The following is a 70,481-nucleotide window of genomic DNA, read 5'->3' as shown; positions in this document are numbered from 1 at the left end:
CTCCTGTTTATAAAGCATTACTCGTTCCCCTTGCCCCTGGTACAACAGACCCTCTCGGGCTAGCCCTGCCTCCACCACCAGTTTCCTCCACACCCTCTCTTCTTGGCACCCTGGTTTCGCCTGTCCCTCCTACCTACGCCCATCATTCCCCCAAGCAAGACTTTCCTCAGCCTAAAATGCCCCCCCACCTTAGACCCACCCTTGTAATCTTATCCCACCTTCAAGATTCAGGGTCAAGCTCTGTTTTGTCCCAGAAGCCCCCCTACAGCCTCCTAAGCCTCCAAAGCTCTTTCTTCACCTTCAGAATGAGACTTGCTCCAGACAGACCTATATAGAGAGAGGTTCCTGCATGTGGCCCGTCCCTGTACACTGGGGGCTCCTGGGGAGACTGTGGCTGTTGAGCGTCTGTCCTGTGGAGGTGCTTAGGGAGCAAAGACAGGTCTGCTCCAGGGCTGCAGGAGGGGAGAGGGAGACTCAGAGGCATGGGGACGATGCTTCTGCAGCCATTTACAGCTCCTTGCCCCCGGCTTCCCTCTTGCCTCCCCTTTGAGACCTCGAACACAAGGCAAGAGAGAAGAAGAGTAATGATCAGCTCTGAGCGTGTTGGTAGTTTCCTCTGGTTCTAGAAGGTTGCTAGTCCTCCGTGATTTACTGAGGATTGATGGAAACCAAAGTTAAGCTAGCACAACTGAGAAGGAGGGGCTCACCGGCTCGGATAACCAGATTGTCTAGAGCAAGCAGTGCAGCCGGCCTTTGGGAAAACTCAAACCCCAGACCTCCACATTGCTAGCACCCTCCCCCGCTTCCTTCCTTCTTTCCGCTCTAAAATGAAAACAGCTCTAATGTTAACTGGTTATACAGTTACTACTTGGCTATTGTAAAAAAAAAAAAAAATGAGAACGATGTATAAGGCACCCCTATTAACATCCTGGTTACCATCTGAACCCAGGGTAGGCAAATTTTCTTTTTTTTCTATAAAGGGCCAGTTAATAAGTATTTTAGGCTTTGTGGGCCATGTGATCTCAACTCTGCCTATGAAAGCCATCGTAGACAATATATAAATGAAAGGGCATGGCTGTGTGCCAATAAAACTTTATTTACAAAAATAAGTGCTGGGCCGAATTGGGCCAGTAAGCTGTAGTTTGCCACCTCCTGGTGTAGACATTTTCTTTCTGCCTCAGTTATCAGCTTCATTCTCTCCTATGCCAGAATGATGGGGGGTAGGAGTGGTGGGGTCATGGGTCCAGCAGCTCTCTGTTCTGTCCTCCATTACTTGTGGCCAATGAGGAAAGGCATGACTCCCTACCAGCCCAGTATGAAAATCTGCGGGGAGGACTTTGGCCTGGCTCAAGCCAGATGCCCAACTCTGGAGCAATCTTGAGAGAGACCTGTAGGAGGGGTTATTTGATCGCTTCCTGGTGGTGGAGTGCCGCACCATGTCTTAGATGAAGGTATGTAAAACGCGGTTTGAGATATAGAAAACAATCAATGTGCAGTACATTCTAATTTTTTTTTTAACGTTTATTTATTTTTGACACAGAGAGAGACAGAGCATGAACCGGGGAGGGTCAGAGAAAGGGAGACACAGAATTGAAACAGGCTCCAGGCTCTGAGCTGTTAGCACAGAGCCCGACGCGGGGCTCGAACTCACAGACCGCGAGATCATGACCTGAGCCGAAGTCAGCCGCTTAACCAACTGAGCCACCCAGGCGCCCCAATGTGCAGTACATTCTATATCCCTCGAACATAGCTCAGCTTTTGTGAAAGCAGTCTTGATTATTACTATGGCATGATTTTAAAAACCCAGATTTTTTTTTCACGTATCGTGTTCCATCATCTGCGTTTTCTTGCTAAGAGTTTAGTTGGTCCCCTGACCACTTTTCACCTTTGTAAATGCACTTCAGGCTGTAGTATGTTTCTCCCAGTTGGTAGTCTTCCATCCAGATGGACTCATAATTTTGGTCTCCTGGGACCTACTTGGTTTCTTATTGACATTTCCTCCTTTCCCCACAGCGCTTCTGCCAGCCCCACTTCCTGCCTTTAAGAGGTCAGATTCTAGGGGGCATGAGCAGGCTCATGTCCAGTCAGACCCTACAATGGCCAAAGCTGTGCTCTGTGACCTTCCTGCTTCTGCCCCTGTTGGTAGTGCCCCCCAACCCCCATACAGTGGACCCAGTGGAGCCCAGCACAGATTTGGGCATCTTTCTGGGCCAAGGCAAAAGTGCTGTGGATTCAGGCTGTTTGTCGAGCCCTTTGGCACTTTAGAGACCCAGGGGGAGACCCTCTCCTCTGTCTCCTTCCCTGGCTGCCCAAGGTCTTCATGCTGGGCTCACCTCCAGGGTCAACCCATCTGTGTGCAGTTTCCTCTTAGGCCAGCCTGTCTGGTCTGGCTGACTGCTCTCCCTTCCCTGGCTCCCATTCACATCCGGCCCCAGCTTAGACCCCAGTGTGTATTATTTAAATTCTGGCCCCCTGGAAATCACCATGGCCCTTTGGAAAGAGACCACATTGGGGTTTGTGGACCAGGGTCTGGCTGCTGGCTTCATCCTGGAGCAGGTGTGGCACTTTGGCAAGCTCTGTTTCCTCTTCTGTAAAATGCAGATAATAATGAACTTACCTCATGGGGTGGTTGTGAAGAGATAACAACTGAGATAATATGTACTGTTTTGGGCCCATCTCAGGACTAGGGCGCCATGTTGATTGGCCAGGGACCTTCCCGGTTTTAGCACTGAAAGTCCTGCCCCACCCAGGGAACTCTCAGTCTGGGACAAATGAACACTGCAATAAATGCTACAGGGCCATCAATTCTAGTTTCTGCCTCTCTCCCCATGGCCCTTCCACGGAGACCAATATCCTCGCACACCTCCATTTCCAACTTTGAGACGTTCCCAGGCCATCCCATGGCTCCTTGGCTGCTGTGTGAAGACGCCTGAGACAATCCCATGGTTTGATATTCTCCGTGTGCTGGGCTCAGTCTTAGCTTTCCCTCTAGCCTGACCTACCCCAGGAGGATCCGGGCCCCGCTGGAAGGGGGGAGGCCATGTCCTGCTGCCACTAAGCCTATGTCTGGGCTCCCCCTGTGCTCATGCTGATGCTCACTCAGGCCTGCCTGCTGGAGACGAGGCAAATGTGCCAATGGAAACTTCCACCTCCCTGGCACCACCTCTGTCCTCTCCAGCATCCCGCTGCACTGCCAGGGCATCGCATAACCCAGCTGCCTCCCCTGGATGCTGGGTGCTACCTCTCCGGACTCCCTCTGTTCATAATGATACACATTGGGCTTTTTTACGACCCTTAGCTATTTTCAGGGAAGAGTAAATGGTTTGGTGCACTCAACATGGGGAGCACGGGAGGGTGGGGAACAGAGTGGGAAGGGCTGGACTGAGAAGGCAGCTAGGCACCAGTCTGCAGCCTCCGTGAACATGGGAGCCCTGGGGTGGCTTGTCCGTGGGAAGGGGCTGACCAGGAGGGGCTTGGAGGACTGACTGGGAAGAGCCTGGGCTTAGGAGGCCCCCTGGGAGGGAAGTAATGAGAGGCCCCCCCACCCCTCTGCCTGCTCCCTGGAAAGGACTCAGACGTTAAGCCTTCTCTCCTCCCGTGTTCCCAGTGCCTGCAGAGAGCTATGGATGGAGGATGCAAGGCCATCAGTTTCTGCCACTTTCTCTATTGCCAGGGCTGAGTTTAAGAGAGTTAAAGTCAATTCCCCTCAAAGCGAGCTAGACTCACAGGCCATTCTAATGCCAGTTTGCCTAGAGGCGCCCTTGCCTCAAATTCATATTAACCAAATTAACATTTTGCACGGCAGAGGATCGCCCTATATGAGATTGGTGGTAATCTCTTAGGATTTTCCCCTGCTTTCTGCTTTGTGAGCATTTGGTTTTACCCCACCCAGGACTCTAGTATTTATCACATTTGCCTACTTCAGGTAAAACTCATCAGATGTAGTGCTTTTTTCAATATGTGTTCCTTCGTGTGGTGTAATGCTTACTCTTGCTCCCTTTTGTGCATGATACAGAGTTTGGTGTCTGTCCCTGGTCTCGTGGGGACACCTTGGTGACTAGGGACCCTGAGCTCACGGTTGTATTGGTTCCAACTCAACACATCATCAGACTGTAAAGCAGAGATGCAGACGTGGGCAGAATCCTTTTATCTTTGCTGAGGAAGGGTATTTGCTTATTTATTATACATACACTTAAAACTCATTGGAGAGCATGGGGTGAATATAAAAAGGCACCTGTTGGGATGAGCACTGGGAGTTGTATGGAAACCGATTTGACAATTTAAATTTCATATTAAAATAAATAAAATTAACATACAAAAAAAAGCAAAGGTAAAAAGGATTCCTTATTTTTGAACCACACAAAGTGATTTTTGACAGGCTATTCAATTCTCTCCCATCCTTACTCTGTGAATGTCTTCCTGTTCACACAGCTGAGATCATTCAGTGTTCGCATATTTGGGTTTTCCTTTTGTGACCAAACATTGGAACATAAGCATTTCTTTATGTCACAAGAAAACTTTTCAAAAGCATATTTTAATTGACGGCATATTTCTCTGGTTTGCTTTACCATGGTAGAGTTAACCAATCTTCCCTCATTGATTATTCCAGATTTTCCCATTATAAACAATACCAAAAGGAACATTTTTGTGCAATAAAATATTCCCCACATTTAGATTTATTGTGGCTTTGGCAAATTATCTGCTAAATAATGCCAAATAACAGATTTACGGTAGTGGAATTATATGATCAAAGAATAAAATAGTATACGGATTTTGTACATATTTTAGACTGTTATCCCCAAAAGCAACATCACTAAGATCAGTTTTTTAAATGTACCAAGTTTTGCTTACTTTATAAAATCAGGTCTAATTCTTCTGGTACCACTGATGCTTCTAAGCCTGTCACAACCCCCCACGCCCACAGGGGTTAAATATTGAATTATGTTTTCTTCCTGTGTGGTTGACTCTATTTCATTTTTATTATTATACATTGCTTCCCCTGCTGTTTGGTGTGGGTGGGATTTCCTGGGCCCATGATGTGAGGTGAGGCAGGTGAGCTACGATGGCTGACTTATCACTTACCTGGGACATGGAAGTTAGGCATAAATGGACCTCCTGAGCCACATTCCCTCCTCTGAACCCATCGGTCAGCCTTTGTACATCCTTCCTGGTGACACAGAGGGCTTCCCTTCAAGGTTGTAAGGAAGGATGAGATGCTATGATGCTCCATGGAGCCCTCTGGCAAGGCTGCACTGTGGAAGAGGCAGCCCACACCCCCAGGTGGCCACGGAGGCCTCCTTCCTGTGTGGTCGAGCTGTCTTCTCTGTATCCCTTCACCCCCCCCGCCTCGTTCTGGGGAGCCCCAAGTTCCCTGAGCAGCCAGGCTGGCCCCTCACCCCCAATCCTGGGCAGCCACTCTGCCAGCCTGGGGTCTGGTGAGAAGTACCAGCTCTGGTCCCCCAAGCAGATAGACGGTAGGAGATTGGAGCAGGTGCCAGAATGCCCTGTCACGAGCAGCTTGGGCTGGCACCCGCCCTCCCCTCGCCCCGGCCTGGCTCACAGGACCCTTTGGAGTCCTATTTCTGGACTCTCACTGCACTCAGTGGGATTTGGAGATATTTCCTCTTTAACACCCACTTGACAGTGTTTCCCAAGGGCCTACCATGAGCTGAGCACTGTGTGCGGGTAGTTCTGGGGGTGCAGACACAAAGAGCAAGAGCCCAAGACTCTAGGCAGTGTGGCAGCTCCTAGGAACTGAAAGCATAGTGGGAGGGGACACAGATGAGGCTGGAAAGGTGAGCATGGGGCAAGAAGGGAGCATAGCTATCTCACTGGGCAACCCTAACTGAGCCAGGGTGAAGTCCAGTAGGGCTTACTGGAGGAGGTGGTAGCTGGCTGAGAAAGAAACATAGGGGGAGAGAAAGAAAAAGCATTCCACGTCTCAGGATACAGGGAGGCAGACAGAGAGGGAATAGGCATGGTCTTCCCAGGAAAGGCAAGTAACTGGGTAAGATGAGAGACAAGGATACCCTTGACTCTTACAGACCTTTCAAACAATCACAGCCACCAGGACCACTGAGCTGGACCATTGGGAGAGAAGGAAGAAGCGCATGGCATTTCCTGAAACAGAGAGTGGGTTTGCAGTACATCTCAGAGGAACATAAGGACTCTCCGTGGACAGAGGCATAGAGCTGGGGTCCTCCTGCCGGCAGTGAACCAAAGAATGTGTGAAGCAGGACTGCCATCCATCAGCCTTCCAGAGCCCATGGCCTTATTGGGAGCTGGGATTCTAGAAACAATGGCTCCCTGGGGAGGGTATCTGGCCTCTCACAGACCGGGAGAAGGTACTGTGAAGCCTCGTCCATGGAGGGGAGCAGGCAGGGAGAGTGGCCATCCAAACCAGACAGCGAAGGTAGAGGATAAGCCTCTGCCTGCCTTCTGTGTGACTCTGGACAACCTTGAACTTCCCAAGCATGGTGTCTGTGTCTGGTATACGATCTGCCCCACCAGGGCATGCCCAGGTTGCAACATCATTCCCTAAATCACTTGTGATGCCTGGTCTCTTCCACCTCAAAGACAGAGGGCCCCCAGGCGGTGTTCTTGAAACCTGCCACCACAGCCTTACCTCGGCAGCTTTCTGTGCCAAGGTGCCACGTGCCTGGGGATCCTGCATAGCCCAGCGTGTCCTGGACCCTCGCCACCTGTCTCGGGCTGGTGAGCATCTCTCTGGAGCTAGCAGGGGCATCCGGCAGTGGGCTGGCAGGCAGGTGGCTTTTATATGCCTAGTATTGTTGGGCCAGGCAGACCTGCATCAGACAAGGCATACGGGTGGCGTGGGCGTCTGTCTGTGCTCCTGGCTGGGCCTGAGCAGAGAGCAGAGGACACTGGGCCATGCCAGCAGGCACACCCCAGGGAGGCCCAGCCACAGAATGAGGACACCAGACCCTCCTCATCTATGGCTTTCCTCTCCTGAGATACTTATTTCCATTTGTTCATGAAAGGGCTGGACTGAGCCAGGCCCAGGGGTGGAGAACGTGGGGTGGGCAGGCCCCAAGTTGGGACCTGCTGTGTCTTCTTGTGCAGGCAGAGGGCAGGCTCCTAGGAGCCTGCGACTGATGGGGAGCTTCCGGGCCACGAGCACTTCAGAGCAGGAGGATGTCACTGGCCCATTCAGCCAGGTTTCTCCGACCCCCTGGAGGGCCAGTTCTGAGCCCTGGAAACTTATGGTCCTGCCCCGTGAGCTTGTATTCTAGTGGAGGTGAGCAGATAAAGAAGGAGACCTCTTCCAGCAGGGTGGGCTCTAAGAAAGACCCGAAGCAGGGCCACCGGGAGAGCGTGACAGCGGCAGGGCGGTCAGAGGGCTTCTGGGGGGAGAGACCTGTTGCGACTGGATGAAACCTAGAAATTGTATTAAACATATCAGCATGACTGCTTATGGGAAGGTGGGATCGGGGAAGGGACCGTGGATCGCAGCTGCAAGGAAAACAGATGGACGGACACAGACAGGGGCTTGCATGGACCAGTGGTGGGCTCTGAATGGAGGAGTTGGATGTGCTCAAATCTGTCTTTCCAACATCAAAGCAAAATACAAAATTAACACCCAGACCGAGGCACCAAAACTGATTGGAAACTCTGGGTACAAGGTATGCACGGGGCTGAGGATTGGAGGTGGCCTGGTGAGGGTCTTCCAAGTGGTATGGTCACGTGGAGACATGGCCGTTCCACCGGGGGACCCAAGACGTCAGCTCGCTGTCCCGTGGGCAAATGAGGAGTGCTCCCATTTCTGGGCACAGGCGTGCCTGGCTGCCAGGGTGGCCGAGCAAATGGACGGGGAAGGAGCTGAGGACTAGAAGGTTTACCTCTAGAAGTCCAGTTATCCCCCCTTTTGGTCAGGCACCTCCCCTGAGTCTGTGGCGGTAACTGCTGTCCCTGAATTCAGAGCTGCTTCTCTCTGCTTCCCCAGAGAGGATGCTGCACCTGTTTTGAGGGAGCACCCCTGGCTGTGCGGGGTGGGGACAGGATGGAACAATATAACCTTCCCTATCCCGGGCTTCCACAGCATGTCTGTTTTCAGCCCACCTCTCATTCCGTTCACCGGTCCAGGACCTCGAGTTCCAGAGTCTCCCCATGTTTTATTGAGATAAATCAGCAGATTTCTTATTGCCCACTTTACCATAAGTGTAACTTCTGCTTTTCTAACTACCCCGAAGTTCTATTGACCTCTCTAATCTGCCGCCATCCCTCTTCTTCTTTTTTCTCTGATAGATTTATGGCTTTAATTGTTTTTCCTTTGGCCATTTTAATGGAATTTGGGAGAGTAAGTGGACAGAATGCCACATGTACCCACCATGTTCGGTTGAAATTGACACCTCACCATTTTTCTGACCCTCGGTTTTCACCCTAACATGGGGGTGATGGCACGAGAGTCAAATGAGCTCCTGGAGGCAACCACTTCGGGGGTGTGGGGGAGGGTGGGATTGAAGATAAACATTCCTGAGTTTGGGCCTGGCCCTACCACACACTGACTCGGTAGTTTGACCAAGTCCCCTACTCTCTCTGAGCCTCAGTTTCCCCATGAGTAAAAAGGAGATGGTGACACTGCCCCTTGGCAAACCACCAGGCATATGGTGGGTGCTCCCTCTATGCTATTTTCCTTCCATAAGGGACCCAGCACCGTCACGGAGACGTCTGTTGTATGTCCTAGTCATGGCACTGTGACCACTGCACTGAGTGTCCACAGCAGGGCAAAATCTGGTGGGGTTGTCTCTAGGGATGTCTCTCCCAGCTGTCTGCCCTTCGCAGAAGAGGCAGATTCCTGACCCACCATCTGCACTCTGAGGCCTTCAGGCAGAAGGTGGGCTAGTTTCCATGTGGGAACTCATGGGTCTGAGCATCATGGAGCAGGATGGAGAAATAAGGAACATCTTTCCTTTATGTGTCTTTATGTAGTGGGTGGTTAGGGAGTAAGTAGCCCACTAGCTGGCAACTGAGGACAGAGCTTGCAGGTAGAAAGTAAGCGTTCTTTGAGTTCTGAAGAGCCCAGGGGTTCCAGAACGACTCCACCATCCGCAAGTGATACATGAAGTTCCAGATATCTGTTCCTTGGGTCATTTTCCTGCTTGACTACATTCATGAGAACAGTGGCCCTTTGATTACCAGGATGCCAATGGTAGGATCGTATTTCTATAAGGAATGTGAGTCAGCCAATTCCCTTCTCCCCAAGCCTCAGTTTCCCCCACGTGTAAGAGAAGCAAGTGCACAGCATGAAGACACCTCAAGTATGCAGCTCTAATGATCTCTGGCCTGAGGGCCCCCACCCTCTGTCAAAGTCTCCAGCTGTCCTAGTTGGACATGAGTCTTCTTGCTGATCAGTAAGAGATTTTGTAGCTAATCACTTTGCTTATGGCTCTTAATCCCTTAGGACACAAATGCTCTTTGAGGGACTACAATATTATTTTTGCACAACTCTGCGGGGTCCGGAAGCACGTGCAACTGAAGGACAAAAACATCCTCCTTTGGTGGGGATAACAGGAAAATAACAGTGGTGATGAAGAAACCAAAGAAGCATGCCAAGTCCTGCCACGTATGAGTCATCTGACTACTCCTCTGGCACAATGGTCATGGCCTCTGGGGCTGGCAAATGGGACACATGTGGCAATTGTGTCTCTCTGTCCTGGGGCCAGACCAATGGTAAGAGTGAGGAAGTCTTTTATTGTGTGACCACCAATATGAGGAGACAGGGGTGAGATTTGGTAGACTAGGAACACACAGTCAGTCCACTGTTGGGTATGTCCATCCACAGGCTGTATCCAGAGGCATCCAGGAAGGTAGCGGTCACCTCCCCTGTAGCCACATGGGGGCTGAGCATCACCCCTGGAGAATAGTCAGGTTTCTCTGGGGCCCTGTGGGGACTCCTGTCAGGACGGCAAGGCAAAACTCTGACCAATGGAACTAGCTAGCAACTTGTCCTCAGGCAACTTTCTATGGATTATGAGTCTCCAGGTTCCATCAAGCCCCATCAACATGGAAGTCTCCTGCATCGAGAAGCTTCCCTGTTACCACCCACCGGCCCACTTACAGAGGCATAGAAGGTCTGCTGATTTGCTTTAAGCTTGAAGTTACTTTGTAAGACATCAAAATAATTATCAGACATACCCACTCATCGGAGGCAGTTTGGAACATACCAAAAAGAAAAATATACATAATCATCATCCTATCATACAGAGTTAACTACCGTTGTTATACCATTCCATCCTTGACTTTTCCTGGTTGTGTTTTCATCCTTTTGTGCAGCCATGATTATACCATTGTACACTTTCATATCGTGAGGTTATATTTTTTACAAATGTTCCCTAAATAGTACAAGTTTGGTCAATCCTGATTGTTGCTTAATTAGCCCATTTCAAGCTTTGGCTGTTGTAAATAATAGTGCAGTGATCATCTCTGGGTATTTTAATTTTTAAGCCTGGGGTCAATTCTTTAGCATCAGTTTCTAGAGTGGAGCTGTTCCATCAAAGGGTATGAACACTTTTAGGTTCTTTATCTCCTATGGGAAAGGCTGACCTTAGGATTCCACCTGCCATGTGCCCAGAGGGAGCAGGGAAAGTGCTCTGTTCACAAAACTCTTGTCCCTTTGTCCTAGACCAGCCAATTGGCCTGAGCCTGCCCACAAAGTACTCCATGAGCACCCCCCACAACCTCTCCCCATTCCCTCCATTCTCCTCCGTTGTCCATAACTGTGGGTAACCATGGTCTTCAGAAGCGTTGAAGAGCATTCTGGGCTGGGGGTGCTTGGCTAGTGTTGGACAGTTCCACCAGAAATCATTGTTCCTGGGCGTGCTGGTGCCTGCCCATGGAAAGGCCTGTAGTGCTAACACATGTGATCAGGCATTGCCCCCCAGCATGGCCCCACAGAAAAGGAGTGACTAACCAGAGTGCCTTCCTGTCTTCTCAAAGTTCAGGCCAGGGGTCCCAGGTTCAAAGAACTGTGTCTGACTCATTTTTTCCCATTCCCCAAAGGCAAGTGCAGTTTGAAAACACTGAAAGCACCTCCCACCCTACCCAAACAGAAGCCCATTCCTGGGGTTCACTTAGTCCAGGGTCCAGGCACGGCTGGCAAAAACAGCATCCAGGCCAGGGCAGGCACCTACTGTGGAAGGTCACCGGAAGAAGGGCTGGTCTGGGAGTCTCTGTCAGCCTGATGGGGGGCCAGGACCCTGAGGTCACTGGGATGTGGGGAAGGGACAAGAAACGTGAACTTTACTAAAGGGAGATGTATTTTTCAGAAGAGAAGAAGGTTCCAGACAAACTCTCTAACTTCACAAATTTGCATGTGTAGCTGATGAAGGGCCCCAGTGCTTAGGATACTGAGGAACGGGTAGTAGGTGGGCCCTCTGAGCTCCATGGAGACACCCCAGCTGTGTCAGGAGTTGTGTCTACTCTTCCAAGCTGAGGGTTGGAGGTCCTCACTGAACAAAGGCCTTCACCCTGGAGCACACACATCAACTACTCAGATATCTCTGGGGACCCAGAGCCTACCTACAGCCTCACAAAACAGCTTGCTGCATTGGGCAACCCCCCTGTTCCTTTCACGTATTGTCAATCTTTGTAGGAATAAGGGCAGAAGTAAATAAGTACATTCCTCCTCATTGGAGCGAATCTTCTCTCTCCCAGAGAGCCCACCTGCTGGCTGCTCTCCCATCCAAAGGAGCCCGGCAGAGTGAGGCTAGAACTTTCTTCACATGCTGTGACTCCAACATTTATTGACTCTTTTCAATGAAACACTCTATTCCTCCAATTGTTTCCACGAGGCATGGTTCCTACCTGTTTATCTTCCTTGGGACAGGCTCTGCATTTAAATTTCCCTCTTAGAATGTGGTATGGAGAACTAAACCGTCCTTCAGATGAGCCCACATGCACAGGAGCTGTTGGTGCCTATGTTCTGGGCACCCCATGCCTCCAGAATCCATCTGCCACGTTGAGTAGTGTGGACAGCCACAGCCCAGAGGGGTCTTAGACCCAGCTTAGAGTCACTGCCCTGAGTATGAATGGCCAGACAACAAAGCCAAGATAAGACATGACACAATATTCAGTGTATCTCAATTGTATTTCATCTCAGTTGTATTTTATAGACTGGCTGTACGAGACTGTTTATCTCCAGATCTCAGAGGTGTCGTCACATGTAGCTCCAGGAGCTGCTTCAAGGCCCCTGCGATCAGGAGGTGAGAGCCCTGCAGGTAAGAAGCCTCAGAGGCTTCTGAGCAATGTGTGTGGAGTGGAGGTTGGGGAAATGTGCTCTGTGCAGCCGTAACTCCTTTATAACACACCACAGCAACACCGATCTGTCACATTGCTCTACTCATCAAGGACAGATTCCACGTTTCAGAGCCCACGTTAAAGAAATACAAGCAGATCAAGTCAAATAGAAACTCCCCCTCAAAACTCTAACTTTTCATACAGAATAGCACTGAGGACTTTCTTTGTGTGGTTTCACATCTGCTCGCTCACTGTGCTTGCCCAGAAGCCCATCCTTGCAAAGTCACCAGTCCTGCACTTGTGCCGATTAGGAGAGTGCAGACAGCCTGCTTTTCCCTTCCTGTTGACTAGGGGGTTGGAAACAGACATTGAGGGGGTTTCTCCTAGGTAACAAGCTCCTGGTAGGCGTTCTGTATATTGGACTCCTCCTGGTCCTTGCCACATCATGGGGAAATGCATTCTTATCTCCACTCCACATATGGGAAAACTGAAGGTCATGGAGGTTAAATCATTTGCCCTTGTTGACAAAACTGGTAATGACAGTTTGGATTGGAGTACAGAGCTGTTGACTCAGAGCTCCATGCTTTGTCTATGGCCTCAGACTCTACACCAGCGCCATCCAATAGAAATAGAACGTGAGCCATAAGTATGAGCCAAATACGTAATGTTATATTTTCTCGTAGCCACATTAAAAAAAGGGAAACCAGGTGACTCATTCCAGTAACATCTCTTTTTTAAACTCCATCGATCCAAAATATTGGTACTTGAACATGGTGATCAATATAAAATTATTAACTTAACATTCTGTTTTTGGAGTATGTCTCTGAAGCCCATCGTGTAGCTCCCACTCACCGCACATCTCAAGTCGGGCCAGCTGTACCGCAAAGTGCTCTGCTATTAAATACAAAACTATCGCTTCATGTTCTCCCTTAGCCATTCTTTCAAGAGAATTTCATTTTTTTTCTTAGTGCTTTTGAATATATTTGCACTTTTTATAAGAAATAGACTGTAAATGGGACGCTTGGGTGGCTCGATCGGTTAAGCATCGGACTTCAGCTCAGGTCATGATCTTATGGCTCGTGGGTTCGAGCCCCGCGTCGGGCTCTGTGCTGACAGCTCGGAGCCTGGAGCCTGGAGCCTGCTTCGGATTCTGTGTGTGTCTCTCTCTCTGCCCCTCCCCCACTCGTGCTCCATCTGTCTGTCTGTCTCTCTCTCTCAAAAATAAGTAAACATGAAAAAATTAAAAAAGAAAGAAATAGACAATGAATTCCTAATAAAAGTGAAACTGGAGTGCTTTCTGACTTGTCTCAGTCTGCTTGGGCTGCCGTAACAAAACACCACAGGCTGGGTGGCCTTGGTAACAGACACTGTTTCCTTCCACAGCTGGTGGGTAGAAGTCTGAGATGAGGGGGCCGTCACAGTTGGGTTCCTCTTCCTGGTTTGTACATGGGGACCTACTCTCTGCCCTCAGGTGTCGGGGAGATAGGGAGACAGAGAGGATTAGCTCTGGTGTCACTTCATATAAGGGCACTAATCCCACTATGACGCTCTACCTGCATGCCTTCATTTAATCCTCACTATGTCCCAGCGTCCCTGTCTCCAAGTACCATCATATTGGGGGTTAGGGCTGCAGCTTATGAATCTAAGGGGAGACAAACCTTCAGTCCAGAGTATCACCGAATAAAAGGCAGGATAAGAACATTTCTCAGCGCTCCGTGTCCTTGCAGTTACCTCGGGGGGACAACTTGGAAACTTCTGTTGGTGTGAATTGTGAGGCCTGCATGTTGCAGAAATGCCCCTGCGAAGTAAACCAGTGCATTCAAGCCCTGGCCTTCACAACTCTTGGCCCCTTTCCCCCCTGAGTCTTTACAGCAAGGGGCAGTGTCCTTAACCTCATGTTTGCAAGTCAAACCTGGAGGCTCTGAGGTTTGGTGACACGTTGGCAGCTGAATGGGTAGATAGAGCGGGAGCCGGGGCTTAACCGCTAGCCTTCTGAGTACAGGGTTCTCTCCTACAGTCTGCTGTGCAAAGACTTGCTGATGCCTATTGCTATCCCCCGGGGATACTGGGGTTGTCGTGGACCCCGTTCTGCCCACTCTGGCCTTTGTGTCCTTTCTGAGTGGCAAAGAGCTCTCACAGGTGTTGGGTCATTATCTGTGCCAAGTGCCTGGTGGCTTGGCCAGTAGGCATCTGTGCTAGCGCCCAGAAAGACAAGATTCCTTTGCACGAGACTGGGGGAGCTTCTGGGGAGGGAAGCCTGGGGAGCAGGCCTTCGAACTGGTTTCACCTTGTTATTGAAGCTGCTGGTCCACTCTTGGGGGTACATAGTGATGGTGTGGCAGATCTTGGCTTTCAGCAGTCACAGCACAGAGACATTACGAGGACCAAGGCAGACATGTTCCTAAACAGAACCTGTGTCAGCAAGGGCATTGGTCTACCAGAAGATGACAGCAGGCCCGAGCCCCTGGGGGTCAGGGGAGATGGCGCTGGCCGCCCAGGAGGTAGAATGCCAGGACAGCCTCGCTGAGGGGGAGGTGCACAGGACAGAAGCAGAGTAGTGTGGGTATCACCCCACCTGGAGAAGCCACCTCAGACAAGGGGGTCTCTTTCCCAGATTCGTCAGCTCTTTAAACCCAGATGATAGCAAGAAGAAATACGATATGCCAGTCATTTTCCATAGGTCATTTGTTATGGGTTGAATTGTGTCCTCCCCAAATTCCTATGTTGAAGTCCTAACCCTTAGTACTGTATCTGGAAACTAGTAATTAGAAGTAATTAATTAAGACAAGGTTATTGGCCCCTAATCCAACAGACTGTCCTTATTTTAAAAAGGGGGGAATTTGGGGACATATATACGCACACAGGGAGAACACCACGTGAAAATGAAGGCAGGAATTGGGGTTATTTGGGGAAGGCCAACAAACATGAAAGACTGAAAGCAAACCGCCGAAAGCCACAGGACTGTTAACGTCCACATTCTTCCTTATAGACTTCAGAAGGAACCCAACCTGCTGACACCTTGCTCTTGAACTTCTAGCCTCCGGATATGAAACCTCAGGCCTCTATCTGGCTCAGGCCTCCTCTGGTGTAACTGAAACAATGAATTTCTGTTTGTCAAGCCCCCAGTTTGTGGCGCTCTGTTAAGGCAGCCCAGGCAAACTAACAAATCATGTCATTTCATAAGTATTCTGGTCCTATGACAAAGGTGGTTCCGTGCCCACTTAATACAAGAGGAAAGCAAGGTTCAGAGAAGTGACTTACCCAAAGTTACTCAAAGGTGTCACACCCCAGCCCACTACATCCTACAACATTAGTGGTTATTTCCTCTCAGGCTTTGTGCGAGTGTCCAACTCAGGGAAGGGCCAGACCATTCCCTCATGAAAACACTACCTTCTCTTAGGTACCTTCTCCAGATTCTTCTGAAAGGCAAGCCGACCCACTGGGAACAGGGGCTGTGGATCACTTTCCAGGAACCTAGCTCCTGGCCAAGCCAGCTCCACTGGTCCCCCCAGCCAGGCAATAGACCCCAGCAGTGGACAAAATGTTTATCTAGTTCAGGCCTCCCCCAGATGGAGCTGTGCTCCTGCCTCAGAACCCGCCCTGGATGAAAGTCTCCGTCTGACACAGATGAATGGATACCCCGATCGTGCGTGGCTCATGACTTTCATTCACTCGGTCCCCTTACAGGCACGCACAGCTTTTCATCTTCTCTACAAAATGCAATGGAAAGTGAGGCTAAATCTCTAAAGAATTTTTATTGGCCCCGCCTGTCATTTACTTTGGCTTCATAAATCAAAGAGACGTCAGGCTGCAAAATACAGGCAGCCCCCTAGTAATATTCCATCAGGATGTGCTGTGGGCACTGTATATTGTACTTACGGGGTCAAACAAACACCTTTTCAGCTGTCTGTGAGTCCGGGTATTGGGTGGGGGCTTTCTTTCCAGTTAGTTTCACTCCTCTGGTGACACATTAAGGGAACTGGGCAGTTCTTATGCAAGGTAACTATTACTCTTTTCAGTGTTTTCCCCATTAGCTTGACCTAGACTCAGAAGCAATTTTTCAGAGGCCATAGGATAAAACCAATTACCCCTTCGGCCTCCTACACTTACCCCTGCAGGAAGACATAGGACACAGTGGAAGGTCCGACCCATACTCAGCCTAATACTGAACAGGTTCACTATGACACATGACAACGTCAAAGTACTCCTGGTGATTTATCCCTAAACGGATATTCCTGTCGACTTCAATTCCTTTCTACTTTTAGTTTTTTTCTGAAGAATTGCGAAAGTAAAACACGCTCATTTTCTAATATTGCCTGTTTACAGAGGTGTGTGAGTAAAACATGACCATTATTTTGATGAGAAAACAAATCATCCCATATAGAATATTTTACAATTGCTTTTTTTCACTGAACAATAAACTAAAGTATCCTCTAGAATGGGGAACCTGGGTGGCTCAATCAGCTAAGCGTCTGACTTTGGCTCAGGGAATGATCTAGTGGTTCATGAGTTCAAGCCCTGTAGCCAGCTCTCTGCTGACAGCTCAGAGTCTGCAGCCTGCTTCAGATTCTGTGTCTCCCTCTCTCTCTGCTCCTCCCCTGCATGCACTTAGTCTCTCTCTCTCTCTCTTTTTTCTCTCTCTCTCTCACTTTCTCAAAAATAAAAACATTTAAAAAATTAAAAAAAAGAATCTTCTAGATCAATAGAGATTATCAACTCATTTGAATTCCTTCTGTGTTTTCCATATTTTGTTTAACCATTCCCCTGTAGGTGATATTTAGGGTGTCTACAATTTTTGACTCTCATGAATAATCCAGCTATTAACATCTGTGTTTTTTGTTCAAGTATTTCTATAGGATACATACTTAGAATTAATTATTTTCAAACGTTTATTTATTTTTAGAGACAGAGAGCGAGAGAGAGAGCAAGAGCATGAGCAGGTGAGGGGCAGAGAGAGAGGGAGAGGAGAGGGAATCCCAAGCAGGCTCTGTGCTGTCAGAGCAGAGCCTGATGGAGGGCTCGAACTCATGGACCATGAGATCATGACCTGATCAAGAGTCAGACGCGTAACTGACTGACCTACCTAGGCACCCCTAGAATTAACATTTTTGATGAGAAGAAACTCCCACTTCAAGTATTGGGAAATGCCACCCACTTCCCAGTCAAAGCCATACTTCTTTGTTTTCCCCAATGCCCTGGAAGAGAACCTATCTTCCCACCTTGTTGCACCTTGGATATTATGTATGATTTACATGTTTTGCTAGCCTGAAGGGCAAAACTGATATTATGTTGTTTTAATCTGAAGGTGTTTGATTATTAGGGAGATTGAGCGTCTGATGCATCTATAAGCCTTCCTTCCTCTGTATGTGCCCTTAATAGCATGGCCCTGCCTTTTGCTCTTAGATTGTTTCACGTTTTTATGCTTCACTCAGCCAGACCTTTGTTTTCAAAATAATATGTCTGGTTCGTGTCTTGCTTCCAAAAGCCTGTCTTTGACTCAAGATTAGAAACTTCTTTGTGCCTGTCCATGTTCTTAGTTGCAAGGGATAGCAACCAACTTTATTTAACTCAGAAAAGAGATTTATTAGAAGGATGCTGGATATCTTAGTGAAAGGATGGGGTGTTTGGAAACAAGTTTGGGGGGAAAAAGTCAGAGTGGAGGGAAGTCAGAGAACCAAGAACACAGCAAAATGATACCACAGGGACAGCATGGTCACACGCGGGTCCTTGTCCCTGGATGCTTCCTGCCAAGAGGCTGTTCTCTTGATTCTGCTGCCATTGTCTACCCTAGACCCTGGCTACTGGATGCTGCTCTCCCACCAATACCACCCCCACCACAGCACCGCCATTGCTACCAGCACCTACCAGCACCATCTCCGTCACCACTGCCATTAGAGGGAATTCTGAACTGTCCCGATTCTGCGCAGCACTGCTTTCAGACTCCGTGATCTCAGTGGGAATCTGAAGTTTTCCACACGCAAGCTTTAGCTGTCAGGAGTCAGGGAGAGTAATCTAACGTTTGGATTGCTTGTGGGGAGATTGGTATCCTCATTAAGCCTTCCCATCTAGGAACACGGTGTGTGTTAAAACCAGCCACATTTCCAACAATTTTCGTTCATCTGAAACGCAAGTCTGATTTTTATTCATTTATACGTGTTTCTGTTTCCTCTTTGTGTTTTCAAATGTTATCTGATATTTTTTTCACTCATCCTAATATGAGTCATTTTAATATGAAGTTCCTTTTCCTTGCCTTTCTGCTCTATGTTTGGCTAGATGTCCTTGGTTTTATCGTTTTGTTCACTTAGCAATGAATATTTTGGGCATGTGGCATGGTGGAACCCATTTAAAATGTCTAAGAAGATGTTTCGTTCCAGAATATTCTTTTATAGATGTACTATCTTTCCGAATTTTTGAGAGTACTAATTAGAGTTTTTTAGTTTGTTTTGTTCCCTGAATGATCTGTATGCCCACTGTGTCTATTCTACTATCGGCCTCTTCAGTCTTCACTTTGTAGACTGTAGACGCTAACCTGCTTTATCTCCCTGGTGCATCCCTGTTTGAAAACTAGGTTGGTTTATCCAATGTGGGCATAGTGGTCCCTTGCCCAGGAGGCTTTTTCTCTGATTGAACTGGGTGCTTTGGGGATCTGGGCACCTGGGCCAGGCCAACAGCCTCCCCCGGCGAGCGAGGGAGAGTAGGTGTTTAGGCTGAAGGCACAGCTACTGAATGAGTTCAGTAGTGTTGAGGTCAGAAAGCAGGAAACTTCCTCTGGGCCCACCTGCCTCCTTTCCAGCCCCTCCGGCTGACCTGGGGTGTGCCGGCTGCAGAGGGGAGACCCCTTTTCCCGTATCCATTTGTCCAGAGGAGCTGACAAATGGCTTCCTCTGAGTTCCCACTTTGTGCTGGTGATTTTCCATCCCAGTCTCTGGCCTGTGCCAGTAATAACATTTCACACTTGTCTGACACCTTTTCTCTTCTGAGCTCCAAGCATTTTACAAGCAAACAGTTACTATTATTGCCCTCTGAATTCTGATGGAAAAGCTGAGAGTTACAGGATCAAAGCTGCCGCAGTTGGGGGTGAAGGTGAGGCTCCCAGACAACCTGACCTGCTCCCAGTGCAGGCAGGACTGACCGAAGAGAGCACCCTGACCCCCGGGGAGAGGGGGCCCTAGGCCTTTAAAGAGGTCCTCATGGAGAGGTGGCTCCGGGGGAAGGCTATCAGCCCTGGCTCCCTGGAGGCCCCCTCAAGGCCCTCTCATTCCAGTGGGAAGCTGGGGCCTTTGTTCTTTGCAAGTGACAGCAGAAGAGAATGGGGCTTTTGAAGCCATTCCCTGAAGGGAAGTGTGGGTGGATGTTTGTGGGGTTTTCTGGGGGATGAGAAGACTCACAGAAGCTGCCGAGGGTCTGTCAGCTTGCGATGAGGAATGAGGAGCAGATATTTGCTGTGTGGCCCCAGACAGGAGATAGGATTCAACTACTGAAAGCTACCTGAGGCCGGGTTTCGCTCTACAGAGGCCCTGCTGAGACAGTGAGCTGCCTAAGTGGGGTGAACGTCTGCTCCTGGTGGAGCCTCAGTGGAAGATTCTTCGGCTCTCAGTGCGGATGTGCATCAGCACGCGGGGCTCAGGCAGGGTGACACATAAGACCTCTTCCACCCAGACATTGGCATCCTAAGATTTGACTCTCACCCTCTATCCTCCGGGTGCCAGAAGCTCTGAGGCTGAGACCCTGAAACCCTGGGACGCGCTACATCTTGCTGGATCTGAGAAGCTTCTGGCTGTCACATCCTTCTTTTATTCAGCAAGCCTTGATTTGGGATCTGCATCTCCCCTCTTTTGTAGGCAGCTTTGCCCAGTGGCAGCTAAGGATCCAGCTGGAAGGAACCACATGATTTTCAGCAGCCAAACAAGGCCCTGTTGACTCAAGTTATCTGCTGAGTTGGAGTTGAGAGTTAGCAGTGAGTGGAGGGAGTGGTGTGTGTGCTGAATTCAGCTGCTCCCAGTCAGGTGGCTGGAAACTGGCCTTTATTGACCTGGGAATACATCTATTTAGGGAAGGATTCAAGGCACCATGAGGATGGAGGGGACACCTAGCCAGGTAGCACCTGAAAAGTGGCCATCTCCTACCTCACAGAAGCAGGACGAGGCAGGCAGCTGGGGCAGACTGGCCTGTGTGACTACAAATGTGTGACTGCATTTGCTAAGCAGATACAATGCTGAGCACATCTGTATATGTTATAACCCAGTTAGACCTTTCACGACTGAGTGATGGGTCTTATAATTCCATTTTACAGGTGGGAGATTGGGGGTTAAGTAACCAGACCAAAGTCTTAGCACCAGCTCCAAGCAGAGCTGGGATGTGAACCCAGTTGTCCTTGTCTCTGAGGCTCTTTCTCCTCAGTAACTGTCTTGAAGTTAAGTGCCACTAGCGGGGTCCCACAGACTGTGCCTGACAGGCCTGGAGCCTTTCCTGGCGAGCAGAGCCCTCCCGGGCCCCAAGTACTCTTTCCCAAGGGCTGGCTGCCCCATGAGCCCTGGGCAGCTCCTCGTGGGTCCGCCCCTGAGCCTCGCAGACACTATAGAGAGCTCTGGGCCCAGGCCCAAGCACAGCAGGGCAGCCCTTGTCCAGCCCTGCGGTTTGTGATCTGGCCATTCAAAACTGGCTCTGAGCAGGCACTTATCATTCTTCCGCGACCACCCAGTCAGCCCCACGCTGCCTGGAAATGAAGGCCGAGCTGCCCAGGCCAGCGGCTGCTCAGCCCTGGGCTCTGCCGCTCCCGCCTCTGTCTGCCACCCCCTCTGCAGCTGGCCCAGCCTGCCCAGCCCGGGGGATGCCGGAGCCCAGAAACAGCAGGGCCTGAACGTCCCCCACCAACCACAAAGGGAGATTCACAAATCAAAGGGGCCTGAGAAGACAAAGCTGTCACATCAGCCCATCATGGAGCCGGATCTCAAAATAACGCCGGGCCAGAGGCCTGCCAGCTGCGAATCACCACCCAGCCAGAACAGCCACGGAGGGCCCCCGGCCGTGGGGAAAAACACCTTGGTGGCCAGCTGGCTGCTCCTGGCCAGACCTGGGAGGTGCGGGTGTCTGCCGGGCGGTTCCACGCTTCATGTCACGGCGGGGGTACCGGGAGCAGAATTGGGGGGCAGGAAATGGCCGCAGTGATGGCTCCTCTGCCTCTCCCTGAGGACTGTCTGGCTCCCTTCATCCCATCACCTGCTCCCAGCCTCCATGATGAAGAGGGCGAGGCTGCCACAGCCTTCCAGGTCATTCTCTAACCCGACCGTGGTCCTATGCTGCTGGCCCTCTTCTTCTGTGGCACTGAGGGGAGTTGAGATGCTGAAATGCGTTGAGCTGAAATGATACGAGGCCTGTGCCAACTTGTAGACCTCAGGTTCAGCCTCAATGTTCTGGGTCCCTCACTGTGCGCCTCTTTCCCCTCAAGGCTGATGGCCCGCGGCACGGACAGGGAAATACGTGCACGTGTCACCATCTCCCTCTCCTAGTTTAAGAATTTCCCTGACGTTCCTCTTCCCAATTGTCACACCATCCTGGACCCTTGTTCCTTCCTGCACCTTTTACTTCTGCTGCCTTCAAGCAATGACTTCTGCTTCCGTAAATATGAAATGGACAGGATGACAAAACACGTGATTCCAATTGTGTTTTTGTTACTAACTCCTTTCTTTTTCCCAGGCCTCCTTTCTTCATTGCTGGGATGACAAGGCGATCTCAGAGAGATGTATTCTAAAGGTTCAGGGGGCCAGAAGATGGTCTTTAGTGGACTCAACATTACTTAGGAGAATGTGTTTGATCTTGCAGAAAGGACGTTAATCTAAAGAAGGGTAAGGAATCCCTCCTTGCTTCTCTCCCTGTGAATCCTCTTGCTGCCATTTCTTCACTGGTTTTCCCTACCCACTCCCCCACCTGGGGCTACACACTGGAAGAACTGACTTTGGGCACCTTGGTGATCAGGCAGAGGGGGGCAGGGCATTGATTTGAGTGAGGTTTCACTCACAACCATGCCCCAGACAAGTGACCAGGACCTTCTTCACCTGCAGGCAGAGTCCACCTGACCCAGCCCACAAGTGAGCAGGTGGGGGATGTGAATTACAATGTCCTTTACAATCTTGGCTGGCCCTTTCTATCCGCATGTAGCTCCTCTCTGTGAGGCTGACAGGTGATATTCACATAATATACAATCAACAAAGTGGACAATTGAGTGGTGTTTCGTGTATTCACAATGCTGCACAGCACTCTGCTCTCTCTAGCTTCCAAAGTCTTTCATTACCCCATTAAACGTCCCATATTCACTAGTAATCAGTCTCCATTCCCCCCTCCTCCCAGCCCCTGGTAACTTCTAATCTGCTTTCTGTCTCTGGATTTGCCTATTCTGTATAGATCATATAAATGGAAACATACAATGTGTAACCTTTTGCGCCTGGTTTCTTTCACGTAGCAAAATGTTTATGAGGTTTATCCCAGTTGTACCGTGGATCAGTACATCATTTCTTTTTTATGGCTGAATACTATTCCAGGGTCTAGATAAACCATAATTTGTTTATTCATTTATCCCTTTATGACATTTAGGTCCTTTCCATCATTTGGCTATTATGAATAATGCTGTTATAAAACTTCACATACAAGATTTTGTGTGGACAGATGTTTTCATTTCTCCTGGGTATATGCCTGAGAGTAGTCATATGGTAATTCTCTGAGGTCATATGGTAATTCTTTGTTTAACTTCTTGAGGAGCTGCCAAAGTGTTCTCCAAACAGCTGCACCGTTTTACTCTCCCCCCAGCCATGCAGGAGAGTTTCAATTCCTCCATATCCTTGCCAACACTCATTATCATCTGACTTCGATTATAGTCATCCTAGTGGGTGTGAAGTGATATCTCATTGTGGCTTTGATTTGCATTTCCCTAATGGCTAAAGATGTCAAGTATCTTTCACTGGCCACTTGTGCATCCACGTTGGAAAAATGTCTACTCAGATACTTTGCCCATATTTAAACTTTTTAAAATCATTACTCTCTGGGAGTTCTTTACATATGCTGGATACTAGACCTTTATCAGATATATGATTTGTGACTATAGTATTTTCTCTCACTTTATAGGTTGTTCTTTCACATCCTTGATAACGTCCCTTGATACACAAAAGTTTTAAAGTTTTTTGAAAAAAAATTTAAAAAAAAATTTTTTTTAACGTTTATTTATTTTTGAGACAGAGAGAGACAGAGCACGAACGGGGGAGGGTCAGAGAGAGAGGGAGACACAGAATCTGAAACAGGCTCCAGGCTCTGAGCAGTCAGCACAGAGCCCGACGCGGGGCTCGAACTCACATACCGCGAGATCGTGACCTTAACCGACTGAGCCACCCAGGCGCCCCAGTTTTTTGAAAATTTTTTAATGTTTGTTTATTTTTGAGGGGCGGGGGAGGGGCAGAGAGAGAAGGAGACACAGAATCCAAAGCAGGCTCTAGGCTCTGAGCTGTCAGCACAGAGCCTGACACGGGGCTTGAACTCACAAACCGTGAGGTCATGACCTGAGCCAAAGTCAGACGCTTAACCGACTGAGCCAGCCAGGTGCCTCATAAAAAGTTTTAAAATTTTACGAAGTCCACTCAACCCAGTGTTTGTGTTTGTGTTTTGATAGTGTATCCAAGAATCCTTTGCCAAATCTACGATCATGAAGATTTTTCCCTATGTTTTCTTCTAATAAAGTAATAGCTTTAGTTCTTATATTCAACTCATTGGTTGATTTTGAATTAGTTTTTGTATATAGTGTATGGTTGGGTCTAAATTCACTCTTTTGCATGTGGATATCTCGATGTCCCACTCGAATGGGTGTTTGGATGAGAAAGAGAGCTTGTAAAGTAATTTCTGTACCAGAGTTCCTACGTTTTGTTTTGTTTTGTTTTTTGTTTTGTTTTGTTTTGTTTTGTTGGTTTTTGGTTTTTTTGTTTGTTTGTTTGTTTGTTTTGGTTTTTTTTTTTTGGTTTGGGTAAACACAAGTGTCTGCATAGAAATACATGCAGGTCGCTTCACGTTTTTTCAAGTTCATGGTTGTTACATGAATTAAATTCGATAGTGTATGCAACACTTATCCAGCACTGATCCAGAGTTCAGTGGGATCTAATAGTGGCAGTTACAGTCAGTTTAGGGGATATAAATTGTCAGATTCTTACACAGGAAAAAAAAGTTTGAGAATCCACCTCCTCAGGAGATTTTCTCTGTTTCTCTCTGAAGCAATGGCCGCTCCAAAGCCCTGTCCTATATCTCATCTCACACCCACCAGATGTGCTGGTGACATCGCCCCTGTTGCTGGGTCATTTGGGTGGACAAGGCCAGCCCTCAGAGACCTTGCCCTGGGAAAGCAAGGCTGCTGCCCTGGAGCATCCCTAGAGACCACAGTGCCTTGCTTCTGACTGTGGGCTCAGCCCTGGCTGTCTCCCCATTAGTGGAGGACTGGTTCTCAGAAATCACCTCCACGCACATAGCTGTTCATCAGCAGCAGGAGCGTGCTGTCCTGAGAACGTGATCTTCCGTGGGTCCACAACCCAGGAACGGGATGCCAGATGAGTCTCAATGGAGCTGAGAGGCTCAGTAGTCATTATCATAGGTGGCCACTGTTGGGGGTGATGGTCCCCTCTCCTGGACTCCAGCTCCTCACCTGACCAGCGATAGTGACTACGACTGCTCCTGTTCTTCCCACTGATGTTATGGTCCAGAACTAAATGTTCTCACTTTCCCCTTAACGTCCTTCTTTATAGCTGTCTCAACCCATCATTCTGGAGTCACAGCACTGGATGCCCCAGACCAGGGAGCCCTCTGCTTTCTCCCCTCTCCTGGGCTCCTGCCTGCCTTCATCCATTCCTCTTCTGCTCAAGTCCACGAAGCAACTACAGCCTTTCTCTTACAGGCATCTTCACGTCTTTTGTTTGCTCTCCCCAGGCTGAGTCCTCCTGGCCACACCTCAGTCATGAACTGACCCAACTACCCAGTCATGAACTACCCAACTACTCAGAGCTGATATTCCGTGCGTTCTGTGCTGCTGGAGAAAATCAGTGTGTGCCCAGCTGAGCCATCAGAATCCCTTCACCACCTTGGTTACCTCCAATCTTCCTTTTTGCTCTCACCTCCTACCTTGCAGCCCCGAGGGAAGAGGGGAAAACTCCCCTTCCACTGTCTCCTACACACTTCCCTGTGCCTCCTGGGGCTTTGCCTTTGGGGGGCCCTTCCCCCCCCCCCTTGTAATTTTCTTTATTTACCCTTTCCTTGCTGGTTTCTGCTTCACCCTTCCTTCTTACAAAGAAATGAGTTTCAATTTCCTTCCCCCTGCCCCCCAATTACTGCTTGGATGCTCTCTCTTTTCTGACCAAATATCTTGTTTCCCAGCCTCATGCCCACACCCCTCCTCTGTCCACTGGCTTCCACCCCCCTGTCCCCAGCAAGCCTGCTCTGCTGGGCTGAGGGCTGCAGCCCACAAGCTGAGTGAGCACCTTGTGAAAACCAACCCACAGGATACCTTTCAACCTTCAGCCTCTGTGACTTCTCCGTGACACCGGAACATGCGAACCATTTCCTCCTTCATTTTCAGGATGCTACTTGTTCATCTCTCCACCCTCCTGGAGCACTCCTTCCCCATTTCCTTCACAGGCCCATTTCTCTGCTGGTAACTTAGATGCTGGGTCTCCTCCAGACCTGTCCTTGTCTGTCCTCTCTCCTGCACCTGTCCGAGCCTCCTGGCACACCTTGTCCACTCCAAGGTCTCCTGTGGTCTGGGAGGCATGGAGGTGGGTGTTCCCTTCCTAGCGCTCTGTGGGTCACACACAACCTGCATGGTGGCTGGGCTGGGAGGGTCCGCTGGCTCTACCAAGGATGCCATGTAGACTTTGGCCTCTGGGAGTCTGAGCAGAGGACCCTCTGGAGAACAGAATTCTGGGGAGATCCTCAACTCTTGCTGCTGTGCGGCTTGTGGGGCAGCAGGGTGGGCACCGCCCGGGAATGTGTCAGATACGCAGAGTCTCAGCCCCTCCCCAGGGTCCTGACCCAAACACGTGCATTGACAAGGCCCCTGGCGGCTATACGTGCACAGCAGAGCGGGACAGGCTGCTGGGACCTGCGTCAGGCAGAGCAGGGGAGAGTCCCAGAACTCAATTTCCTCAGATGCTTTGCCTCCAAATAGAGGTCTGGTTTCCAAGAGAAATCTGATGGAAGGAGCCCTATATTATTTTCTGATGAGGTGGAAGCTTATGCTCAGTAAACAAGACGGATTCTTGTTTGAAAATAACTCTTGCCCCAGCTTTGCGGGCTACCAGGGGGAATCAAATTAAAGGGAAAACAGTAGCAGTGTAGATGTGTGGCTGTGCCAGAGGCAGGCAGATTGCAGGCTCAAACAGCCTGGGCCTGATAACAATCTGGGGGAAGGAGGTGAAGGGGGTTTTCTTTGAGGGGCTGGGCGCACCCCTAAATTCCAGCCTCCAGGGTTCCGCTTCTTCCCCGACCCTCCCCACTCAGGCCCTCAGGGCCAATATGCATACCCTTTGCTCACTAAAACCAGGCCTGTAGAGCACACGGCTAAACACGACCAAAATCAACCCTGGCTTTTGAGTCGTCTCCTGAGGCCAAAAACAATGGTCCCTCCTGCTGCACATTAACAGGGCGGTCTGGGTTTAGCTGGTAACTCACCCCGACGCCAGCCCTGCCTCCATAACCAGCAACCCCCCGGCCACACAGACAAGGCCAAGGCTGTTTTGCAGGAAACAAGAGCTCCGCTGTGGGGCCTGCGTGCTCTGGTTCCACGCTCCAAATAAAGATGATGGGGACGGGGAGGAAGTGAGTTGGGACAGCCCCAGGCTCAATGGTTTCAGGCAGAATTGAGAAGCCTGAAATAGAAAGCTCCTGCCAGCGCCCGGAAAGGGCCGCGGGATCTGGGCTCCAGAACAGTCCCGCAGCCGCAATCCGGGGCCTCTGCTGTGACCAGCTACCATCTTGTGACCTCCTCGTACGCACTGATCCCAGGCCAGTGGCCTTTTGTCCTTTCTCACTGGGTACCGGTCACTCACTGTTTAGCTCAGGTCTTAGCTGTCACTCTCAGGAAGGCTCCCTGTCCCCCCAGGGCTGGGGCCTCTGGCATCTTAATAGCACTTGGGCCCGCTAGCTCCTGGGGATGGGGCTCTGTCACAACCGCATCTTGCCTTCACTTGTAGGGCCACTGTGGTGGGCTCTGAGGCATACTGCTGGTCCCCCTTTAAGGGAGGCTTTGCTACTGCCGAGCTGCCAGAGGTATGGTTAGTTGACAGCCTTGGCTGCTTTCTCGCCTTATCACACTCTTCCTAGGACAGGCTCTGTCACCACTGAGCAAGGTGGTGATACCAGGGCATAGCTCTTCTCACTCACTGGGGTCTCCTGTATGGCAAGTGTCTGCTCCAGAGCCCCCAGGAGCTGGTGGAGACTTGGTCACTTCTGCATCCCAGGCTGACCACTCCCTGACCAATCTTCTGCCCTGGCTACCTTCACAAACGGTACTCCCCAGCGAAACGTTTATCGTCTTAACTCTGCCTCCAAGCCTGCTCCCCAGAGAACCCAGTTGGGCTTGTCTGGCAGGGATGGAGCTTTGGAGGGCCTCAGAGAAAATAAAGTGGGAGAAGGAATGGATGGATGGATGGATGGATGGATGGATAGGTGGATGGATGATGAGCTCAGCACAGCATGTCTGTCCCAGCGTCCCACAGGCCCAGGGAAAGTTCTGGGCCTCAGTGCCCACTTTGGAGAAGACCTCATGGCCTGGAGGACCCTATGAGGCGCTTGCTTTTGAGGATGCGGCTGTTGAGATCTGGAAGGAAGGTAATAAAACAGATGCAGGGAGGCCAGCAGCAAAGATGACATGGACGTTGTGGCCAAGCTCCAGCACACAGAGCTGTAACCCTCGCTGCAGACCATATTCCCACCTCCTGGAAAGGGAGTGAGGAGCCAGGCTATCATCGAGCCTCCTTTCCTGCTTAGGCTGCCTGAGGCACACACTCCCTGACAACAAGGTTGCAGGATGCCTATGGCACATCCTGTGGCCAGAATCAACCTCAGATGGGTCTGTGTCCCCACTGGGAGTGGCATAAGAAAGGCCGGGAGAAGGTCTTGACCCACGGGCACCTCCCTGCCTGTCTTCTAAGGCCTAACACATCACCATTCGGGAGGCTTGTTTTTGTACCTGCAAAGCTTCACTTTTGGGGGGCAAAATGCTGAGGACATTGTGCAGCTTTAGGACCCTGATCCGGCCTTAGAAAAGCTGCCTTAGGCTTCAATGCCGACCCCTCATTCCCTCCCCTGGGCTGCTAGCCCCATGTTGGGACTCCATAGCAGTGATGTCCCCTGGGCTACAAGTTTGCTGCACAGCAGAGTCTTGATCAATTACACGCCTGCCCCTTTCAGCTGAAGCTCCCTCATTTCTCTCTCTCCTCACCTGGCACTGCCTGGCACAGTGAAGCTCATCTAATGGAGAATGGGGTGGAGTCAGACCCAGGGGAGCAGGAGGTAACACCGTCAGTTAAGGCTCCACGTTGAAGGCTGGTTTACTAGGTGTTGAGGGAACTGTCCAATTTTTTTCACTTAATCCTCATAGCAGGAGGTCAGTGCTGTTATTGTCTCCATCTCCTGAGGGAGGACTGAGACACAGAACAGTTAAGAACTTGCTTGGAGTCACACAGCCTGGGGGTCAAGACACAGCAGGAGAGGGAGGGCTCCCTGCAGGCTGATGCTGGGTGGCCTGCAAGGGCTCCAGCTGTACGTTCAAGAGCGGTTTGTCCCCTTGCCCCATCCAGCATGCATTGTCCTAGTGGATTGTCACACAGGCCCAGGAAGCCTGGCATAGATGAGAAAGAGCACTTCAATCCGGGGCATCTGTTTCCAATGATACGTCCACACTGTGTGTGCCACAGCCAGACCGCCCTCCAAAGTGTCAGCTTCCAGTGCTGCTCCCTGGACGTGCCTTCCTGGGTCTGTGCTGTGCTTACGGGCCCCATCTGCCTGGTTGTCCCAAGGAGGCTGAGGGTATGGTGTGGCGCGGTATGTGACGGGAGGCCTGGGCCTCGTATAAAAGCAACCTTAGCCCACTCCTTGTGTTTAAGCTGCCAGGCCCCTTCCTGGAGGACATGGGCACAGCACCACCTTAAATTTGTGCCTAAGTGCTTGTGAGCTGCAGTCACTCCCTCCACGTTTCCTGAATCCCATAACACCTCTGGCATCTCCCTTTTATAGATGAGGCAATAGACTCTGAAATCAGGTGACTCTCCAAAGGCCTCCCAGAGGGCGAGCAGGACAGCAGCCAGGATTCAGACGCAGCACACGTTGTGTGTCTGAGGCTTATTGGTAAGGTACTCAGTGTCCCCAAGTCAATCTAGACCATTCTCACTTGGGTGAGAAATTTCAGAGGCATGTGAAGGAGCATCCAAAGAGCCTTGAACCCCATGCACATGAGGGGCCATGCCCCAGCTGCCGGTCCTGCCTACGTGTCCCATTTGTCCTGGGTGTTTCCTGGGGCCATATCTTTATGCATGGGAGGGGGTGCAGAGGGAGGACCATCATTGGGTCTGGATATTAGACAAACCACTGGCAGCAGAGGGATCTCCAGGGAGAGGCAGAGGGGCTCAGAGTCTGTGCGATGCACCAGGCCCTCACATAGATGCCCTTGTCCACATGTGCAAGAGGCTCCTAGAGTCCCTCTGACAGGGAGTCTTCACGTGGCCTCCCTCAGTCTTGCCTTCCTCCTCTCTAGGTCTGGAATACAGGGCGCCTGGGTGGCTCAGTCGGTTAACTGTCCAACTTCGGCTCAGTCGGTTAACTGTCCAACTTCAGCTCAGGGCATAATCTCACGGTTCGTGGGTTCGAGCCCCACATCGAGCTAGCTGCTGTCAGTGTGGAGACTGGAGCTTGCTTTGGATTCTCTGTTTCCCTCTCTCTGCCCCTGCCCTACTTGCACTCTCCCCAAAATAAATAAATACTTAAAACTAATATATATATATATTTAATAATAACACCTCCTTGCAAGGTAGGAGGATGTGAGGCATGGTATAAACTTTAAAAAGCTGCAGATATATTAACTATTACTATAATGAGAAGCTGAGACAAGTATGGGGGCAACATTCAAGTATGCAAAGTGAGTGTTGGTCTTTAGAGCAGGGATTTACAAATTTCTGGCCAGGGGCCTCATCCATACCTTGCCTGTGGCCAACGTCAGGAGAACCTTCAAGGGTCCTAAGAGACTTGGCTTGGCTTCTATGATGCACTGGTGAGATGCCATCTGGGCTTTTATTGAGCCAGTCAGTAGCTGTAAGCCAGGCTGTAAAGCTGACGCTGGGCCTTACCTTGGACATGTCTGTATGGGTGGGTCTGGTCCAGGGGGCGCCCTGGGGGCTCTAGAGAGGAGGTCGGCCATGCTGGGAGGAATGGCCCATCAGTCATTTTTCATCATTTCAAGTGACGACAGGCTGCCACTAGCTCTGCCCAAGAAGACACAGATGACACAGCCCAGTCCCTGGAGGCCCGTAAGTCAACAGAGGCCTGAGTGTCTTGCCTGCTGTTGGCGAGGTTTCCCTGAGTCCTAGGCGGCTCCTCCTGGTTTCCTGTTCCTTCTTTGGGGCCTAGTAGGCCCCTTCTTTCTGCATCTTGGGCAGAGGGGCTGGGAGAGTTCAATTTCTACTTCTGCTCGGAGCCTCTGGCTTAGGCCTGGGTTAAAGCCTTCCCTGTGGCTGCCATTCTCCCCTCCCCTCCAACATTTTGACTAGTCCTGGTGGCCTGCCTTCATCAGAGAGGTTGCCATGCTGGGCCACATGGAGCTAAGGAGGAAGTGATTGGCAGTTTCACTAGCTTGTTGTGGGGTCAGGAGGCCTGGGTTACTCTCAGACAGAAGCAGCAAAAGGCCAGAGAACCACACAGAGGGCCACAGGTGTCCATGTGATAATGACAGATGGCACTTGTCATCCCCCAGTTACAGTGTGGAGAAATACAGCTCAGCGATCCAGAATGTGAGCTTTGATGAGGCAGGATCTGGATTTAAATTCACAGTGTTTCCAGCTGCGTAACTCGTTCCCCGAGCCTCAGTGCCCCCATCTGCCAGCTGGGGAGAACATTTGTCTCCCAGGGCTGTGTATGGGTGTCCTGTGTGGTTAAGAGAGATAAATCCTTTACTCAAATGTCTGAGCCTTGTGTGCAAAGTCGTGGGGAAACCATGGGATCAGTACCGGTGTCATGGCAGGTATATGGTTCATCTCAGTCCTTAGGATGGAAGGTGAGGGATTATGGTACCCATTTGACAGATGGGGTAAGTAAGGAAAAGACGGCTATACATACGATTTGCCCCAAATCTAACTGTTAGTAAGAGGCAGAGCCAGGTTTGGAACCATGATTTAACTTAACCCAAAGTCTGAGCTGCTGTTTACTACCTTTTACGTGATCTCCAGGAGGTGTGGTTTTGTGTACCTGATCCTCAGAATGCTAGTAGAATTGGGTTCCTCCGGGGTGAGACTTAGAGCAACAAGCTTGTTTTGGTACAAACCCAGCCATTATTGTGCACTTGAGAGAGATGAGGCGGTATTACCTTCTCCTTCCCCTCACGCCAGCTCCACCCCCACCCCCACCCCCAAATCGAGGCGGCTTCTAACAAAGATACATATAATAATATTATGATACCACAAAAATAACAAGCCAGGCCTAGGGGAAAATCAGTAAATGGAGAGAAGCAAGACTAGGTAATAACACACATATATCAACTGTGAGGACCAACTTCGGTGCTATAAATGAGCTTTGAGTTTCACTCTGAGCTTTGGCAGCAAAAGAGAACTTTGTTGATTACATCATTCTCATGGTCACAAAGAGAGCCCACCAGTTGCTCAGGAAACCAGAGGTTTCCACAGTAGAGCTTGGCAATGTTCTTCTTGTGTGGCACTTACACAGGGGCTTCTAGAACTTTCTAACCACAAACACAGCAATAGGACTCCCTTGGCCACCCCAGAGGCACTTCCTCATTGGAAGCTGAGGCCTCCGACTGGACGAGGTTTCTGCCTTGCTGCAAAGGGGGAAGGTCTGCTCCTCTCCTGCAGAACGCACCCAGACAGCTGGTCAATTCCGTTCAAACTCCATCACTGGATTTGGGAAGTTATCTAGTGGGGAATATCCATCCGAAAGGCTGTTTGGCTTCTAGACAATGACTGTATCTGTCCCAGAGGATCCTCTTTTCTAGAGACATTCTGGCTTCATGGACACCCGTGGCAGCACCCACACAGAAGCAGGCAGGAGATTCTGATGTTGAACTTGGCTGCAAAGGGCTGAGAGGTGGGCTTTGGGGCACATGGGGCCATGGTTGGAAAAGCGATATTGTTGGTGAACCAGTTCATACGTCCTCTTGCTTCACTCTGGCCACCTCAAAGGGAAGTCCAAACATTTTCTCAGCAACATGTACTTAGCTGTGTGCCAGGGGTGGTTCCATTTGACCTTTCTTGAGGGTGATGCCACAGAAAGATTCCTCTGAAATGCAAGTCTGTTTATTCCAGACTCCAGAGGGTGTTCCAAGTTCAAATGCCCTGCTCCAGTCTACTCTCCTGCCCTTCCCTAGAGGGGCCTCCGTTATGAACCCGAGAGAGAGTGAGGGGCTGCCTGGGCTCTTTGCTTGAGCAATTCTCCAAATTTCACTTTCAAAATAGAAGTGTGAGCAAGGAGGGTAGCAAATAGTTCCTGAGCACTCAATGTGTTTCAGTAGGATGGCCAGCTATCCCAGTCTGCCTGAAGCGGAGGGGTTTCCCGGGTCTCTAAAACCGGGACCACCCAGGCTCTGTTGCTCCCACAGAATTCCTGCCAGGCAGGAACTGTCACTGTACATTGCGAAGGATAAAACAGGGGCTTTGAAGAGGCCATCTGACCCACCTGCAATCCCCATGGTCGCGTTCTTTCCACTACCACATGTTGTCACTCCCGAGGGGATGGGGAGACTTTCAGATGCTACTAAGAAGATGAATCTAAGTTCTCTGGGAACTCCCAGATTTCCCAGGGCTGCTCCTGTTTGCTGGTAGGAAGGATGTTTCTTCCCTTGACCCCATGTTTCTATGGAGAAGGAATCCCCCCAATAACACTCTGGGCCTTACCCTTCTTCCCTCGAGGCTCAGAATGGGAATTGCCAGGCTGTGCTCAGACTCCCTTCTCTGTCTTGAGATTTTCCTCTTGCAGAGAACAGGTGTTCTGTGCACTCTTGGCCACATGGGATTGGAGAAGAAATGTCTATAGGCAGGCCCATTTTGCTGCATATCTAAGGGCATCTTCTCCAATCAGCTTTGCTAGTAATAGAGGTGACGTTTGACAGCATTTGGTATGACTCCTCTGTTTATCTCCTGATGGATGTGTGAGAGAAGTACTATATTTTGAACCCCCATGACTTAGGGAATTTTTTCATCTGTCCTGAGACCTCTGGCAAGATTTGTGTGTGCAGACCTTTGCAACTCATCCCAGACACCCCATGGAGACCACAACCTCCTTCCTTAGAAGAGAGGAGTCCAGTGCAGGAATTGGTGCGAGTCCTATGGGAAGCCCAGGAAAATAGATGCTGAGCCAGGGCCTTGGGGCCAAATCCTCCTGCTGCTCCCAGAAATGGGAAGGAATTGACAGCCCATGGTGTTGCTCAAGAATGCAAGGGCTTTAGAAATTTCCTCCCCAGAAATGCCATGTGGCGCTGCAGGAGATCTCTGTATCTTTTCTGCCCCAAGACATCCTGCCCCTCTAGTTTCTGGCTGGAGCCAGAAAGAATTCTGCTTTCCTTCCCCTTCCCTCCTCCTCACTCTGCCTGGAGATCCTGAAATCAAAGGGGACCTCACGCCTGGCTTACACTTATCCTGATTGGTACCCCAGGCTGCCCAGCTTTGCATTTTCTATTTTCAGAGGGCTTAGGTTAATCTGAAAGTCCTGCTAGAGACCACCCACCTCCCTTAAACAAACAGCTCACCTTTCAGCCCAGAACCAACCTCGCTGCCTGGGATGTTTGATAGGCCGGGTGGCTAATTAGCCCTAACATCTGTGCTGCTTTCACAGGCATCAGAGCCAGAAAGCCGGGTCGGTGGAGCCACTTCTTCTGAAAGCCATTTCTTTGGCCAGGCTCCCGGCTCCTGGAGAGTGAAGGTCAAAGCTGAGGAAGTATGTGGAGGCGATAAGCGCCGCAGACTCTTGGTTGGAGGATGGACATACAGAGCCAGGAATGCTCCAGACCACCGAGTCACACATGGGGATCCTCATGCTTCTCTGCTCCAAGATGCTCCTGGGGCAGGGATTGAGGGCTAAAGGTCAGAAGGAGCTCAGAATTTGTTCGCAAGACTTCAGGAGCTTCTCCTGGTTATCATCTAAAGAGGAAATCACCACCTTGGGCTAGGAATGGCATGTATGGGGTATGCTGGATATTTCTGATGTCACTCCTATGCGTTTGTCACTCTATCATCTCATCTTTGCCCCTGCAGGGAAGCTGTAGAAAGAGACTTAAACTGGGGCGCCTAGGTGGCTCAGTCGGTTAAGCGTCCGACTTCAGCTCAGGTCACGATCTCGCGGTCCGTGGGTTCGAGCCCCACATCGGGCTCTGGGCTGATGGCTCAGAGCCTGGAACCTGCTTCCAATTCTGTGTCTCCCTCTCTCTCTGCCCCTCCCCCGTTCATGCTCTGTCTCTCTCTGTCTCAAAAATAGATAAACGTTAAAAAAAAATTTAATTTAGAAAGACACTTAAACTGACAAAATCCCTGGGCTTATCTGTGGGTAGGGCAAGCAAGTGGGGAGTAATGGGGAGTAATGCTAAGGAACAGAGAGGAAGCCACAGTAGGAAAATGAAAAAGCAGTTCAGACCCTAGGGTTCAGGCAGGGGAACCAGGGAGCCTGGGTCCATGTAGGTCTACGAAAAGCTGTTTCAAGGCTCAGCTGGATGGTTCTTATGTGGGGTGTCTCATGTCATTGCAGTCAGACGGTGGCTGTGCTGGAGTGTCTGAGGGCTTACCTAGGCTGGACATCCAGGACAACTCACTGACATGGCCAGCTGTTGTCATGGGAGCTCAGCTGGGATTGTCACACCTGCACCTGGTCTCTCCATGTGGCATCAAAGTGAGCCGCTAAGAGGGCATCCCCCAAGCAAGTGTTCCAAGAGGCCCAACTGGAAGCTGCGAGGCATCTTTTGGTGTAGTCCCAGAAGTCCTTGAATATTATTCCCCCCACACACTGTACTGTCACGTGGGTCTGCGGCCAGTCTGTTTTCCAGAAAGGGGATTAGACTTCATCTCTAGATATGAGGAGTAGTAGCGTGTCCCTCCAGGGAGGGAAGGACAAGATGGTGGCAGTTTGGAATCTTTCTGCTCCTGGACTTGCCAGTTAGAATGTGGAAGGCTGGCATGAGGGGTTTCTCTGGGTCCCGTCTGATGTTGCTGTTGGCTACAGCGATAATGGTGAAGATACTTCACATATGTACTTTACAAGTGACTTTCCTTGCATGAGGTGAGTCTGCTGCCATTGGCTCAAGCTCAAAGCCCGCTCGTCCTGGCAGGAGATGCCCTCGCTGGATTATGCATCCTCTTGCCTCAGCCTCTCCAGCACTGTCAAGCCCTGGTGGCTTCTCTCCATGCCTCTTGGGCAACAGGGTCACTCTTGGGTTCTGACCTGGCTCTCTTGCTCCTTGCTTGATGCCCAGCTCGCTGGCTTTACTTCCCGATGGCTCAGTTTTTCCATCCTTAGTGTGAAACAAGGCAGGACGGGGAAGCAAGAAAAGGAGTCAGAGAAAGCAAAACCTCCCTGGGTGGTGCAGAGTGGTCTTTGGGAATTGCCAAGAGGCAAACAAGGCAGCCATTTCTAGCTGGCCCCACTGGTCCCTCCCTGGCTAACTTTGGGCTCCTCCTTTCTAGGCTGCTGGTCCAAAGGGAGCACAAATCAAGGGCTGCTGGCCAGATTCCCAACCCAGGACAAGCTCTGAACTTTCAGTTGTGTGTGGAACCTGCAAACTGCACCAGTTTCTGGGCAGTGGAAATATGAAAAGTAACACTACCAAAATGCACTTAACTCACTCAGGGGCACACACACGCGTGTGTATGTGTTCATGCGTACGTGTATGTGTGTTTAATGAGTTGGTCAATAATTTGAAACAATTGCATTAATAGGCTGTTTGCATTTACCATTCCTACTCCAGCCCCCACCCTACTTCCTCCAGGTCTTAACCATCTGGGGTTGGCCTTGGCTAGTAGTGGGGTAAACACAGGTGAAGACCATCAATCAGTAACACTGAATGTGACAGCCAGTCTGGAAATCATGGGCACAGATGCCAACAGCATTGACGGCTGGCCCCTCAATGTCATGTATTCGTATTTCTGGGACTTTCGACTTGAAACTCTGGAGAACACGATGATCACGCCGATGAGGAACCACACTATACCTGTGGTGGGGGACGACAAGGGCTTCATCTGTGGAGGGTGTTAGTTTGTTTCCCAAAAAGGAGAGAAATGGAATTTTCAGCCCAAGAAGTAAGCTCTGGGACAGGACAAGGAGGAGAAAGCTGACAACATACAAAGAGGATAAAACTCTGAAATATGACTTTCCTCCCCCCAAAATGTAGCCTGAGAAATGCCACCCCCAGTTGCCAACATGAATGCTTAGGTGCAGCCTCGGCTGAGGGCCAGAAGTAATAAAATGTAAAATACACGCAGTCCAAGTCAACAAGCAGAGAGAGTCAGGGCATGCGGTGTGTTCCAGTCTGACCCGGAAGATTCTGTTGGGCACCAGTTCCTACAGCCTCCTCCCTTGCCAGGTCTTTCCCATATTTCCTCGGTGAGGTCTCCCGGGGCCTGGAATAGGCAGCAGCAGGGCATCTCACAGCTCTAGTGTGAAGAATTGGAGACTCAGCTAGGGGACGCACGACAGGGTCCTAAGTGTTGCTCAAATCATGGTGTGCCACTAGAGAAGTTAGCAGCCAGAAGCAGGCAACCCCCGTGGGTTCTGTGAGCTCTGGCGAGTCTCTCAGCTCAAGACAGAGATGTGGAGAGGGCTGGTGTCTATGGATGCTCCACACCTGGGAAAGCTTTTAAAGCCACTGGGGGGCAGGGGTGACAACTCCCCTCTTACCCTGATCCATGAAAATGGTCTGAGTGTCTGCAGAGTGGTCCACACTTGGCTCTTTAGGTCAGTGTTTCGGTTATCTATTTCTGTATAATAAACCACCCCAGAACTTAGAGACAAAACATTCTGTCATGTCCTTTCATGAGTCTGTGGGTTGACTGGACTCAGCTGGTTGATTTCTCGCTCATTCACAGTCAGATGTCATCTGGAGCTAGAGTCAAATGAAGACTAACCTAGGCTGGACATCCAAGGGGGCTTTTCCACTCTTGTGCCTGGTGCCTGGGCTGGAATGGCTAGGACATCTTGGAGCTGGCTGGGAATCTTTCCCTACACACGGCCACTTCTTTTGGCTAGTGTGGGCTTCCTCATATCATGGAAGCTCCAGGATAGTTGAACTTCTTCCAGAATGTCAGGCTTTCCCCACAGCAAGAGTTCCAAGAGACAAAGGCAGGAACTTCAAGGATACTCATCACCTAATGTGGGAAGTCACACTGTGTCACTTCCATTGCATTTCATTGGTTACGTTGGGCGAGGCCAGATTCTGTGAGGGAGTGGATTAGATGAAGATGTCAATACTGAGAGGCATGATTTATTGGGGGAGGGGTGTCTTAGAGACCAGCTGTCACAGGTATAAAGACAGAATCTAAGATTGGGAAGGTTTGGAAATCTTGATTCCTTCTTACACTCACCATAGAGCCAAAACGACCGATGGTGGGGGTCGCCTGATTCATTACCTCTGATTGACAGATGGAACTTCTGGAATCCTGAGGGTTCCGGAGCCATGTCTGGATAGACCCCTGATCTATGGGTCATCCCACTATCACTGTATTCTGAAAGGCTCCTCAGACAACTCTGTTCCTTGTTTTCATGTGTCCTACTGTTCTGTTTCCATAGAAACTCAGTATTGGTCCTTGACTCTTTATATTTTGTAGCGATTTTCTCTTCAATTGCTTTCATTGTCTGCAGCTTCTCATCTGTCTTCTCAATCTATGGAGCACAGGGTTGCCGGAATAATTGTCATCCGATGCTGCTCTTAGCCTCATGTTCTCATATACACATGAAATACAATTCATATGACCACAGAATTCACTCTTTTCAAGTTTACATTTTGATGGTTCTTAGTATAGTCACAAAGTAGTGTAACCATCACTCCTGTCTAATTCCAGAATATTTTCATCACACCCCAAAGAAAGCGTGTACCCATTAATATTTACTTCCCATTCTCCTCTTCCCCCTAGCCAATGCCAATCACTAATGTACTTTCTGTCTTTGTGGACTTGGACATTTTGGACATTTCCTTCAAGTGGAATAAACACATGGCCTTTTGTGACTGAATTCTTTCACTTGGTACGTTTTCAGGGTTGATCCATTTGTAACACGGATCACTACATCACTCCTTTTTTACGGTGGAATCATATTCCAGTGTATTGATATACCACCATATTGATGCATACTCGGTTGTTTTCCACTTTTTAGCTGTTATGAATAATACTGTTATGATCATTCATATGCAAGTATTTGGGTGGACATGTTTCATGTCTCTTGAGCATATACCTAGACATAGAATTGCTGGGTCATATGGCGATTCTATGTTTAACTTTTTGAGGAACTGCAAGCCTGTTTTCCAAAGTGGCTGCACCATTTCACATTCCCACCAGCCAAGTGTGACAGTCCAGCTTCTCTGCGTACTCACTGACATGTGTCGTTTTCTGTATTTTGGATTTTAGGCATCCTAGCGGGTGTCAAGCAATATCACATTGTGGGATTTGTTGCATTTAAGAAAGGGAAATGAAAAGATACAAGCGTAGTTGGTCCAAATATGAACAACTTTGGGATCATGAGGGCAGAGTTGCAATCCAAACGCTCAATGGGGAGAATTCTGGCCTGTTTGCATCATCAGGTCTAAAGTGTCCTTCCTTGATGGCACAGAGCTGAGCCTGACGGCTCAGAGTCGGGTCTCACAGACTCCTTTCGAATCCTTACAGCATTGACTTCCTTCAAAGGAGCCAGAGTCCCAATCGCTTTTACTTTTTTTATGTTTATTTATTTTTGAGAGAGAGAGAGAAGGAGAGAGAGTGGAGGGGGGGCAGAAAGAGAGGGAGACAGAGAATCTGAAGCGGGCTCCATGTTGTCAGTGCAAAGCCCAATGTGGGGCTGAAACCTATGATGTGAGATCATGACCTGAGCTGAAGTCGGACACTCAACTAAGTAAGCCACGCAGGTGCCCCCCCAATCCCTTTTAACAGAACCAACTGACCAGCATTCTCTTCACTGTGGGTAGGACCTGGCCCACTGAGGACTTGACATTTTGTGGAGGCAGGGGCCTCACTGATGCATTTGAGCCAATAAGAAAAGAAACCAAGGCAGGATGCTACATGAGTAGGCAGATGTGGGAGGACCAGCAAAGCAAATGCATTGACCTTGAGGCAAGTATTCTGGGTTCCCTTGGGCTCCTCTCTGGCTCAGCTGACACATCTCAAAGGTGAGCAAATGGGACTGTTGACCTTTAAGCTCCCTTCCAACTTTATTGCATCTGAAAGAAGAAAATCAATATTCTTCGCCTGTGTTAGTTTTCTAGGACTACCATAACAAAGCACCACAAACTGGGGGGCTTAAAACAACAGAAATTTATCTTTTCACAGTTCTGGAGACCAGAAGTCCAAAATCCAAGCACCAGCAGGGCTGTGCTTTCTCTCCTGTTTTCTGGGGGTTCCCAGCAGCCCTTGGTGTTTCTGCAACTGCCTACACAGCTCCGGTCTCTGGCTCTCCTGTCACCAGCTATGGTTTTCTTGTTTCTGTGAGTGCCTGTCTCTGTGTGCTTCTCCTCTTTTAGGGACACTGGTCATGTTGGATTAAGGGCCCGCCTTACTCCAGCATAACATCATCTTAACTTACATCTTAATTACATCTGCAAAGACTCTGTTTCCAAAAATGGTCATATTCACAGGGTCTGGGAGTTAGGATTTCAATATATCTTGTTAGAGGACACAATTCAATTCACAATACTGCCCATGGCCCAGTTTCTCTTACTGTATTTTTTTATTCTGCTTCTGGGTCCAACACAAGTGCCTTCTTTTTTTTTTTTTTTTTTTCCTATTCCCCCCAACGCCATCAAAATCCCCGAGTTGGGTTCCTTCAAACTCCACCATGGTGGTGCCTTTCTCAAAGCCCTCATGGCAAAAGCCATAGACTTAGCCACCATCTAACACCTGTCACTAAGTCAGACCTTTCTCTGAAGTTCAACGACATGGAGTCTTTGGACAGTCTCTTCTTATCTTCAATTTCAGAAAGCTTGCAGTCCTTCCTTGCACTGACCTTGGCTTTTTAGCAGGTAGGGAAATGTAGAGTTGCCTAGAGAAGGATGTGCAGTTGGTTCTGTGGTTCGCATAGAACAGAGTGTTCCCCCAACCACTAGCATGCCTGAGACCATGTCAATAACGTCGTTTCTCCACCCCGCCCCAAATCTATTGTATCAGAAACTCTGAGAGAGGCTCAGCATTGTTTCCTAACAAGTCTTCCGGGTGATTTGAATGCACACTGAAGTTTGAGAGCCATTGGCATACAGAAGTACTTTATATTTCTTGGAGAGGTTGATAAGTCAGAAGACAGGGAATGAAATGCAAAAGACGGAGAGTCCGCAAGTGATGAGCGCTAGCCCTGTGCTGTCTGGAGTATAGCAGGTCCAATATGAGCTGGCCTGGCAGGAACTGTCCGTAGGGACTTCCAGACTCTGGGGGCCTCAGAAAAGGCAAGCCGTCAAAGAGCTGAGGAATTGGTGGCCTGGTCCCAGTTGTGCTGCCACGGTGAGACAGCTCATCATCTCTATATGGGGGGAGAATCTGAATTCAGGGATGAGATGTATCAATTTTTCCTTGCTCCGAATCCCAGTTGCAGGTGCCGAGGTCTGGTGTGTTGAAGTAATTACAAAGGGCAGGAAACCCCACCCTTTCCCTAAAGATACAAAAAGTAAGCCTCTTGAAAGGCCCTATTCAGGCATTTTTTTTTTTTACCTGCAACTGAAATGTTATGTTAACTTTTCCAACAGAATTTATTCTTTTGTTCTTTTTCAGACCCATCAAAATCCCTCAGTTTAGGGATTTTACTCTTTGATCTCTTCAGTCTCACTTTTCTTTCCTTCTGTCACCAACTACTACCACCCTAGCACCTCCATCAGAATAATGTGACATGAATGTTTTGCTGATGGAAGGTTTGTGTATATGAGTGTGTGGGAGGAGGGGAGACAGTGTATCACAGGACCAGCAGTGACAAAGGCAGCGACCACAATAATTGCCCATCAATTCCATTTAACAACTGAAATAGATTAACCTTTACTTAAAAGAGGCAAATAAAAAAAAAACCCTCTTTTAATTATAAATAATACTCATTACAATTTAGAAAATACAGAAAATTAAAAAAGTTTTTGTTAGTACCACAACTCCAATATTTAAAAAATATTGCTTTCCCTTTTTTTTTGAGGCAACCTCTTATTTTTACATAGTTGCTGCTGAAATGAACATAATTTTCTATCTCATATGTTTCACTTAACATTTTTTTAATGTTTATTCATTTTTGAGAGAGACAGAGACAGAGAGACAGAGCACAAGCAGGGGAGGGGCAGAGAGAGAGGGAGACACAGAATCTGAAGCAGCGTCCAGGCTCCTGCTGATAGCACAGAGACCGATGCGGGGCTTGAACCCATGCACAGTGAGATCATGACCTAAGCATAAGTTGGACATTTAACTGACTGAACCACCCAGGCACCCCTCACTTAACATTTTTGTATCATTAAGATCTTTGATCTCTTCATAGATTTCATTTTAATGGGTCTAAATGTATGTGTGTGTGTGTGTGTGTGTGTGTGTGTGTGTGTGTGTGTGCGTGCACGCATGCTTGTGCGCATGCCTATTTGGGGGCACAAGGTCATTTCTCTGTGGTTGTAGGAGGAGCCTTGGCTTAAGTTCACAGCTTTTATAAATAACACCTCCATATATATACCCTTTAGCTTAAAGCCTTTGTTATGATAGAATGTTTCTTAAATTCGCACAGATGGAAACAGGGAGTTGAAATATGCTCCTGGGATTGACACAGAATGCCACATTTTTTCTCCAGGGGCTCATGGCTGTTTACACTTTCATCCCGGGGCAGAGGGGGACCCACTTCATTAAACACTGCTCATCCTTTTGAGTATTCCTCCAGAGGAGAGAAATCATTCTTCAAGAGGCTCTGGCTTTTGTTCTCATTGTTAACTAATGAGGCTAAAACTTTCCCTTCTTGTTCATTTGTATGTTTTGCAACCATGTAATTTGCTGCTTCTGTCCTAGTGTATGGGTCCAGGGTGGCCACCCCCAGCCAGGTTTCATCCTGCTCAGCTTTTCAGCTGTCAGGTCACGGGTCAGCTATCTGTCCCTCCATCTCGGTCAGCTTTCTGAGCACCCTGGGAGGCTCTTAGCTTAAGATCTGTGAATGAAATGAACTAAGTGAAATCTTCATCAGGGCAGTGAGGACTGTTTTGCTCTCCGCGTATCTGAGGTGCCCACACAGGGTCCCTGCCTCGTCTGTGCTAGGCGTTGAGGGAATGTGTGCCCTCGTCCCCGTGGTATCTGATGAGACTTACTTTGAGCTGTTATTTCCATCTCGGCATCTTGGTCTCTGGTTCTAGAAGTGTGGCTGCTGCTAGCTCTTCCATTTTCTCACAAAGTAAATCTATCTGAGCTTTGGGAATCTTCAGTGCCTTCTCTAGAAGTCTCCCACCCCCACCCCACCCAGGCACATGACTGCTCAGTTAATCTACCTGGGAAGCCCATTTGTCCCAGAGAGTTCAGGAAACTGAGATGATCGCATTTATCAGTTAGTTAAAGGGTTCATTTAGCCCCTGCCCTGAGGCATGCACAGAGAAACGTTTTCTTGGGCAAACTTAATTATTGCATCAGAAGAAAAAACATGTTCTCATGTTAGTCTTGGGGAGGTAGCAGGAGTCAGCAAGGCTTCCTGTAATTTTCATTACCAGTAATGGCATTTTCCACGATCCTGAATTCATTGGGTTATTTTTATTCTTTTTACATTCCTTGTCTAAACGGTGGCAGAATCTATCAAGGGCAGGCTTGATTAGCACTTTTCATAAACTGAAGGAATTGTCAGGAATTTTGAAAGGTCACCTAATCCATGCCTCAACCCTCTGGCAGCGGAGTCATGGCTAGGTCTTTGTGGCTAGAAACCTCACTGATGGGTCAGGATTTCCAGAGAAATGACTTTTGCCATCTCCCATAGAAGGAGCCATTCTATGGTCTAGAAACTCCCAGTTAGGGAGACCTCTTGAGGTCCAACAGCTGCCGTTTGGAATACAGCTGAGGTGGAAAGGTGCCTTTCATTCTGTCACAGGGCTCTCGATCTGGGCTGGATACTGAGGTCATCTGGGAAGCTTTAGATCCTAAAGCCCATGTCACTCCAGATCAATTAAATCCACCTGAATGGAGCTAAAGTGAAGCCAGAGTTGATACTCACGGTTCTGTCTCTACTGATTTGTCAGATGCCTTACCTGGAAGGAACATTGAAAAAAAAAATATCTGCAAAGGTTCATTATTCCCACACTGTCTGATGTTAGAATCATCTAGAAAGACTATACAGCCTGTCAATGTCCAGCCCATCCTCACAAGTGCTGACTGAATTGGTCTGGGGCTTGGCTACTTTTTGAGAGTTCCCAGGGCTCTCTGTCTAGGCTTAGGAGTCACCCAGTTGATCTTTTATGAGCCTTCTTTGGTCCCAGGCCTTCAGAGGAACTAGGGAGAGCTCCAAGAAGTATCCACATATGCATGAGACCAATTGTGCAAGAGGTCTACAGATGAGGCCCATCTGGAGACTCTAGTGGTTCATGGAAACTCATATAACTCCACCTGTTCATTTATGAAACAGAAGGAAAATACTTAGAGAGATCTAGTGACTCACCCAGGACTAGGACTCAGTGACAGCAGCTCATCAGGAATCCGGAGTTCTTCTGTCAACTAACAGCTCTACCAGAATCAAGCTGCCACTCCATGAGGGTTACTCAGAAAGATGACGTCTCACTGCCTAGTGTGGTAGCCTGAGATGTGTCCCCCAGAAGATACCCGTATCTTTATTTCTGAAACCTACGAATATTAATTTACACGTGAAAACAAGGTCTTTCTGGATGTGTTTAGGTTAAAGATCCATCTTGTGTTGGAGAGATTGTCCTGGGTTGTCCCCAAAGGCCCCACACGCAAACACAAGTGTCTGCAAGAGGGAGACCAGGAGAGATTTTGCACACAGAGAGGAGAAGGTGATGGGAAGACTGAGCAGAAAGATATTTGAAGATGCTGGCCTTAAAGGTTGCCATGGCATGGCCACAAGCCAAGGAGAGTGGGAAACCACCAGAAGCTGAACAAGGCAAAGAATAAATACTCCCTTGAGCCTCTAGAAGGAGCAAGACCCTGTGACACGTTGATTTTGGACTTGGTTTCCAGAACTGTGGGAGAATAAGTATCTAAATATGCCACCAAGTTTGTGGTAAACTGTTAGAGCTAGATAATGAAACCTTAGGATTATGCAATGGAGTTTGGAATGTATGTCTATGGGACTATTTGTAGCCCACATTTTCCTGGGGTACCAACTCAGGGATGCAAAGTTACAGTCCATGCGTGGGGTCCAGATCTTCCCACAAGGCCCTCCAAAGTTGATTCCTGGCCCTCCAGTGGCTTACCTTGGCCTTTCAGGGAACATCCCTCACAACCTGGGAGCGCCAGACCTCAGGCTCCCAGGTCTACCTGTACGGAAGGTCTCCTACCAGGATGGGCACCGACAGACTTCTGGTCCCTGCAGTGCTGAAGGAATGTGAGCTGCCTCTTATTCTTTCTTATAGCTGAGCCCAGGCCCACTGACACCTTGTCCAGGTATGGCTAGAAGAGGGAGGGCTTCATGGGGTCCTCCTCTGCACCACCGCCACCTTCTTCACTGTAACCTCAGGCTCAACAGGACCTTCCTTACTGACCAAACACACATGTTGGATCTGCCCATTAAGAACAACTGGAATTTCACCCTTCGGAGTTCAATTCAAACATCCTTTTCCCTGAAAGCTTCCTTGACCTCCCAGTCTAGGTCACTGGGTCAGTTGGGGTCCCAGCAGGAAACAGATGGTATATTTAAATTGCGTAATTTGATGAGGGTTCAATGAAGACACTGGCTACAAAGTGGAGGCTGGGGTTAGGGAAGCCTCGAGGGGTGGGGTGGTCCTCTGAGGCAGTGGGGCTCACTTTTGGGGAAGGGATCCCTATCTCTCTCTACCCACGTGGGCAGAGCAGGAGTTGTTCTCAGAACCTGGAGGTGGTCTGGAGGCAGAGAGGAGCAGAACATTCCGCAGAGGATGCGGCCAGTCTGGGCCTGCAGCAGGCCCACGTCCCGCCTCCTTCCTCCACCATTTGGTCTCCCTTGGTGCACCCGTGGGTGAACCCAGCCGTAGGCTACAGGCCCTGCAGGGACTCAGATCTGCACACGTTGCCTGTGGGCCTCGTGTGTCTGTGTGACCGTGCGGCGACTGCCCGTCTGACGCCACATGAGTGTGAACTCCGCGAGGAAGTGAACGTGTGCTCGTGCTGCTTGCTGTGTGGCACTGGACCACACCTCCTGTTCACCCCATGTGTGCTCGCCGATGGGGGTGCCACAGAGACAGGTGGAAACCGGAAGACACCCGGAACCCAGTACGTGATCACAATCCCTCACTTCCTCTGTCCTCTCTCACCTCTTCCTGTACCTCAGGAGGGCCTGGAGGAGAGGGCCGAGGGGCAAACCCCCCACCAACATAGCATGCTCACCTCCACAATGCTGCGCGCTGACAGGCCATCCACGGGGCTTGACCTTTCCTCAAACATATGGCAACTGTCCCGAGATATTTTTGTTCTTTGCCTGCTAACTCCCCTCACACCCCCCACTATGGACTGAACGTGTCCCCCCCCCCAAATCTGTGTTTTGAAGTGCTAACCCCCAGTGTGATGGTACTTGGAGGTGGGGCCTTTGGGAGGTGACCGGGTTTTGATGAAGTCACCAGGGTGTAGCCCCCATGTGTAGTGTTCACATAAGGGGACAAAGAGACCAGAGCCACTCTCTCTCTCTCTCTGTCTCCCTCCACCATGTGATGACACAGCAAGAAGGAGGCTCCCGGGATGGGAGCCCTCACCAGACCCGGCCATGCCAGCATTCGTGTCTGGGATTTCCCAGTCTCCAGAACTGTGAGGAGTAAGTGTCTGTTGTTTGAGCCGCACGGTCCATGGTATTTTGTTAACGCTGCCCAAACTGACGAAGAGCCCCTGACAGCCTCCTCCAGGCCCCTGGCTTCACTGGGCCTATCCCCTGACTCTACTCAGGAAGTTTCTCTCCTGTCCTATGTGTACAGCTTCTGGGGGCGGCGGGGGGGGGGGGCGGGGGGGCTGAGGGTTAGTGTCCCTGCGTGGTGGTGGCGGTGTCCCTGCCTGGAAAGGACACTGAATGATGAGAGGAATGGCTCTGGTTTCCCACAGAGCAAAAGTTAGCTCTGGAGCAAGGAATCTGCCATGCGGGGAACCGACCCCTCTCCATCCTCAGGGGAAGACGCAGGTCCTCAAAGCTGTCTCTTCGCATGGAGAGGGGGACAGGCCCACCAAGTGATGAAAGAGAAGCAACTGTGGCTCCAGGTCCGTGGGCTAGCCTTGGCACCCTGGACAGGAGGGGCGCAGCCCCAAGGGGCTTGCACCTGACCACCAGGCAGACAGCCAGAGGCCATGTTAACTGTCAGTCAAGAGCAGTCTGGGGAGAGTGGAGGACTTGAGCTGGACCCCAAGAGGACCAGGCCATTTTCAAGACTCAGAGAAGATTCTGGAAGAAGCCCTGAAGAGAACCTGTGTCTGCTGAGACCAACAGACAGACGGCTGATAGGGTGAACTCAAAGGCATGATGACTCTCAAGTCCTAGCTTCAGGTAGGTCTCAGACATCCTTCTGTTGTCTCCAGCCTCTTCTCGTTTGACTCACGCAAATAATAGCTTCACAGTCTCCTAACCAGGTGTCTTCAACCCTGGCTGCCCACTAAAGTCACCCAAAGACCTCTAGGAAAAGATGCTGACCCTGGGACCCCTCCCCCAGAGATAAGTATTGACCAGGCTGGGGTGCGGCTGGGGGACGTGACAGTTGTTAAACCTCCCCCAGTGATTTTGATGTGTAGCTGGGGGTGAGAATCACTAGTGTAAGGGGTATCTTAAAGGGGAGGTGAGTTCTCTCTGTGCACGTCCCAGCCAACAGGTGGAAAACACTATCCCGGAGTCCATTCTTTCTGCCTTGGGAAACAAGATACCATCCCATTGATCTTATTTGTGTGTTTTTCAAACCAATGCTGTTCTTCGGAAATGAGTGTTCATAGGCTCCGGGAGGAACAAAGGCTGAGTGCCGACTTTTCTTCCTTTGGAACATCAGCTCACAAGCTCACAGGCGGACCGTCTGCAGGGTCACTCTGCTGAGCCTGGGAGGGAAGCTTTGACTGCACCCGTGAGAGCTCTAGAAAAAAGTCACCATGAGATATTAAATGTCATCACTTCCAAATTGCCATGACTATATACATATATAACTTAGAATAATTTTAAAAGCCACTTGAGAGATCATCTGAAGACGTGTGGACAGAGTATTACGTACAGATATGCACACTGGGAACCACCAGCTTCTTCAGCGAGAAGGCGGAGGTTATGCAGTGGAGAAGACAGTTGGACACAGGGAGATTATGTCTAATGTCAAGCCAAAGGAAGATAAATAAGATCCGTACATGAAATATCAAAAATAACATCTCAACTGTGTAAAATACAAGGAAATAGGCCACAGTTTTCAGGTATTGAAGTCTTTCAAGCATCAGCTCATGGAGTTATGGAGGAATTATTATTTCATTTTTCTTGTTTTTTAGTATTTCCTAGATTATACATCAGGCGTGTATTATTTTCATAATCAGAAAAGAAATTCTCCTTGAAGGTAGGGTTTCTATATTTAGCAAATATAAAGGGTATTTGGTTACATTTGAATTTTAGACAAGCATCAAAGTTTCAGTAGAAATATACCCCAAATATTGCATGGGCACATGCCTACTAAAAAAAGTATTCATTATTTACCTGAAGTCGAAATGACCTGGGCATCCTTTACATTTATCTGCCAACACTACTCAGGGGAGAAAGTAAGCAGGCCCAGGCCAAGAGGGTGGGGGGAAACTTCCAGCAAAGGCCCCTGAGAGCTCCCAGGGCACCCGGGACAAGGGCCATGCTGGCCTCCCTGCCCAAGGTGACGGAGGGCACTGCGCATGCAACAGAGCACCTCCTCTCACACTTTCCCCCAAGTCCTGCGACCAACACTCTCCTGGTTGCCTAGACCAGCAGTAAAGCTGCTTATGTTGTATGTTAAGCTTCCCAATGGACATCATATTCATTTTTTAAAATATTTATTTATCTTGAGAGAGAGAGAGAGAGAGAGAGAGAGAGGGAGAGAACAAGCAGGGGATGGGCAGAGAGAGAGAGAATCCCAAGCAGACTCCCTGGAGCCTGACTTGGGGCTCGATCTCACAAACCATGAGATCATGACCTGAGCCAAAATCAAGAGTTGGATGCTCAACCGACTGAGCCACCCAGGCACCCCTGGGCATCATATTCATAATTGCACTTAGGGATCTGTATCTCTGATGGGTCACTCAGCAAGTGGCAACTCCTCATACCTTCTGTAAGGTAGGGACTATTCTCAGCCCCATTTCGAAGGTGAGGAAACCAATGCTCAGAGACAAGGGCAGAAAGGTGCTCATGCAGCTGGAAGATGGCAGCGCTCATTGCCCCCACTCAGGTCTGGCACGGGAAGTATATCTCTGCATGGTGCTCTGTCCCCTCATCATTTTATCCCTTTGGCCTCTGAAGCAACTCATAAGATAACTATGAGGAGGGAAAACTAAGGCCCCTGAGTTCCCTCCCCATTCCAGCAAGATCCCATTGCTCTCTCCGTATCTTCCCCCTCCCCCTTCCTTCCTCTTCCTTTCTTCACCTCTCTTCTTTTCCTCCCTTTTCTTTTCCTCCGCCTTTTCTCCTCCCTCCCTCTCCTTCCCTTCCTCTCTCCTCCTTTCTCCCCTCCCACCTCCTCCTCTCCTCACTTCTCTCTCCCTTTCCCTCCCTCTTTCTCTCTCTTTGGCTCCATATCCCCCCGCCCCAACTCTGCAAGCTGCAATGAAGGCTTCTGGAATATTCTAGTTCTGCTAGATTCCATCACTTGTCCCAGGACCTCAGTCAAGTCACTAGAGGGTTCTGTACTTCAGAGTTCTTACTTGCAAAACAAGGACAACCCAGACTCAGAAACTTGGCTCTCAGTGGAAACCCCCTCCCCCACTGGAGTCATGGGATTCCCAGGTCGCTTTCAAGAATCCTTCCTGCCATTCTCCAAGGCTTTTACTGCTTATTAATGGTCCTAATTAAAACACACAAAATTGTGCTCACAAGGTCGTTGAGTTTCTGGCTTGCTTTCTTGCCAGTCTGACCTTGTCCAAAGAGAACCAAGATCAAGACTTTGAAGGAAAACCCCTGTATCCATCCAGTTGTACTTATTTCTTGGTGAGATCCTTAGACTGAAGTCTTGTTGCAAACAAATTGCTTCCCATTCTTTTTATTTCTCTCAGCTCCTTCAAAGTCTTTCACCAGACCAAGTCCTGAAACTTTTTTGGAAATCTAGAAAATTAAGTGAAACGAGAGCACTGTAGAAACCTAAGAATATATTAAATGGTCTGGCACAAATTAATGAAAACCTCTTTGCTTGTAAAAGAGAAATAAAGATTCAGTTCATTCAAACAAGGAGAGCTCTGTGGAGGAGGCATACATTTTCCATTTGGCTTCAACACCTCCAGCGCCATGAGGAGGTGAGGAGCACGTGCCCACATCGTCTACACGTGCAGAGCGAAGGCTGAATCCTGTCGTGAATATTGAGAGAGGGAGGGCCATTTTCATTTTCTGAACGAGGAAACAGGCACCAAGTGGTCTAGCGACTTAGCCAGGGTCACTCAGCCAGTGGTCGTGATCTTGGACCTGACCCTATTTGCTCCCCAGGGGGCCCAATGCCTCCAAAGCCTAAAGAAGGAAAGCTGTGTCGGGGTGCCTGGGTGGCTCAGTCCATTGAGCGTGCAACTTCGGCTCAGGTCATGATCTCGCAGTTCGTGAGTTCGAGCCCTGCATCAGGCTCTGTGCTGACAGCTCAGAGCCTGGAGCCTGTTTCAGAGTCTGTGTCTCCCTCTCTCTGTTGCTTCCCTGATCATGCTCTGTTTCTCAAAAATGAATAAATGTTAAAAAAAATTTTTTTTAAAAAAGAAGGAAGGCCACATCAAAGGTCAGAACTGACCCCATGAACCTGTGGTTGGCCATGGACCATCTCCAGGTCCTGCCTTTTGGGCCTACCCTCAATGCTCTGGAGAACCCCCTGAAGATTTCTCATAATCTTTATGGTCATTCTCGGGCCCCTTCTTCAGCCCGTCCAATTACAATATTTTTTCCAGCTTCACTATAGGGGAGAGTGCAAGGATCGTTGATCTCAACCAACAAATAAACTGTCTTTGAGTCCTTTTCATGGACTTGGTGGCTGGGGCAAGTTATTTGACCTCCAAGACTTAGCCTCCTCATCTGCAAAGTGGGTATGCTAACTGTCTCTCCCAGGGCTGCTCTAAAGATTAATCAAATGCTGATGATGCCAAGTAGCCTCCTCCTGTTCCACTGCAGATGCTATCCCCAACTCCTCCCAGCCTCAGAATGTTCCAGATCAGCCAGAGCCCTGCATGCATGAGGAAAAGAGCATGTGCAGAAAGCTTGCACACGGAGACACACGACATCCCTCTCTCGGCACACAGTAATGCGCATATAGTCCCGAGAATCAGCCTGGACTGCAACTGTGTCTATGGTAGAATGATGTGCAAGGACATTCGATCTCTTTCTGGGGTCAGTGGGGAGTCAGGACTTGGAGAGATGCTCTTTGTACAATCAGGGTTCAGATCCAACAACCAGGCACCTGCTCCCTGGTGCTCAAGTAACCATCAGGAAGCTCTTGGAAAAGTGAGATCCTGGTGACACCCTGAGATGGCCAATTCAGGTGACAGACTCCCAGAGCCCAGGAAGAATAGTGGAGGAGCTTCAAACTGTTTCCTGGCCCCAGCCAGAAGGAAATGTCCCTGCCAGGCGTCCTGGTGCTGGCCTGGCTCCGCGTCCCATCCACAGCCCTCTGCCAAAGACTGAAGTCATGGCCACCTCCTCTTCCAAGGCCCGCTCTGTGACTATGCCAGAAGTTGGGCATTAACTTCCTTTCACTTATTTAGAAGGGATGAATTATGCTGGGGCCACGCTAACCATCATTTGGAGATTATTTTTGGAGACAGAAAACTCTTTAGCAGCAGGCGTTGGAGGTTAACAGTGACTATGAGAGTGACATCTCGGTTAGTCCAGGCAGAACTGCCAAGGGGAGGCCGTCATCAGATGGCACCCAGGGGACCGCGTTCACAGACTTACCTTTGGAAGACGCTTCAGCGAGCGTGCCGTCGCTCCAGCCAGGATGGGGCCTGCTCTGCTAGGACTGGACTTGCCCTCATTTATGTTGGGGTGGTGCTCAGGGGTGGATTGATGGAAGGAAATGGAGCAGGATCCAGAAACACCCACTACCTCACTCATGTTATCGCACACAAGGGACCCAGTGTCAGCCGACTGAGCACCTGACCCTGACGTTTCAAAAGCCTGGTTCTTGGGACGCCTGGGTGGCTCAGTTTGTTCAATGTCTGACTCCCACTCAGGTCATGATCTCGTGGTTGGTGAGCTTGAGCCCCACATCGGGCTCTGCTGACAGTTCAGAGCCTGGAGGCTGCTTCGGATTCTGTGTCTCCCTCTCTCTTTGACCCTCCCCTGTTCACACTCTATCTCTGTCTTTCAAAAATAAATAAACATTAAAGATAGATAGATAGATAGATATAGATAGATAGATAGATAGATAACAAAAGTCAGGTTCTTTTTAATCCTTTGCTGCAAAGGGTTGTCTGGCCCCTGGACTCCTTTGGCTAGCTCCCACAGACTTTGTGTGTTTCCATCTTCATGACCACAGCCAAAGCTACAGTCTTTGAAAGCTTCTCAGAGGCCCACTGTACACCTTGTCTCTACCCTGTGTGGGTCACACTGGGGGGCCCTCATGGGAGGTGCTGGTGGTTTCCAGAGACCCCGAAGGAAGCTTCTTGGAGATTGGAGAGCAGGGCTTTATTCTTTTCAACCTAAGGAGTTTTAAAATTGGGAGGAGGCTTTGAGGTCATCTAAGCCAGTGACTGAATCCACCATGAGAATTGCATTTTATGTCTGTGTTAGTTCGCTAAGGCTACCATGACCAAATACCAGACTAGGGGCTTTAACCACAGAGATGTATTCCTCACAGTTCTGGAAACCGGAAGTCCAAGATCAAAGTGCCAACAGGTTTGGTTTCTCTGAGGCCTCTCTCTTTGGCTTGCAGACGGCTGCCTTCTCCCTGTGTCCTCACATGGTCTTCCCTCTGTGCACGTGTGCCCCTGGTGCCTCTTTGTGCTTCCAAATCTCCTCTTCTTACAAACACACAAGTCAGATTGGATGGGGGCCCACCCTAATGTCCTCATTTGACTTAACCACCCCTTTCAAGGTCCTATCTCCAAAATACGGTCACATTCTGAAGTACTAGCTGCTTGGGCTTCAACACGTGAATTTTGAGGGGACACATTTTAGTCCATGACAGGGTCAAAATTCAGTACATCGGGATAAGTTTTAATCAAAATATGCTTTATAGGAACCATACTTACCCTTACCGTGTGTGAAGCAATGTGATATTTGCTGTCTTATTCAAAAATAGGATTCTATTAAGTGCTGCGTATGACCCACCAAAATGACTTCACAAACCACTAATGGCTGCAATCCACGGTGTTTCAAACTGTGGTCAAGGCCAAACACTGTGAGGATTGATTTCAACACTGATCTCAGGAGATATGCAAATGTTAATCAGGCCCAAAGCCCTTATCGTAATGACAAGGGAGCTGAGATCCTGAGTGGTTTTGAGCAGGCCTGGCCAGGGAATGCTGGTTATGTCTGCAGCCCAGGGCTGGGAACCTGAGGATTTGGGCTCATTCCAGAAAGGACAGTGACAAGAGAAAGTCAGGATAGAGGGTGACTGAGAACGCTGTCTGAGACACAGTGCCAAGGGTCAAAGTAGACCTAATCTGCTCCTATTCAAAAAGCAAGTGCAGGGCAGAGAGTAGGACCCCCTCCCTGTGTCTCCCCACCCCCCCCACCCTACCTTGTCCCCAAAAGGGTCAGAAACTAGGCAGATGCAAAGATAAAGAGACAAACCAGGAACAAGTGGCATGAGAACACCCAAAAGAAAGTCAAAACTCATCTATATTAGGGGCTGGCAGGTGGCCTGGAGATCAGTTCCTGCATACCGTGGGCTAGGTAGGTGTTGTCCCACAAGACCACCTCAGCTTATTAGCCATTTTTTATTAACATTTTTTCTAAAGTTTGTTTATTTTGGGAGAGAGAGATAGAGAGCACAAGCACAAAAGTGGAGGAGGGGCGGAGAGAGAGGGAGTGAGAAACCCAAGCAGGCTCCATGTTGTTAGTGAGGATACCGACCTGGGGCTAGATTCCACAAACTGTGAGATCATGACCTGAGCAGAAATCAAGAGTTAGACGCTTAACCGACTGAGCCACCCAGGCAACCCCTTATTAGCTTTTTTGCTAAAGGACAAGGAGGAGTTCTGACTGGGAGTGTAACAGGACATCTCATAACTGAGCAATGCCTTAATTCTCCACAATGAAATGCTCAAGGAAGACAAGGAGAGAAGGCTTTAACTTCTGGAAAGTCACTAACGTATGTCAAGCTATATAGAAAGCCATTTCTAAAATTCCAAGATAATCACCCTAGTACTTTGCCAGTTACCTTCCTAAAGCATAGATATAATTCAGTCAATCACTTGCTTATATATACATTTATTGCTTCTTAATAGAATATACAGTTACTCCTTTGGAACAGAGTAAAAATTCTTTAGCATGGCATTTGAGATCCAGGGCCCTTCGATGTCTTCCTCCTATTTAAAATTTTCCAGCTTTCTCATTTGCCATTTACAGCCCCACCACTATTACCATAAATGCATGTGCCTAACATGACTGGAATGATGCCAGATACACATATGGTGTTCTGCTTTTTTTCATAATAAAAAATAATCATGAGCAATGCCTTACATAAAAGAGTATGCTGCTTTTTTAATAATAAAAATAATTGCAAAAACAAATCATACCTTAAAAAGGGTGCAAAAAGAGTAACTGTACCATTGAAACAAGAAAAATAAAATCTACCACAGACTCTTATAAATGCATTAGAAGCCCCCTGTGCACCCCTCCACAGATGCACTTCACCTACTCTCTCCCAGCAATGGTCATCCTGAATATGGTCTGAATAGTCTTTCACTTTTCAGTGAGGTTTTCAGGATATTATCTTTTTTAAAAATTACATTTTATATATTGCTGGTGGTTAGAAATGCAGTAGACTTGTGTATTGATTTTTAAAAATTTTTTTAGCATTTATTCATTCTTGAGAGAGAGACAGTGCGAGCACGGGAGGAGCAGAGAGAGAGGGAGACACAGAATCCGAAGCAGGCTCCAGGCTTTGAGCCAGCATCAGCACAGAGCCAGATGTAAGACTTGAACTCACAAACGGTGAGAACATGACCTGATCCAGAGTTGGATGCTTAACCGACTGAGCCACCCAGGTGCCCCTTGTGTATTGATTTTTTATCCAACAAACATGGTGAATTCTTTTATTAATTTTAAACTATATTTGTGGGTTCTTTTGGGTTTTTGCATATAGAAAGTCTTAACGTCTATAAATAATGAAAGTTTTGATTGATGGTTTCCAGTAGCTTCCACTTTTTTTCTTTTTTTCTTATTGAACAGGATAAGCCCTTTACTGTATCACTGAATAGGAAAGTGAAAGCAGGCATTCTTGTCATTTTTCTGCTCTTAAAGAGAATGCCTTAAACACCTTTACATATAATTTGTTGTAGATTTTGTTAGGTGCCCATTAGCAAGTTAAGAACAGTCCTCTCATTCTTTGTTCCCTAAAAGTTTTGTTTTGTTGGTAAACCATGAATGGATGTCAAATTATATGAAAGAGATCTTTGCATCCATAAACATGAGTATTTGATCTTGTGTCTTTCATCTGCTGATATGGCAAATTACATTAACTCATAACTAAACCAATTTTGTATTCCTGGGATAATCTCAAAATGGTCGTGATACCCATTTTCCTTTTAAGTATTTTGCATTCTTTATAGTATTCTGTTTAGGATTTTCCATTTCTATTTATAAAGGAAATAAGCTGTAGCTTTATGTTTTTCGGTTCCCTGTCAGCCTTAGTAACAAAGACTATCAGGTGGCCTCCTATAGGCTATATAGTAGGTAGGTACCTACTATATCAGGGAGCGTCCTAAAATAACTTAGTGTGTGGTTTCACGTTTTCAGTTCTTTGGAATGATGTATATGATGCAGAATTGTCTGATCTTTGATGTTTGATAGAAATCAACCTTAAGGTGGTTTGGGTCTGTCGTTTCCTTGGTGGGAGAATTCTAGGAACTAGTAAGTTCCCCTTTTTCATCTTGAAATATTTTTTAATAACTTGTATTTTTGTAGATACGTACTATCTCATCATTTGTTGCCATGAAATTACTCATAATCTTTCTTTGTATTGGTTTAGTTTCTGCAATACTTGAGTTATATCCCTTCTCTTTCCCAATTGTGATGTGCTTTACCTCTTTTCCTTCATTCATCTTGCCCAGACTTTGTCTACTTGATTAACATTGTCAAATACTTGATTTAAATTTTGCCTATCCTCTTTATGTTTATTTTTATGTCATTAATTTCTGCTCTTGTATTTGTTTTCTTCCATCTATATTCCTTGCTGTTATTTTTCTGATTTCATATTTTGGATGTGTAATTTTGTGCCTATTCCTCACTGTATTTCAGGCTATAAATTTCCCTCTAAGTACCACAAAAGTAATATGTAGTATTTCTTTTTAAGTTTATTTATTTATTCAGAGAGAGAGAGTGTGTGTGTGAGTGGGGGAGGGACAGAGACAGAGGGAGAGAGAGAATCCCAAGCAGGCTCCATGCTGTCAGCAAGGAGCCCAATGTAGGGCTCAAACTCACGAACCATGAGATCATGATCATGACCTGGGCTGAAACCAAGAGTCAGATGCCTAACCTACTGAGCCACCCAGATGCCCCATACACAGTATTTTTATTATAGTCATTTATAAATATTTTCTTATTTTTATTTTCTTCCCATGAATTATTTAAAAATGTCTTTATATAACTTTGAAGCACATTTGACTTTATCTATTTTATTACTTATTTCTGACTTAATTGTGTTGTGGTCAGAATATGTGATTTGTATAATATAATTTTTTCGAAATTTGTTGAGGCTAGCTTTATCATCAGTATGTGGTTAGATTTTGTAAATGTTTCCTATGTGGGAAAAGTGTATATTCTCCATTTGTTAGGTGTTATAGCTGCTTCTTGTATCAAATACTTAGAGATGCTGTGTTAAAATATTCCTTTAATAAGGTACATCTATCAATTTCTCCTTGTTGTTCTGGCAATTCTTGCTTCATATATATTTGAAGCTGCTATTAGTAGTACTTGTTTAGAATTTTCTTCTCAATTTTGATTTCAACTATTTTGTGTCTACGTTTCACAGTTAGCTCTTCTAAACATTACATAGTTGGAATTCATCTTTCTTTTTTTTTTTACTCAGACAGATGGTTCTCATATTTTAGGAGTATTTTTGTTCATTTATATTTAGTGTGATATGCATTTATGCCTTCAATCTTACTATGCAATTTCTATTTGTCGCATTGTTTTTTTCTTTTTTATCTTCTCTTCTATGCCTTAATTTAGATGCCGTGCCTTAAAATCTGATTCCATTGTTTTCCCTCTACTTGTTTTAAAGGTATACACTCTATGTTTGTTCTATTAATGGTTACCTTAGCTTTTTCAAATGCATATTTAAGAGTTTCTAAAACTTATCAGTATCTTTATTGCCATCTCAAATCATACCCTTAATATACTTTTTCTAGGTTGGTTACTTTTAGAAGCAGATTTACTGTGAAGCTAATGAAACATGAGCTTCAAGACTCCTCATTACATGGGCTATTTCCAAGATGCTGAACCTCATTCTGTTTTTAAAATTTAGTGTTCTTTCTTTTAAAGAGGTCCTTTAAATTTTGTAAGCTTAAGATCTTACAGAGAACCAGGATTGGTCTCTGATATTTCCAAATCATTCTGTGGATTTCTAACTTCTGTGCTAGCTCAGTACTACATTTGATGAGATGTTTCTTACATCTATTGTTTTATCTGTTTCAGTGAGGAGGTTCATTCAAGGGATCTAGATGGCCACATTGCTACAGCAGGGACTGAGATTGTGAAAATCCCCCAAAGACCTCTGGGTCCCTAAATATCTCCAGGCAGGAATCAGGCTGAGAAAGCTACTCAGCTGCAAACATAGCCATTTCTTATAGAAAAGGGAGGACAGGGGCGCCTGGGTGGCGCAGTCGGTTAAGCCTCCGACTTCAGCCAGGTCACGATCTCGCGGTCCGTGAGTTCGAGCCCCGCATCAGGCTCTGGGCTGATGGCTCGGAGCCTGGAGCCTGTTTCCGATTCTGTGTCTCCCTCTCTCTCTGCCCCTCCCCTGTTCATGCTCTGTCTCTCTCTGTCCCAAAAATAAATAAAAAACGTTGAAAAAAAAATTAAAAAAAAAAAAAAGAAAAGGGAGGACATTGAAGAGAATGGCTCCAAGAGCTTGAGAGAACAGTGAATTAGAAGACAGTTCCTGGGAAAAGAACAAGTCCCTAATCAAGGGATGGTCCTACAATCCAGTCTGCAGGAGTCTAGCTGGATTTCAGTCGCTGTGACGTGCTTCTGCTTTTTCTTCTTCTGGGTGGAAGGGTCTATTGAGTTATCCTGCTTTGTCTCAACCTTGTGTCTTGGGGTGGGGATGGGAGCAACCAACTTCTCTTTTTAGTTTGCAAGTCCCTGGACCTGGCTTAGACAATAAGACCCTGGCCTTTGAAGAGCCTGATTCTATAGTGAGAGGAGACTTTTGAGGGCAGGAGTGAGGACATTTCATCAGACGCCCCTGCTCTGGGCTTCAGAACGCCCCTGATCGCAGACTGGTTCGGCTCCCTGGAATGGCTCCAGAGTTGTTCTCAGGGGCTCCTGGAGTTGGTCCTAGTTTGTTTCACATCGAAGGCTGATGGTTGCTGGAAAGAGATGCCCATCTGGGCTTCCTTTTCTTCACATAAAATACAATAAACTTAATTATAACTAAATATAAATATTTATTCATGGTGTTATATCATTTTTAACAACTGAACAAAATATTTTGGGGTGGTTACCAGAGTCAATTAAATTGTCTATTAAAATATCCACGCCCCTCTTCACATAAACCACAAACATCCATGCTTGTCTTCACATAAACAGTTATTGGAGGTACTCATGAAAGCTAATATGGGTTAAAATAAAAGTCAGTGTGGGTTAAGAGGGTAGAAACAATAAGATGAAACATGGGATGTCTCCTGCAAGGTCCTATACGTTTAGGATCTTAAAGGTGTTTCTGAGGTTCCAAGCAGCCCACAAGAAGAGGAAGCCATGATCATGTGACATGATTTGGTGTCCTCAGTATAAACAAACCATGACAACTACCCAGGAGATTCACTTCAGCTTATGCTGCTGAGACTCAGGACTCCCATGGCCTCCAGCTGAATACTCACTGTTCAGGGCAGGCGACAGATCCTTTCCCAATGTCCTCACAGAGTCAGCAACTGGGAGTTTCCCTGGTTGTCTTTGGGTTTGCTTTACCTGATCCTGTGCTCTAACTCCAAACTGAGTGACTTAAACAACAGAAATGTATTGTATCACAGTTCTGGAGGCCAACTGTCCAAAACCAAGATGTTGACAAGGTTGCTTCCAGCTCCTCTCCTTGGCTTGTAGATGGCCATCTTCATGTTCACGTCCACATGGCATTCACCAGCTATGCATGCCTATCTCTAAATTCCCCTCTTTATAAGGATACCAGTCACATTGGGTTAGGGCCCATTCTAACCACTTTACCCTAACTCGATGGCCCCTGTAAAGCCCCTATCCAAATAAATTATATTTAATAGTGTAAAAAAATGGTAATATAAACAAATAAATATACAACAACAACATATAAAATGTTTGGACAGGGGACATGATTCAACCCATAACACCATTGTATCTCCAGTTCCTAACAGTGTCAGGCACAAAAGTAACCCAAAAGAATATTTAGAGAGCTAGTGAACAAAGACAGAAATTGGGGTTTACTTTATCCATAGACAGAGTGTGTTCAAGGCCCAAGATTTTATGTTATAGCAGTAATTCTAGGCTGGAAAATCTAAAATAGGTGTTACTAAATGCTCATGTTAGTCATAAAAGCCTTAGTAAAGCTTAGCAAAGGATGTCTTACTTTAAGTTATGTGACTTCCTGATGAACATTCCAAGATAAACCGGTTGTAAAGAGTACCTCTAAGTAAATGAATGAGTTGGACCTACACAGGGTCATTATCCAAACGTAGTTAAATGTGAGGGGAAACCTTGCAAAAGTGATGACTTCGGCTTTAAATGGCTGGTCTTGATCTGACACTAATGAGATGCCTGGTTAGCTATCTGTTCTCATGGCTTCCAAAGGAACGTGCCTGCTTCAAGAGACTCCGCTCTTTGCTCTCTGTACCTCTAAGCCTGGGAGGCTGGCAGGGGGGAAGGCGTTCTTCATCCTTTCCCTCCTCAAAAGTGGCTGTGTTTATTTTACTTTTCTGATTAAAATGGTAATGTATTGTGAAGCAGATGTCTAACAATTTTTGAAAGTGAAAAAGAAAAAAATTCCTGGAAACTTTGAGAAGTCTGTGATAGCAACTATTATGATTAAGGTATGTATAATTCCAAACGCCATCAACATACATTTTTACATTTTATTTTATTTTATTTTTTAATGTTTTTTTTTTTTTAATTTTTGAGAGAGAGACAGAGTGTGAGCGGGGGGAGGGCAGAGAGAGTGGGAGACACAGAATCTGAAGCAGGCTCCAGGCTCCGAGCTGTCAGCACAGAGCCCGAGGTGGAGCTCGAACTCATGAACCATGAGATCATGACCTGAGCTAAAGTCAGATGCTTAACTGACTGAGCCACCCAGATGCCCCCATATTTACATTTTATATATGATATATATATTCACCCAAATGAGATCAGGTAAGAGACCTGTTTTATTGCTTGAATTTTGAACTTAATAAACCATGGCCATGAACCTACCCAGAACTACTAAAACATGCTGAAGACCGTGGGTACCACTGTAAGATGTAGCTCTCCCCAGTGCCCCAGCTCTTTGCTGATGGACTTGCATCATTTCTAGTTTTTTGCTACTATAAATACCATTTAATAAAATTCCCCAGTTATACATATTTGTATAACTGCTGGATTGTATCTTAATGTTAAACACTTAGACGTAAAATTACCTTGTCAAAATGAGTGCATTTTATCCTAAAGATTTTCTTTTTAAAAAAAATGTTTATTTTTGAGAGAGAGAGAGAGAGAGAGAGAGAGAGAGACGAAGAGAGAACAGAAGCAGGGGAGGGGCAGAGAGAGAGGGAGACACAGAATCCAAAGCAGGCTCCAGGCTCTGAGCTGTCAACACAGAGCCCAAGGCAGGACTACAACAGAAGAACAATGAGATCAGGACCAAGCCAAAGTCAGATGCTTAACCAACTGAGCCACCTACGCACCCCCTAAAGATTTTCTTAAAATATCCTTTAGAAATGTTGGGCCCATCCTCTCACCGATAGAGCATAAAAATTGTGTTTACCCACATCTTAGACACAACATTGGACATTTTTCTTTTAAAATGTTCCCAATTTGATGGATAGAACTGATAACTCATTATCATAATAATTTACATTTCTTTGATAATATGATCTCTTTACTGGTCACTTGCATTTTTTTCTCAAGCTTTTTTTCCTTTTTTTTTATTGTTAAGAATTTTGCAGTTGTTTTCAGTTTTTTTGTTATTATAAGTAGTATTATAGAGAGCACGTTGCATATGTAAATTTTCTTGTTTGAGAATTATTTCTTTCAGACCCAGTTCTACACATGGAATTTCTGGGCTAACGGAAGTGTGGTTCTTAATGTCAGATGATTTTCAAAAGAATTAAATAAGTTTGTTTTAGGTTATTTAGAGGATATCAGCTTTATCACCATCTCTTTGGCTTTAAACGTGAAAATGCAAAAAAACAACAACAACAAAAAACCCACAACTGTTTTATCTCTGTTCTTACTCATTTTTTTCCTTATAAAATATTACTTTTGCAATCTCCATTGCCCCATTTTGAAATTTTAATTCTTCCAATTAGGGATGTACATATATTTTTCCTTTTGCTTTATACTCTGAGAGATTTCTCCCCTTTTATTTTCAAGAATGCCTAATGAATTTGTTGTATTGGCAGAAATATCTGGGGGCGTCTGGGTGGCTCAATGGGTTGAGCATCTGACTTCAGCTCAGGTCATGATTTCGCGGTTTGTGAGTTCGGGCCTGCGTATGGCTCTGTGCTGACAGCTTGGAGCCCGGAGCCTGCTTCGAATTCTGTCTCCCTCTCTCTCTGCCCCTCCCCTGCTAATACTCTGCCTCTCTCTGTCTCTCAAAAATAAATAAATGTTAAAAAAAAAATTTTTTTTAATAAAAAAATATCTGTACTCTCTAGGATGTTTTTACTGTTTTTGTTCTCTTTTCATGGTAGCTTCTTCCTGCTTTAAGTATGTTATTTTTTCAATTTTTGTTTCTTCTTAACTAGCTTTTTCATCTCTATCTATACTTAAATCTTTTAATTATTTTGGTTTCTGAAGGAACAGATTATCAATGCTATTATTTGATGTTAGGTTGTCCATTCCTTGCATTTCTAGCAAGTTCTGCACTATTTGTAGGTTCCACACTCTGCAGGGTTTTTGAAAGCTCAGTGAAAAAGAGAAATTGGTGGGTTACTGACCACTTTATGGTTCCCATGATCCTCTGTTTCTTCTTTCTTTTGTTTTTAAAACATTCGTTTTCCGAGCAGCCGAGATGACTATATTAGTTAGGGCCTGCATTTTGCCACAAAAAACAAAATCCACTCAAGAGTAACATAAACATATTACAGTTTTGTTTTCTTTTTTTCCCCTCATGTACCAGATCCTGGTTCAGTGGCTTGGGACTGACAGGATCAAGGTGTCTGATATCTTGTGGCCTTTCCTAATTGGAAACAGACCATGTTGGTTTCTAAGAGGGAGGGGAAGACGAGACAAGGAAGGTGTAACACAGAGCAGAAAGCAAAGCTTGCCAGAAAGGCCCTGAAGACATCTGCTTTCATCTCATTGGCCTTTGAAAACATTCTTTTCCCAGCAGCCCTATAGCTAGAGGTGATCATGTGACACCATGACTATAGCAGATGCTGTCACCTCCTGTCTATTGCCCACTGTTCTTTCTTACCAATAATCCTTGGATTGTTGCTTAGTCTAGGTGTTTTTTTTTTTTTTTTCTGATGGACTTTTGGGGCATTTAGGGGATGCCATGAATTACCTTACTTTAAACCCCCCTAGACTTGAGCACACAGACTGTTCACAGTTCTTGGAATTTGCTTGGCTGCCAGTCAAGAACTTAGTAAAATATAAATACTATTTTTTGAATACTTACCATATGCTAAGCATTTTTCCAAATGCTTTACATATATTAACACATTTTATCCCGCAACTGCCTTGTGAGATAGATCCTATTATGATACCCACTTAACTGATGAGGAAATTAAAGCACGTGGTGGTTAAGTAACTTGCCCAAAGCCACACAGCCAGAGACAAATGCAGGAAACTGGGATTTGAAGGCAGGCAGGCTGATTTTTGAGCTTGTACTCTACTCAACTGTATCAGTAAGCCATAAGTGACTTTCACCGTCGAGTCTTAATTATGCGATGAGAAGGGATAACAAGCAGAAAAAAAATACACAACTATTTGAAGCCTATACTTTAAAAGGAAAGATGACAGATGTTTGAAGCCAGGGAGTTAAGGAAATCTTTGTGCTGAAGACTGTGTATGCCTCATTTCTCGTCAGTGTAGATGAGGTTAAAAACATAACCATCTTCTTCCTCATTCATTCTGTGTTTGTGGAAACTTCATTGTGATCAAAGCTGTCTTGGGGCAAAGTGTGAGCCCTGCTGTAAACGGAGCTTCTGTAAGGAGCACTGCCTTTCCTCACCAGCCCAGGGCTGTTGACATGGTGCCTGGGGAGTGTTGTTTGATTCTCCTTTGAAGAAATATGTTCCTCATGCAATCGCCATATCATGGCCTGGTGAGAAGACAGAACGTAAAAGGACCCTGTTTCAAGCTCGCTGGAAACTGTGAGATCTCAGTTTCTACAGACTCTGTGTCGACCCAGATATGCTTTGTTTGCAGACAAAATGGTGCTGGCTTCTTCTCACAAAGGAGACATCTTTGGTCTTTTCACAGAACCAAGGTGGCAACTCCAGAAGACTAGTTTACCTTCATTTGAGATCTGGGGAGACTCTCCAGGGCACCTCTTCTCCATATTTAGCAATTTGGATGATCTCCTTCTTTTGGCCTCTCTATCTCAACACCTCTGTGTTGCAGATGAGGAAAGAATCAGAAGGTCAAGCATCTGTAGTTAATTGCTTTGGGCCAGAGTGATACATCATTTCCATTCACATTTCTTTGGTAGGAACTAGCTGTATGGTCAACATCACTTCAAGGAATAGAACTTATACTCCTCTGCATAAGTGAAAGTAGGAGAGAACTAGACATTGATGAACAGTAGCTGCATTAAACATATAGACCAAAGCTCTCTTCATTAGGTTAAGATTTCATCTGGCTAACTTCTGAGCATCTATCTTTAGGCTACCCAGATTCACAGTTATGGAGTGTTGGCGAGGAAGGAACGTGAAGGCCACTAGTTCAATTAATTATAAGTCAGGATCCTTGGCATCAATCCTAACAAATCAATCCTAACAAATCCAAACATCAAACCTCTCTTTTGCCACTTCCAGTGCTGGAGTCTCACCATCTCATGAACTGGGAAAACTCCATGCTTAGAGAGCTCATTGGAAAATTATTCCTTGTTCTGCACCTATCCTTTTTCTGGCACAACCAGTTCCCAGAATTAGTTCTCTACCTTAAATGGAGCTGGTTTTGTCCATTGCTCCTCCCCCATGACCCTTCCAATGCCTGAGGTCATCAATATGTCTCCTTCCAATCTAGGTTACATACATTCAGTTTCCTACTCCATCCCAACGTGACCTCCATCTTTTCACTGTCCTGATTCCCACTCTATGTATCGCCTCCCTTTAGCGTGGAGCTCAGAAGCAAGCACCATTTCTCTATAGTCTGACCGCTGCCAAATAAAAGGTTATCACTACTCCATTCTGGTTTCTGCACAATTCTGGCAATGCCACCTCAAATAACACTAGTTTTCCCAATAGCCATGTCACACACTGGGCTTATAGTCCATTCAGACCTATTGGGAATTGACACCTAAGACTTAGCCCTCTTCCCTCACAGAGTTCTGTCCAATGGTGTATAGATAAAAACAGATGAAAATAAAAGTGAAAACTTTTTATTAGTGGTTGGGCATACATCCCAAGATCTAAGGCAGGCTTCCCTGATCTAAACTGGAACAGAGACCTTGTTTTAGTTCACCAAGGCTGAAGACTAACCTCAGTTGTCTCCATCCTATATTGAAGACAACTGGGAAACAGTGTAAGTCTGACTTAACTCATCCATTTTAGGGTAAAGAAGCTAGAACACACATAGGTGTGCACACACATACACACACACACACACAGCAAGGTGCCCTGATATGCTTACAGAAGACAAATCCTGAGCCCTGACCATCTATACTTAGATAGGAGAGAAGGAGGAAGAGAGATTTCTGGCCATGACGCAGGGAGTCCAAAATAACGGGTAAAATAGACAAAGTGGCCCTGTCCAATAGTTGAAGGCTCTCAGTGAATGCACTTGATTTCATCTTGGTTTCAGATCTTTCCTCTATTTAATAGGATCATTTTGGATCATGAGCTGATGATCCATCAGAGTAACTACCCTGATGGGTTTTGCATTATATGCTTCCATGTCATGTAATGCAAGGGGGTAAAATAGTCCTTGCATATGTTCTGATAAAACTTAAATTAACAGAGAAATAAATACACTGTTATGCAAATCAAGTTGGTCTGTCATGGCTTGTTCTTGGTGAACCCATGCTGACTCACCTTCTTTCCCAGGTATGTCACCTTCTTCTATTTAATAGTTCCATTTAGAAACTTCCTAAAAAGCAGTGTCTTATCTTTCAGAACCTATTATTTTCTTCGTTGTGAGCACCAGAACATACATCCACCCACTTCTTCACTAGACTTAATAGACTCTTTAACCTTTAAGGGGTTCTGGGGTGCCTGGGTGACTCAGTTGGTTGAGCGACCAACTTCGGCTCAGGTCATGATCCACATTTCGTGAGTTCAAGCCCGCGTCGGGCTCTGTGCTGACAGCTCAGAGCCTGGAGCTGCTTCGGATTCTGCGTCTCCCTCTCTCTCTGCCCCTCCCCTGCTCATGCTCTGTCTCACTCTGACTCAGAAATAAATAAACATTAAAAAAAATTTAAACTTTAAAGGGTTCCTTGTGCAGATTAGCAATATATTATATATATTAACAGTCAACATTTTCTCTAAATATACATTTCTAAAATAATCCTTCATAATTATGAATGTGATTGAAATATGAACGAAAAATTTCCCAATATGGATACATTATTAAAAGCCTATTTAATCGAACTTCCCAAATAGTTAAGTAAAAGTACAGGTCAAATATATAAGATTCTCTTTGATGTCTTAAATGCTTTGTAGTGGAGGCTTATAGCAGTTGTCCATATCTGAATTCTCTCTTCCTGTGTGCAAGGACCTTGCAGTTTGGCATGAAACTTTGGCCAAATCTGGCTGATGGGACAAGAATAGAAATTAAATGCACCTCTTCTGGGCTAAAACACTAACTTGCCAGAAGAAAACTCTTCAATGCCCTCTTGCCCTAACTCAGTGTGTTAGCTGTTTATCACTACATAACAAACTACCTCCAACACTTAGTGGCTTAATACAGTAAATATTTATTATCCCACAGTTTCTGTGGGTCAAGAACTCAGAAACAGCTTAGCTGGGTAGTTTGGGCTCAGGGCCTCTCCTGAAGCGAAAGTCACAATGGTGGCCAGGGCTGTGGTCACCTGAGAGCTTGACTAAGGCTGGAGGATCTGCTCATGTGATGGTTCACTTACATGATTATTGGCATGAGGCCTCAGTTTCTCTCTGACTATTGGAAAAAGGCTTTAGTTTCTTGCCATTTGCGCTTTTCCATAGGATCGCTTGAAGGTTGTCATAACATGGCAACTGGCTTTTTCCAGGATGAGTGATCCTAGACAGAAGAAGGAGGAAGTCACAATGCCTCTTATGATCTGGTCTCAGAAACCAAGTGTCATTACCACTGCAACACTGTATTAATTAAAAGCAAGCCACCCAGTACATTCTGCACTCAAAGGGGGGGAGATTAGTCTTTACTTTTTGAAAGGGAAGTGTACATTAATTTGTGGTCACATTTTAAAACCACCACACTCACTGCATGTTCCAGGTGAGGTAACTAACTATAAGGCCGTGGAGCCTCTATAAGTCTGGGTCCCTGGGTGACTTACTGGAACAGAGAGCTCTTTGATGAACCAAGATGTACATGGAACATGAGATAAAGTCATTGGAATTTCGAGATTATTTGCAGTTACAGCATAACCTAGGCTGTCCTGACTAGTAGTCATTTTAAGATGTAAACATTAACACGGGTGCCTGGGTGGCTCAGTCAGCTGAGCATCCAACTTTTTATTTCACCTTGGGTCATGATCCCAGGGTCATGGGATCAAGTTCTGTCTCTGTGCTGAGTGTGGAGTCTTCTTACGTTTCTCTCTCTCTCCCTCTGCCCCTCTCCCTCACTTGCTCACTCTCTCTCTCTCATATACATACATATATATATATATATATATACACATAATGTATATATATCTCATGTATGTATATATATATATATCTCATGTATGTATATATATGTCTCATATATGTGTATAAATATATATCATATATATATCATGTATATATATTAACAAAACCACAATAATTGATATGTAAAAGTGGCCACACAATTACGAATCCCCTACATTGACATGGTTATTATCTTTACTTGTAGTATTCCAAAGATTTCATTTTTTACACCCACATGGGACTTCAGTAATTCTATCGGATCCCAATAAGTTTAGCAGATCTCAAAGTAAATGCATGTATACCACTTCAGAAGACAAGAGGTCGCCGATTCTGATCTAGGACAAGTTTGTATAGTCCACAGTGATCCAAACAAAGTTACTGGCTGAGTTCCTTCAGATAATGAAGTTCTATTTGTTATATCCGGACTTTAAAGCCACTGCTTTTCAAAATCTAAATTCAGAGATTTAGTTTTTTGAAACTTGGTGTCTTTCCCAGAAATGATGTATTTCTAAAAGTTTCTTATGGTTAGCACTACCTAAACTATTGTCCTGTCATTATGATGAATTGGCCTACTCTATAAATATTAACTGGAAACTTAAGTATGCCTTATCAATATTGCATTATAATTAGTAGGGTCATCTTGAGGTCCCATCTATTAGGAGTTGAGAGATGGAGTATGTGTAATGTTCAATTAATTAATTATCTTAGAATACTCTATGGGATTCTCTGTTTCATAAACTTCTGTGTGGGAACACAAAAGCAATCAATTTCTGGACTTTTCTTCCACCTGCTTATTACGTGACACAGTACCCATGGTTGAGGGATTATTTTCGTTTATTTATAGCTCCCTGTGTTTATTCTTTCTCATCAACAGAGAGGGTGAGAAACAGAACTCTATACTTTGTAAATAGACGTATGCTTCATAGAAAAATAAATACAACATAATCTTCCACTTATTAAAAGCAACACAATTAAACATATCTTAATACATGCGTTCTTCTTTTGCACACATTATATTAACCGTCTTCTTTTTTTTTTAATGTTTATTTATTTTTGACAGAGAGACAGAGCATGAGTAGAGGAGGGGCAGAAAGAGGGGAGACACAGAATCTGAAGCAGGCTTCAGGCTCTGAGCTGTCAGCACAGAGCCCGACGCAGGGCTCGAACTCACAGACTGTGAGATCGTGACCCGAGCCGAAGTCGGACACTCAACCGACTGAGCCACCCAGGTGCCCCTTGGAGTAACTGTCTTCTTTTGAATGCTATTATGATTTCGTGGCCTTCCCCAAAATCATTTGGTGTCAGGCAACCTTCATTAGTATTTTCTTTTTCCCGATCATCTTGGTTGATGGGATCGCTTCAAAGCTTCTGCTTTGTCCATTCCCTAGCAACTTTACTGTCATTTTTTGAAAGCGGACATATTTATAGGCATGAAAAGAGGAGTGCCGGAAGATGGCGGCGTAGGAGGACGCGGGGCTCACAGCGCGTCCTGCCGATCACTTAGATTCCACCTACACCTGCCTAAAGAACCCAGAAAACCGCCAGAGGATTAGCAGAACGGAGTCTCCGGAGTCAAGCGCAGACGAGAGGCCCACGGAAGAGGGGCTCCTCCTGAAGTGGATCACCTAAGGAGAAGCGAGCTAAGCCTGCCCCTCCAGCCCCCGTGCACCTTGCCTACCCACCCCAGCTAATACGCCAGATCCCCAGCAACACAAGCCTGGCAGTGTGCAAGTAGCCCAGATGGGACACGCCACCCCACAGTGAATCCCGCCCCTAGGAGAGGGGAAGAGAAGGCACACACCAGTCTGACTGTGGCCCCAGCAGTGGGCTGGGGGCAGACATCCGGTCGGACTGCGGCCCCGCCCACTAACTCCAGTTATACACCACAGCACAGGGGAAGTGCACTGCAGGTCCTCACCACGCCAGGGACTCTCCAAAATGACCAAACGGAAGAATTCCCCTCAGAAGAATCTCCAGGAAATAACAACAGCTAATGAACTGATCAAAAAGGATTTAAATAATATAACAGAAAGTGAATTTAGAATAATAGTCATAAAATTAATCGCTGGGCTTGAAAACAGTATACAGGACAGCAGAGAATCTCCTGCCACAAAGATCGAGGGACTAAGGAACAGTCACGAGGAGTTGAAAAACGGTTTAAACGAATTGCAAAACAAAATGGAATCCACGATGGCTCGGCTTGAAGAGGCAGAGGAGAGAATAGGTGAACTAGAAGATAAAGTTATGGAGAAAGAGGAAGCTGAAAGAAAGAGGGATAAAAAAATCCAGGAGTATGAGGGGAAAATTAGAGAACTAAGTGATACACTAAAAAAAAATAATATACGCATAATTGGTATCCCAGAGGAGGAAGAGAGAGGGAAGGGTGCTGAAGGGGTACTTGAACAAATAATAGCTGAGAACTTCCCTGAACTGGGGAAGGAAAAAGGCATTGAAATCCAAGAGGCACAGAGAACTCCCTTCAGACGTAACTTGAATCGATCTTCTGCACGACATATCATAGTGAAACTGGCAAAATACAAGGATAAAGAGAAAATTCTGAAAGCAGCAAGGGATAAACGTGCCCTCACATATAAAGGGAGACCTATAAGACTCGTGACTGATCTCTCCTTTGAAACTTGGCAGGCCAGAAAGGCTTGGCACGATATCTACAGTGTGCTAAACAGAAAAAATATGCAGCCGAGAATCCTTTATCCAGCAAGTCTGTCATTTAGAATAGAAGGAGAGATAAAGGTCTTCCCAAACAAACAAAAACTGAAGGAATTTGTCACCACGAAACCAGCCCTACAAGAGATCCTAAGGGGGATCCTGTGAGACAAAGTACCAGAGACATCACTACAAGCATAAAACATACAGACATCACAATGACTCTAAACCCATATCTTTCTATAATAACACTGAATGTAAATGGATTAAATG

The 70,481-nt window shown here is 47.1% G+C and overlaps 2 long non-coding RNA genes across 2 annotated transcripts in view; one reads left to right on the top strand and one right to left on the bottom strand.

Moving 5' to 3' along the window:
• Positions 1-32,217: 32,217 nt before the first annotated feature.
• On the top strand, positions 32,218-36,356 carry LOC132684590 (uncharacterized). Its single transcript, XR_009612738.3, has 3 exons — positions 32,218-32,583; positions 34,327-34,676; positions 36,165-36,356. It is a non-coding gene; the product is annotated as an uncharacterized LOC132684590 (long non-coding RNA).
• A 30,284-nt stretch (positions 36,357-66,640) lies between these two features.
• LOC132684589 (uncharacterized) overlaps positions 66,641-70,481 on the bottom strand; it is an 11,138-nt gene continuing 7,297 nt past the window's right edge. Inside the window, exon 3 of the long non-coding RNA XR_009612737.3 lies at positions 66,641-66,936. This is a non-coding gene — a long non-coding RNA (uncharacterized LOC132684589). The remainder of the gene's footprint in view (positions 66,937-70,481) is intronic.

This window comes from Panthera onca, chromosome D2 (genome assembly GCF_046562875.1).
Source record: "Panthera onca isolate mPanOnc1 chromosome D2, mPanOnc1 haplotype 2, whole genome shotgun sequence".
Classification (NCBI taxonomy): domain Eukaryota; kingdom Metazoa; phylum Chordata; class Mammalia; order Carnivora; family Felidae; genus Panthera; species Panthera onca.
Note: the sequence above shows the minus strand (reverse complement) of the source record. Positions and strands in the feature narration are given on the sequence as shown.